The following is a 53,654-nucleotide window of genomic DNA, read 5'->3' on the forward strand; positions in this document are numbered from 1 at the left end:
CCACCGCTGTCCCTCTCTCTCCATGAGGAATTCAACCACAGAAACTCCCCTGTATTCCTTTCTCTTTTTCTCTCCCTCCCTTTCTCTACCCTACTTGTTTTTCTCAGCCTCTCCTGCACCCTCCCTTCTCCTTTCCAACTGGCAGCTTCCCAACTAGCCAACAGAAAATAAAGCAATATTCAAACTCTCTCCCCAACACCACCACCCAGTCCGGCGTTACCATGGATCCCCCAATGCCCTTCTGGCTTGGCCTGCCTGTCCCTCCCAACCACCTGTTGGGGGCTCATATAACCCACCCCTCCCTGTCCCTACGTACGGGCTCTCACGGGATCCTTCTAAGCAACAGCAGGTACCTGAGAAGGCGAACAATTCAATAACAAACAGCCTGCCGGAGCCAGAGAGCTAGGAAAAGGCAAGGGATTTATCCATTGTTCACTACCAACTTCTCCTTGGGCCTTCCTCCACCTCTGGTTCCCCACCTGTTACACCTTGGTCCAACCTGCTCATAAGGGGAGAAGCAACTGTCCCCGGACCTCCCCAGACCTCCCCTAAGAGAGGCATCCATGGACCCTTCATCTTCAACCACCTTCTGGATGCTGTAGACTATCACCTCCCAGGCTGGTTTTCATTGCAGGTAACACAAGAAGGTCTGTCTTCTATAGAGACATTGCCATCCAGTCCTAGTCCTAGTCTTGTAAAGAGGAGACAGATACGAATTTCTTATCTAGACGCTCATTTTGCTGGAATATTTTTCCAGACCTGCTTACCTGCCTGATCTTGCTTTTGGGGGATATACTCAAGCTCCTATTGTGTTACGTCCCTCCGCTTAAAGACTGTGACTTTGAACCCTTACCTTGATCAATTTTTTTAAAGAACTGCCTGTTTTGTGGTATAGCTGTCCGTAAAAAGTACTCCCTGACTCTCTTAAAGGACAGTGGAAGAAGGCTGCGTCCCTGTCGGCGAGGCTGAGGGCCATCTGCGATGTCCTCTGCAGGGCTGGAGATTTTAGCCATGGGCCTGTGCATCTTTGGCTGGATGGGGACTATCCTCTCCTGCGCCTTGCCAATGTGGAGGGTCTCGGCTTTCATTGGAAACAACATCGTTGTGGCGCAGATTATCTGGGAGGGGCTGTGGATGAACTGCATTGTGCAGAGCACAGGCCAGATGCAGTGCAAGATCTACGACTCCATGCTGGCTTTGTCGCAGGACGTCCAAGCCGCCCGGGCTCTCATGGTGGTCTCGGTGGTGCTGGCTTTTCTGGCCTTGTTGGTGGGCATCATGGGAGCCAAGTGCACCAACTGCGTGGAGGACGAAGGGGCTAAGGCACGCATCGTGATCACCTCGGGTTCGCTCTTCATCACCGCGGGGCTCCTCACCCTCATCCCTGTGTGCTGGTCAGCCAACTCCATTATCCGTGACTTCTTCAACCCGGTGGTTGTTGAACCATTGAAGAGGGAGCTGGGGGCTGCCCTTTACGTTGGGTGGGCCGCATCGGCGCTGCTGTTCCTTGGAGGGTCACTTTTGTGCTGCTCTTGCCCTCCACGGGAGGATCGCTATCCAGCCCGCATTGGGTACTCTGTCCCCGCCAGGTCCACTGCACCTCCGGGGAGTGGGATCGACAAGCGGGACTATGTATAAGCAGCTGTTGTATGTGTGTGTGCATGTGTAAGTGGGGATATATAGACTTGCCAGATGTTACTAGGCCCAAACCCTGATCAAAATTACGGGCCCCAGTACATTTACATTTGAGCGATGGAACAAAGGTCATCGGTCTGCGTTGTGACCACTGATATCTGGCAATTCTGTATAGTGTGTGTGTATGCATGTGCTTGTACAGACAGATTCCTATGTGAGATTGCACAAGTGGAGACTGGGAAGACCTGAACAAATAAAGGGATATGCAATAGAATGAGCAAACAATGATGAGAGGGACAAGTGCTCCAGCAAGCACAAGTGGAATGCAGAAGCAGGAGGCTGAGCAAACCAGAGCAGGAAGACAGGACACCACCCAGACAAGTTAATGGCTAAGCGAGCAAACGTGCGTGGGGCCTGGGAAATCTCAGCACCGATAAGTGGACATACATAGACAATGAAGGACAAAAGTAAAAACAGGCCAAGCAATTGATAAATTAAATCTGAGAGAAACAGAAAATGATATCAAGACTAGCCATCTTGTAAACAATTAGGCTGCAACCCCCCCCCCCCCCCCAACAAAATGATGCAGTTAGGACTGATATGAAAGGAAGCGAGGGGAAATAGAAAGGGAATGCATAGTGAAGTGGAGGTGTGGGTAATGGATGCTTTTATGGCTGAAAGAATGAGCGAGTAAATGGGATTGGGTGTCTGCAAATGAATCGTAAAGAGAAAAGGGCAGGTAGAGTAAACCGAGGCAGAACCTGACACCAAGTGGAAATGAATAGCGAAGGAAGCGAATACTGGAGGAAGGCTGCACTACAAGGCTTGGGCAGGAATGGCAAGATGAAATGGATACCAAGAAACAAAAGAGGTGTGTGTGTGTTTGTGTGTTGTGTGTTTATGTGGGGTGGGAGTGATGGCAAAAGCCCCAAGCCTGGCCTTGCCTTGAACTGGTGCTCTTTGCTTGCTGGTTAATTATTTGCCAAGGATTTGGCGTATTCCCAGGGGCCTGAACAAACAAGTGGGGGGCTGCTTTTATCGGAACTGATCACCTCTAAAGAAGGAACTCTCTCTTCCACCCTAAAATACATTTAATCTTGTTCTTATTGTAAAGATTGGGAACAGAAGGACAAAGGCGGTGGGCTTCCCTATTCCTTCTGGTATTGAGCCTGGAGTGAATGTATGGACAGGGTTGCCTGACTGAAAAACATGTAAGAGTTGTGTAAAAGAGGGAATTTCACAACCAGGTAACCAGCAATTTCTGCTGAAATTTCTTCTCCAGTTTACACACTTACATCCCCTAGTACAGCAAAATGATTTGTGATCTCACCTTCATCATTTCCACCAGAGACCTCCTGAGGAAAAAGGAATGGGAAGATTTTAAAGATGTCCTTCAGCCTTTCCATTGCCCCTCTCTCCAACCCAAAACTGTGTGTTTCATGTTATTGAGAACTGTATTATTCATATAAATAAGAGAAATATTTGTAATCCAGATGTGTTGGTTGCCTTTTTGCATTTGGGAAAAGGGATTAGTGAGGCTCTAAATATCAAAGAATGATATTTAACGATATGAAATGAAGATATTGGAACAAGCCGATGTTCGGGGAAGTAGTGATGATGTGCCTTCAGGTTGCCTGTTGACTTATGGTGCCCCTAGGAATTTTGTAGCGTTTTCTTAGGGAAGGAATATTTGAGTGTGGATTTGCCAGTTCCTCTGAAATACAGCTTAAGGTAAAGGTTTCCAGACATTAAGTCTAGTAGTGTCCGACTCTGGGGGTTGGTGCTCATCTCCATTTCTAAGCTGAAGAGCCGGCGTTGTCCGTAGACACCTCCAAGGTCATGTGGCCAGCATGACTGCATGGAGCGCTGTTACTTTCCCGCCGGAGCAGTACTTATTGATCTATTCACATTGGCATGTTTTCGAACTGCTAGGTTGCAGAAGCTGGAGCTAACAGCGGCCGCTCCCGCCGCTCCTGGAGTTTGAAACTGGGACCTTTCGGTCTGCAAGTTCAGCAGCTTAGTGCTGTAACACACTTCGCCATCGGGGCTCCCGAAATACAGCTTACTGTACCAGTATTCATTGGTGGTCTCCCATCCAGTTACTAACCAGAGATGACCCTGCTTAGCATCGAAGATCATACATGATTGTTGCCTTTAGAGTATTTAAGCCAATTGGGGTGATTTTTTTCATGTCAGGAGCAACTTGAGAAACTGCAAATCGCTTCTGGTGTGAGAGAATTGACTGTCTGCAAGGACGTTGTGCAGGGGATACCCATGTGTTTGATGTTTTACCATCCTTGTGGGAGGCTTCTCTCATGCCTGTATGGGGAGCTAGAACTGACAGATGGGAGCTCACCCTGCTCCCCGGATTCAAACCACTGGCCTTTCGGTCAGCAGTCCTGCCGGCACAAGGTTTTAACTCAGTGGTTCTCAACCTGTGGGTCCCTAGGTGTTTTGGCCTACAACTCTCAGAAATCCCAGCCAGTTTACTAGCTGTTGAAGGCCAAAACATCTGGGGACCCGCAGATTGAGAACCCATTGCGCCACCAGGGGCTCCATTGGGATGATAGTAAATAAGTTTGTTGATAAACAGGCGTAACCTGGGAATTAACATTTTATCAGCGTAACACATCTATCATCATTAGGATTACTCTTTAATCCTAATGATGTGGACTATTTCTACTTATTCAGAAAATAAATTTTCCATGCATTCAGGAGTACTTTTCTTCTGCTGTTTTCTGCATGCTTTGTTAGTTAAAAGATATTTTGTAGTTCCCGTGAGATCTGAAACTGAAATCAAGCGCTCCTCAGAACACAAGTGCACAGATGTCACAGGTAAGTGTGTTTGAAAGTAACAATGGCTCATTGTTTAAAACAGGTTTCATGAGGCCCTCTGAACGTTGCTTGACAAAGTCCCAACAACCCCTGCTAGTGTAGCCAATGGTAAGGCATGCATGTCGTTGCAATCCAACAATACCCAGAGGGCTCCACAATTCCTACCTTATTTTTAAAATGATATATGTCAAGTCTCTTGTTGGATTTTGAAACACCTCTCCTCATCCTTGTTTGATCAGAACTGTTGAGCAGTCAGCGAATAGCCCTCTAGATATGCTCAGTCACCCTTTTCTCTAAGGAACGGAGAGAGCCACTTTAATGTACAAGAAGGCGGATTTGATGGTTGCTCAAGGTTCAAAGTAAGCACTCCAGTGAAAGAGTTCTAAAACCAGATATTATCATGGAATGGAGAAATCTATTCCACAGTCTCCAAAATGCATGAACAGAGTTGCATGGTAAGTTAGTACACCCGGCAGCTGGTGTCAAGAAAAGATTTCTGAAAATCAAGCATATAATATGTGCAAGGGAAATGTACATCACATGTTGGCATTGACTAGGACCCACCTTCATATAATGTTGAGTGACTCATGCGAAAGGCCAGGGGAAAGAGAGCAGGTGGATATGGCTGCAAATGAGGATGGTATTTCAGGGAAGACCATAAAGCCTATGAGGAACGTCTCAGAGAACATACGGTAGTGTTACTAGTGGGGAAAGCCTTATGGGAAAGATGTGAATTGAATTGCAAGGCTTGGACTCGGACTCCCAGTATCCTGCAACTAGCATGGTTAATACTAAAGCCAGTAACTACACTGGCTGCGGGATTCAGAAAGCTTCAACCCAAAATGCCTTCCGTCCATCCCAACTGCCACCGCCGTGGCCTCAGAGGCAGAGTAGAAGAGGTATATACAGTTGCGTTGTTTTGAAGTCCAGAAGCAGATGAATTGATTCTAATTGCCTCTGCCCTGGCCTTGAAGAGAGAGAAGAAGAGGCAGGAACATATAATGCCTAGGCTCAGCAGCAGGTGACAGGTCCTCTCTCCACCCTAACTGCCACTGCGTTGTTTCAAAGAGAGGCCAAAAGAGGCGGACATGGCTCTTATGCGTAGGAACAGAAGCAGATGCAAGTTCCATCATGCCTAACCTCAGCAGCAGATGAATAGTTCTCCTTCCATCCCAACTGCATTGCCTGGCCTCAGAGGGAAGACACAGACACAGCTCCATCGTACCTACTTCTAAAAGCAGAGGCACTTTCTGCTGTATTGCTAGAGGAAAGCTTTGACAGTGAGCCATGGTGCGAGGGAGTTTGAGGGTTGGAGAAGAACCAGGTTACCCAGGCTGAGCCCCAGCTCAGATTACAACCTGCATCCTGGATGCAAAGAACAGGCACGTAGAAGCTACAATGCAAATACATGACGTTGTTTGATGGGCCCTCATTGCCACACCAGTACCTTGGGAACATGAGATGGTGTCCATATCTGCCAAGCTGTAGTGCTATGGTAGGGGTCATCACTGACACCTGTCCTGAGAGGTTTTTATTTGTTATTCTAGCATAGTGGGCAGCATCTATTGCAGGCATGGGCAAACTTGGGCCCTCCAGGTGTTTTGGACTTCAACTCCCACAATTCTTAGCAGCCAATAGGCTGTTAAGAATTGTGGGAGATGAAGTCCAAAATACCTGGAGGGCTGAAGTTTGCCCATGCCTGATCTATTGGCCAGGAGCCTTTTTGATTTCGTACAATCCTGTCATGAACAGCTGTGTTACGGGCATTGTGATAAATTATATTGCATAGGTATGCATGTATAGGGGTAGCTTGTGCCTCCATGCACAAATGCACACACGAGTGTGCACACTAATTCTTGCACACTGTAAGGACTTATGAGCTAGGGTTTGGTAGGTAGATAAGGGTGCATCCACAGTGTAGAATTAATACAGTTTGACACAGTTTTAATTGTCATGACTCCATGTCATGGAATCCTAGGAATTGTAGATTTACAAGATCTTTTGCTCTCTCTATCAAAGAGTGCTTGTGCCTCACCAGAAATCCCAGGATTTCACAGCATTGAGCAATGGAAATTGTAGTGGTGTCAAACTGCATTAATTCTACAGTGTATATACAACCAGAGAGTAGGAAGTGACTCTAAAGGTAATCAAATCCAACTCCCTAATGAAGGAATGATCAATTAATACCAATGATTGAAAGTGCTCTGAGAAGAAGCCAGTGGGAAGAGCCTCAAAGGAACATTTTGTCCCTCACTATCTTAAATCCCAAACGAGAAGTTGATTAGGGAGACAAAATCTAAAAAACAAAACAAAAAGCCCAAAACAAGTAGTCAGAAAAACAAAAGCGATAGCACATTTGCATTGCTGGAAAGGATCTATTTGCAAATATTGTGGGCACTGCTGCCACTAGGCAATACTTTGTCTACACTGTTGAGTCTGTTGGGAGGTTCCCTGTCCTCTCAAATCCTGCTTTTCAAAGTCTTTCGCCCGAACACACACACATTTTCGGAATATTTCCCTTTGAGGGAACTCAGGTGCTAGCTATCCAAACACAGAGGAGGAAAAACCTGGCAGGCTGGCTTCCTTCTGCTACAGCAAGCATGTGCTTTTGCCACACACACGTACGCACACTCCCTCCACCAAAGCCAAGTTTCTTGGATGTGGGCCCAGCCGACCCCTCGAAGGCGAGATCCCCGCCTGGTTTCTTGGAGGGGCACCAGTACATTCCAGTGCCTGGCCGAGCCTTCCACAGCCCGGCACGTAGGGACAAGGAACCCGGGCTAATTGGCATGAGCGAGAGTCTCCCTTGACAAGATTGGCATGAGATGGGATGGAGAGGGAGGCTGCCATGCGAGTGTGGTGAGATATGAGAGGGGAAGGGAGAGGAATCTTTTACTTTGGACTTGGGGGAGTCTCAATGGAGCAACAAACTGGCACCTAACAAGCCCATTGTTATCTTCCTTGCTAACATTCAGCATATCATCTGCAGCATTACTGCTGTTTAATTCCATGACCTCCTTCTGCTGTGCCCAAGACCCCAGTTCTAGCAGTATCTTTCATTAGCTTAAGCAATAAGACAACCTCCCTCAGGCAATGGATTTTTGATATCTTAGTAAAGGTTTTCCCCTGATATTAAGTCTAGTCGCGTCCGACTCTGGGGATTGGTGCTCATCTCCATTTCTAAGCCGAAGAGCCAACATTCTCCATAGACACCTCCAGGGTCATGTGGCCAGCATGACTGCATGGAGTGCAATTCACTTCCCGCTGGTGCTGTACCTATTGATCTACTCACATTTGCTTGTTTTCGAACTGCTATGTTGGAAGAAGCTGGGGCTAACAATAGGAGCTCACCCCCACTCCCAGGATTTGAACCGCTGACCTTTTGGTCAGCAAGTTAAGCAGCTCAGCGGTTTAATCTGCTGTGCCACCGGGGGCTCTTTTGGTATAAACAGGCAATAATATACTTTCACGCTCTCCCAATTTGTCAGGAACAGCTTTGATTGATCTTCACTCATTAAAATCCTCAGCTGCTTTTAAAATGTCCCAGTTTCTCTTTCCTTCTCATGCAATAGCAAAATGACAGTTATGAAGTAGAAATGCAAATAAATTTATGGGTGGGGGTAACCACAACTTGAGGAACTGTATTAAGAGGTCGCGGCATGAAGAAAGTTGAGAACCACTGCTCTAAATTGAGTTTGAAATGCAAAACTAGTTTGTACTCATTTGACTGAGCAGGGGAGAGAGGAGAAGAAGGACGAATCTTGCCTTTTCCAGTAGGCTCAGTCAAAACAAACTGGCTGCAGCCTCTCCTAGCTTAAAAATTCTTGCTCAGTAATAACTTGTGCGATCTTGACTATACTCTAGTGTTGCTTGGCCACATGTCTCCCAGTTTTCTTCTCTGAAATGCTGGAGGATATACAATGAATTGTTAATTATTGACTTTGTTATGATTATAGGCACCATTTGCTACTTTGCTTCAGGTAGTAAATGCCTCACCTTGCTCTTAAGACTGTACCCCCAATCCCCCCCAAGAATCTGAGTTCAGAACTTGGTCATTTTTTATCTTTTGCTTATATGACTTAAGTTTCCATGCACACCCTAAACCTTGTGCTCCCTCACAACCTGCCTCTCGCGAGAAAGAGCCTCAGCCTAGTATAATATGGGGGAAGGAGGCATGGAATGGTGTGCCTGGGATGGGAATAGTATAGGGTTCAAATCTCCATTCGGCCATGGGAATACACTCTCTCGGCCTCGAAGGAATGCAATGGCAAACGTCCTTTGGAAAAAAACTTGCCAAGAAAAACCATAATGATAGGGGATAAGCACACAACAAACCACTACCTTGGATGAGGGCACTTCGAGGTGCTGAAATCTTAAACAGGTGCCCTCTACATGGCAACATTGGCTTCCTCTTAGACCAGGCATGGGCAAACTTGGGCCCTCCTGGTGTTTTGGACTTCGACTCCCACAATTCCTAACAGCCTACTGGCTGTTAGGAATTGTGGGGGTTGAAGTCCAAACACCTGAAGGGCCCAAGTTTGCACATGCTTGCCTTAGACACTTTTCTCCACATTTTCACATCCTGTATCCCTAAAATCTTCCATCCCATAAGACTTAACTCAGAAATATTGGATTCATCCAGTCATGGTGAGTACCACACTGACACATACACACTTGTGTTCTTGGTCAGTATTCTGATTCAAACATTGGGATGGGTTTGGGCAAAGATTCTCACCAGGAGAAAGCCTTGGCCCTGAGCAATGAATTCCTGCAGCCTTTACATACAGTCTGGTATCTTCCTCAAAGATGCACAGACTTCCTTGGGGCAATGTGGTCTCTTATCTCCCTGGCCCTCCCTTGCTAAGCCTACACCGCCTCTAGTTACAAATGCTTCCAAGCCATAAAAATTTGCAATTATCATTTCTGGAAAGGTTTATTGGATATGACACATCTGGCTCTGAGACAACCAACTTTGAATCAAACCTCAGAGCCAGAACCTGTCTTCAGTAGCAGAATTCAGTTATATTAAGAGTACCTTTGACCATCTGATTGATTAGTGCTACTGTATTTCCTTCACCATTGATTGCAAATACTTCCTTGTTTCTAGTTGGTAGAGGAATTATATATATTTTTGAAGTACCAATTGCTACTTTCCCACAGCACAGAGATGACATTGCTTTACTGTGTCCAGCATTTTAGAGGAAAACCAGGATGCAGAGTGTGGTCAAATGGTAACCATTACTGAGAAACAGACAAGCTAGGAAAGGCTGCAGGAGCTTGCCTTTATTAGATACTACTTTTTTCTCTCCCCTGCTGAGTTAGAAAGCTACTTTTGCCCTTTGAGGAAATTTTGCAGAATTTGAAGTATGGAGAAAACAAAAGGGCAAGTAGGCGGAACAGAAACAGTTGTTCATAAATTTCACGGCAGAGGCATGGGATTGTGTGTTTCTATGCAGAATAATTCCCAAAATTTCTGAGATGTGTAGATATAGGAAGAATACAATGCAAAAATATACTCCTCTTCCCATCTATAACTGTGGGGAGAATACTATGTGAGAATCATCTTCTCATGAGAAGATGAAATAGGAAAACGTGTTTGGAGTATCAGAGATGGAGGGATGTTCACAGCCCTTCTACACAAAAATGCACTTCTCATTGCAAGATTTCTTTATTTCAGCAGACTGAAGATAATTCGTTGCTACTAGTTCTAAATAACCAGGAGTCTGAAATCCTGATTCATGCCAAATTATCCAGAGATTTAATAAAAAACTTATTATCACTATGTAATAAAATTTGAAGCAAAATTATGTTCCTGGTTTGACAGTTTTATTTCCTGTTTAAATGTGCAGTACTTACTTTGAATGTAGTTGTTATACTCCAGGAGCTTCATTTTTGTGGCTGCCACAAACTATACTGAATTGGTTGAGACTATTAGATGTTCAATGCGCTCCATGCAGTCATGCCGGCCATGTGACATAGACGTCTACAGATAACCCGGCTCTTCGGCTTAGAAACTGAAATTAGTATCACTCTACTAGACTTAATGTCGGGAAAACCTTTACCTTTACTATGAGATGTTCATTGAAAAACTATAGCAAAATGTGCTACAGGAGGTCCCACAACAACAAAGATTTTGCAATTTAATAAGCTTTTTCTGTGTTTTTATGAGAGAAACAATTAGGAAATGACATTTATAACCCAGGAATAAAAATCATGTTACATTGTGTAATTCTTGCTGCAGTTTTATGTGTACAGTTGGCCTTGTTATCTCTTGAGGTTTGGTACTAGGGCCCCAAAAATCCACAAATGTGCAAGTCCTGTGACATACAATGATATAGTAAAGTGGTGTTCCTTATGTAACATAGCAAAATCAAGATTTGTTTTTTTATTATTGGGCAGGGTCTGCGTGTATTTTCAAGTTATAGATGGTGAAATCTGTGGATTCTGGCAATCCCAGCTGATAACTTGGGGAGGCTGAATTTTCAATGGTAAAGACAAAGCAACTGTTTTTACTCCAAGGACATTCCTGTGTCCATGCCATCTTAAGCTTATGTGTGTATGTATACTGAAAGTACCTATCAATTTATGGTGATCATATGAATTTCATGGGGCTTTCTTAGGCAAGGGATATTCAGAGGTAGCTTTGCCAGTTCCTTCATTTATAGCACCTGATATTCATTGGCAGCCTTCTATCCAAGAACGTGCAACAATTCCCATTAAGACTAGTAGGATTGGAGGCATCCTGGGTTAGAGTATATCTCCTAACAGCAATTTTGGCAATATATTGTCTCATAGGTAAAGGTTTTCCCCTGACATTTAAGTCCAGTCGTGTCCAACTCTGGGGTTGGTGCTTATCTCCATTTCTAAGCCAAAGAGCTGGCGTTGTCTGTAGACACCCCCAAGGTCATGTGGCCGGCATGACTACATGGAGCACCATTACGTTCCCGCCAGAGCGGTCCCTATTGCTCTACTCACATTTGCATGTTTTCAAACTGCTAGGTTGGCAGAAGCTGGGACTAACAATGGGAGCTCATGCCACTCCCAGGATTCGAACCGCTGAGTCAGCAAGTTCAGCAGCTCAGCGGTTTAATCTTACTGGGAGTTCCTTATTGTTTCATAGCCTGCAGTTAATTTACAAATGATTTTAGAATACATGTGCTGGTCTTTAAGATACCAGAGATACTTTTCTGCAATAGACTAATATGATTACAAATGTGGAAATGATTACCTCATAAGGAAATTGAGAATAAAACGTGTTGAAGGAAAAATATAATCACATTCGGGACCTTAGAGAGAAAGCAAGAGCCAAGAGGAATGAGTAGTTTGCCAGTGCTAAATGGCAATATGTCTGGATGATTGTTGGGATTTGAGCTGCTGTCAGCAGTTGACAAGAACCAGCATGGCAATGTTTTCAGCAGTGGGCTGCAACCCCAAACATGTCTCAGCCATGACAACTCGGGACCAGGGATCAAATCCCAGCTTGGCCACGGAAATCCACGAGGTGACCTTGGGCATGTCACATTCACTTTCAAAGGAAGGCAAAGACAAACCTCTTCTGAAGAAATTGTGCTGAAAAAACACTATTAATAGGGCCATTATATGTCAGAAATGATTAGAAGGTACACAGCAGCAACATGAATGTAGGGGGCCAACTATATTTAATAGTATATTTGTAATTATTTTAGTATTCTTAGCAACTTTAAGATTGATTTTAAAAAATGTTTTTGGTTATACAAGCTGCTCTTCCACATTTGCTTCTGTAGGGCTGATTAGGGCTTAGGGAGATTGCAGTTTAGCATCCATTTAACCTAGGCTTGTACATGGTTTACAAAGGCTCCTTTTGCCTCTCCAGATCTCTTTTAAGACTCCTGATTTCAAAAAGCCTCAGCCAACAGAGTCTATGGCAAAGGAGTAGTCTTACACATCTGCAAGGTTGATGATTATCTGTAAAGCTTTCAAGTGGAATGTAATTCTCCCATATATATATTCTACCTTAAAATGTTTTAGGCTTAGCCCCCAATCTCTTGCATGAAATAACTAGACCAAGACCAATTACCATATACAAAAGCCTAGATTTTTTTATTCGGGTCATTAAAAAAAAGAAAAATAAGCATTCTGTATGAAATGCATAAAAGTTAGCAACTATCACAATACAAGTTAGCAAAACAATAGAAACAAGACTAAAAGACTACACACCGTTCATTAAAAAATAATATGGTACAACACATCACAGCTTTCATTACCCCGGGTTGGGTTACTGGCTTTCACCTCCTTTCTACATACACATTGAATTGAACAGGAATTGACCTCAGGATTTCTGGCATTTTTGGAGCCCCTTGGTGAACATTAAGGGGAGATTAAGCATATTTACCATAAACTGCATGGAAAGAGGATTTTCACGATTGAGAACCTCATCTGTCTATCACAAAGGGAACACATTGATCACAAGTCACAAATATTATTCAGGAAGTGAGTTCTGACCACTTTAGGGCACACCTTTACAATGAATATAATAACAATGGGGAGTGAGGAAAGAATACTGATGGGACAAAAATGTTGGGAAGTCTTGGAGCAGGATATTTTGGTTTTCAGTAGGGACACTCATTTGTGTGGCATCCCAGAAGGGATACAGTCCTTTTCCTCCTTCCAAGGAAACCCAACATCATTGAGCTTTCCGGACGCTATTGGTTTGGCTTCCAGGATGTTCTTCCTAGACGTAGTTCTTGCTGGGGTAATCACTTCGGGGCTGAGAAGCAGCAGCGGTGTAGCGTGCACTGTAGTTGTTGCTGTCTTTCTTGGGGCAATTGCAGCACAGCAGTGCCCCTCCAAGGAGGAGCAAGCCAGAGGATGCCCAGCCGATGTAGAGGGAAGCTCCCAACTCTCTCTTTTGGTGTTCACCCACCAAGGGGCTGTAGAACTCACGGATGATGGTGTTGGCTGACCAGCACACGGGGATGAGGCAGAGGATTCCTGCTGCCAAGAAGACGGCTCCAGAGACAATGACGATGCGTGCCTTGGTATCCTCATCCTCCACGCAATTGGTACACTTGGCCCCTACAATGCCAATCATCAAGGCCAGGACAGCTAAGAGCACACAGATGACCATCAGAGCCCGAGCTGTTTGGATATCTTGAGGTAGAGCCAGCATGGAATCATAGACCTTGCATTGCATCTGGCCAGTGCTCTGCACCACGCAGTTCATCCAAAGCCCCTCCCAGGTGATCTGAGCCGTCACAATATTGGTGCCGATAAAAGCGGTGACCTTCCACAAAGGCAAAGCGCAGGTAATGATCGCCCCAATCCAGCCCAGCACCGACAGGGCCATGCCCATGATTTGTAGACCAGCAGAACTCATGGCTTCAAGTGAGGATAGTCCTGCAGAGACACAGAAAAAAGTTTTGATGAATATCCAAGCCATGTTGCTCTTCACATTGCACACAACTTTTTAAAATACACCTACATTCATAGAGCATATGTATTCTGGAAGGCTATGTTACACGAAGGTCAATAATGACTGGCGACGATCCATGTACAACCTTTTACCCAGTCTAATTTACAGAATTCAGTATCTCCAGATATGCTAAAGGTCACCAGCTTTTAACAAGGATTAAACCAGCTTCTGTCAACCTTGAGTCACCAGATAAGTCTACAATTATCAGCAGCAGCCAGCATCTTTTCAGGAATGAGAACTGTAGGTAAGCAACATTGGGAGACCCAATATTGGGACCATTCAATTAGATAGATTGGAGAAAGATTGGACTATTAGAGTTATTCCAAAGCTTTAGTGCCCCAGATATTGGCAGAGTTTAACTCCTGCAATTCTTGACTATTGACTAGGGACTATTGACCCTCAAAAGTCCAGGGCTTCTGAGGGTTGAAGCTCAACAAAATTTGGGGATCCTTGTCTTAGGAAGCCCTGTTGTTACTTTGGATGACTACATAGAGGAGTGAAAATGTCACTGGACTACAATTCCCAGCATTTTTCACTACTTGCCTAGGCCACAGGAAATTTCAGTCCATCAACATAAGGAGGGATGTAAAAAAGCCATCAGTGGCCAAATGAAACCAAAAAGTCTAGCCCCCTGCTAGAGAGCCAGTGTGGTCTATTGATTAGAGTGCTGAATTATGAGTATTGAGAACAGGGACTGAATACTCATTCAGCCATGGAAAAGCACTAGGTGATCTTGGGCAAATCATATTCTCTCAGCCCTAGAGGAAGGCAAAGCCCCGACCTTCAAACAAATCTGACCAAGAAAACCCAGTGATATGGCAGCAAGAAGTGGAAATGATTTGAAGGCACACAAAGACACCTCTAAATAGTGGGTGATGGTGGCAAATGGGTTCAGATCATTGTTTTTGAGATCTGATTGGTGGCTCCTAATAGAGGGTTCTATCTGGTCACAACTGACAACTGAAATCCATGCCAAAGGAAACCCATGGTCTACCTAACACAGCTCTAATTTGGAATTCTCCACACTCACATGTAACAGTGCAACCTGATCAACCTTAAGAAATGCCATATTTAACCTGAGATGAAACAATAGATCACACAAGCCAATTTCACAGGCTCTGGAGTCCGTTGTGCTTCATGGCTCCCCTTGCCAAGCCCTTGTTGCTCTTTCGCTAAGGATTAGTCGTACGCAATTATACAGACTGTTTCTTCCAGCAAGACCAGGAATCTACAATTTGTTCCATAGCCCATTCATCATTGGAGTTATACATTAGAGGAGTATATTAGTGGGAAATACTTTCTTGCTAAGTATAGCTTTGAATAAGGTTCAATCTAAAAGCTACAATTCATTCTTTTGTTGTGTCTGCTACGAAATGGGAGGACCCTTTTTCTCATCTGGAAAACCTTCTCTAGACCCATGTGAAGGAAATGCCCTTGTTTTTTTTTTGTTTTGTTTTTTTAAGTTACAGGAGGTTAGACAATGCTGATTTCCAATCACAGTTTGAAAAAGTTATTTCTGTCCTATGATTTCCTAGATGGCATAGCCAACTAGAGTGCACACTTGTTCAATTCTTGCCATCTCCAGAAAAAAGATAATGGGGGGAAAGCTACAGCCCGTCAGAGAGGACAATGCGGGGCTACATGAATGATGTCACTGTAATATTTCAGGCAGCTTTGGAAATATAAATATCTGAGGGGAAGTCATAGGGAGTAAGCTTGTTTTCTACTGTCCTGGAGACTAGGAGGCAGAACAGTGGTTTCAAACTACAGGAAAGGAGATTCCACCTGAACATTAGGAAGAATGTTTTAACTGTGAGAGCTAGAAGTACAGCAAACAAACACCAAGACTTGAGGCTGGTTCAAACCATTGCTTGGCATTACATCGACAACCATGTGAGTTAATTCAAAAAGTTCCCACATTACATGACTTGCCTCTGAGTCAGAACCATGACTTCCCCTTTCTCCTTTCTTCCTCTCCTTTTTAAAAAAAGGGGTTCGGTTCAAAAGGCCCTTTTGGTATTGTGGGGGGGGGGGCATTTTTGACATCCCCTCTGGGTAAAAAAATGTATTAAAAAACTGACCACAAAGGACCTTCTGTATACTACTGGTTGTAAAAATAATTCCCATCCCCTACTTAAAATGGCCCAGAAAGCTCAAAAAATATTTGTGGAGAAGCTTTCTATGCTCCTTAGAGAGTCTGTGGCCAAAAATTTGCAGCTTTATGTTCATTTTTTTGTATGTTTCTAGCTGTATTTTTGTTTTTAAATTGTAAGCTGCCTTGAGTCCCACTTTTGTGAGAAGGGGGGACAAGACAAATAAGTAATGAACATGCTTATCCAGACATACTGAGTAGACTAATGTAAAGAGCATTGACAACCTGCATTTCTAGAAGGAACGTTTTCCAAATCCCACCTGAAATTTCAATGCTACCCCTTGTCTATCTGGAATCTAGACTGGAAATTCATGAACCTGCCATAGGAGTGGTGTCATCAGCTTGAAAAAGTTCCTTATTTGGACTAAAAAACTCCCTAAGCAGGTTGACTGGGTGATTCATGCATTCAAGTCTCTGGGAGCCTGATGATTTTAGGACAACCTCTTTCTAAGAGGAGAGAATTCCCCCACCCGATTCAGAGACAGCAGTGAATCTAGGTGAGTAGGCTGATACTCCTTGCCTGTTTCGGAGAAAAAGCCAAACTCCTGAATCATAACTTCAGTATCAGCTCGAGTCACAACCTAGCCAGCAGAGATAGTAATTTTCCTTCCCACTTGTTCAGTAGGTCAGATTAATCACCCTCCAACTCATCTGATGCCTAGAATAGAAGCCCTTGCACAACTGGGTGTTTTTTCCCCTCCTCCAAGCCCATTTCCAGCAGGTAAGAGAACACCTGCCCTCTGAGCAACCTCTCGAATTGCATAACCACCTGCCCCCGGGGCAGCAAAGGAGTCACACAAGGGTTTGTGGCTAAGACTATCCATGGCAAGAGGAAAAACAGTGTATTTAGCAACATACCGTTGGTCTCTTGGGCAACACCATTTGCCCATCTAAGAATGTCTCTTGCTCTTCATTGACATTTCTGCTTCACTGGCTTATTGTTTATTTGGGTTTCAGTTTAAGATTCCACACACCCGTCATGCTGAAACCACGAATGCTCATGGGTGGTAGGAATAAACATGAGCATAGACGTGTGCTAAAGGTGTAGTGTGAAAGATCCAGTCCTGTATCCGCCAACTGTCCTGATTTTCAAGGGATACTCCCAATTAATCATCTGCCATACTACATTTAAATTCCCCACTTTTTCCCCTTCCCTTTAGTTCTCCGTTTACTTCAACTGATGCAAATTAATTTCAAAATACAAAAGTAGTTTGCATTCAATTAGAACAGAAGGTAGGGCAGGAGAGAACATAGTCTTCTCTTGTCCAATGCTTGTGTACGAGACTTCAAGTTGCCTATCAATGTACGGCAACCCCAATAAATATCATAGGGTTTTTTCTCAGGCAAAGAAATACTCCGAGGTGGTTTTGTCAGCTGCTTCTGAAATATAGAGTACAGCACTTGGTATCTCCCATTTATGTACTCGCCTGGACTGACACCTCTTAGTTTCCAAAATCAGACAGGATTTGGTGTAATGAGAAAAATTACCAATATATTTTGAAGGGACACTACTTTCCACCAACCCCAGTTTTAGCACTCCCAAGAATGGAAACATGATCCAAAGAGCTTGAAGAAGTTCCATCAAGCTTTGTCACTAGGCTCAACTGGAAAGCCATGTCTCAAATAGGATTGCATACTCAAGTGTACCGAGAAAATGGCTTCCTGGCATAGGGAGTAGATTTTAGATCCTTCCCATCCCCTCCATGCAGATGGCATATATTACCTGAAATACAGGGCCAAGGTACATGAAACAGCAGAATTCTCAACATTTTTCAACCAAATTGCCAAAAAGGGGAGGCTTTAAACTTGAGGAAAACATTAGCAATGCAGTGGTGGGGTGGAGGAGAAGGTCATGATCATGTTGTACCAGGCTAGCACACACTGATCAGAAACACTGTCGCTATTTAGGTGTCCAAGTCTCAGAGCCAGATCTAAGATGCAGAACAAACCAGTTTTGCTCAGTGGAATCCAGACCAACATTGCTGCCTCAGGCAAACCTAAGTCTGGAGACATTACCAAATAGGGAGTCTGGAGAATGGTATTCTTTGGAAGATAGCTTCTGGGATCCAAGGACAGTGGCCATGCAGATGCTTGGGGACTCTGGGAGTTGTTGTCCAAATTAACCTAAACAGTTAAAATTCTATGCACTCAAAGATAAAGATAAATTGAACACAACAGAAACTGTTGTACCTCCCTGCAGTGGAGCCATCTCCAAATAACAACTTTGCCTAGGAACAGGGCCATACTTGAGGTAACAACTGGAAGTGGGAGCAGAACAAAAGGGAATTCAGGTTACCAAATAAAGGAAAAATTGAAACACAAGTCTCCCATTGTCACATCTCTCAGATGAAACGGCGGTCACCTTCTCACCTGATTTGCACAGCTTTGCTTGCAAAACTGGCAATTCAGTCGCAGACCCATGGATGCGTTGGTCTCGGGAAAATGGAGCATCAGCAGAGACTATAGATATGCTAAGCTCCAGCAAAGTGTAAGGGGTTCTTGAATTCTGGAGTGTTAGGCTAATAAAATTCTCAGCAGCAAAAGTCTAGAGTCACTTATGAAACCCGGCTTCAGCAATGTTTGGATAGTCTAAACCCCAGCTCAAACAGGAAAGCACAGCAAAGGACACTGCTACACTCTCTGCACCATGAAAACCCTTGATTCTAAAACCAGCGAGGAGAAGCAAGGCTAGGTGGGCTTAGCACTAGAGAGGCAAGTCTCCTTATTACTGTGTTTTTCAACTATGCATTTTGCCCATGAAATACACTATTCCTCCAAGAAGATGAGACAAACGAAGTGCCATGCTAATTATGGCAGTATTACCACCGTTTTCTTTACTTTTTAAAGAGTTCTTTCAGAAGGAAAGAGCAAGCAAGGAAAATTAATAGAAAGATAAGGATAAAGGGAGTTCAAAATGGATGGCTTGCTGCACGTTAATATCAAAGTTACTTTGCTAAGACTACAACATATTTGCCTAGGGGATTCTGGAAGTCGTAGTCCACACAAGTTAACTCCCAAAGCTCTGGTGTGTCCCAAGGTAGGTCTGAATTCTACCTGTTTAGCAAGTCCTGAAGCCAAGTTTGTTTAAGAAAAAAATAATCACATATTTACACACACACTCAGTGCTTTTCAGACAGGTTAGTTAACATTTCTCCATGTTACAAGACTCACTCCTTACAACTTCAGCGTACCGATTAACAAGGTTTAACAATTACAGACTCAAAACTCTGTACCTTCCTTATTGAAAAGCCTCCGGTTAAATTTTCATGACTTGTACAAGACCATACATTTCAACAGCACATTAACCCAGAGCCATTTCCACTGCAAGATTTATGGCTTTTCCCCTGCTTTAGGGGACAACTTTCTCTGCTTCAAGAGTATTTGTGGGAATGCCCTTGCTATTCAGGGTGTAGCAGAATGCCGGGGTTTTTTTTCCAGCAGCACCTTGGAAAAATGATTCCATTAAACAACTAGTTTTAACCACTGACCTTCCATTCAACAACAGATTCAATGCATTTATGTTTGGAATTAGGTACAAATCTGTAGCTGTAGTTGTACTTCAAGACCCAACAACCCTACAAATAGCGTGGAATGCTGAGAGGATACAAATTCTGGCTAGGGGATTCTGGGATTCACAGTCCAAAAAGTACCTTTTCTACTCAAGCTCTGGGCAAATCACTATGCTTTACTGTCAATTTTAAAGCTCAGTGAAATAAATAAATAAAACATTTCACTTTAGTCACTGATCTTAAGGGGGAATTAATCCTAAACAGAGCAACCTATGTGGTGCTTACATAGAGGTTATTGGCCATCTCCCATTTATTACTCATCAGGAACAAAGGATATACTGTGTTTTTTTATCATTGGCCATTTGCATTCCCAGTGGGGTGGAGAAAGCCTTTATTGACCTGCAAGGGCCTGGGGGCTCCATTTGCAGATCATTTACACAAGGGCTGGAAAAACACCTGAAGTTTGTCTGTGCCTTTAAGGCGCCTGTGACTTATGGTGACCTAGTGAATTCCATGGGGTTTTCTTAAGGAAAATTCAGAGATGGTATTGCCAGTTCCTGCCTATGAAATATATCCTAAAGCACCTGATATTAGTTGGCCATCTAAGTATTTAGCAGGGCTGACCCTAAAGCTGTAACTCCACCTTAAAGGTTTCAATCTACAAAGGGACACATTTGATGGGACAGGTGGATATGAATGACAGGTGAACATGGTCATGAATTCACCTATTTCTAAAATATAATTTAGGCTGATGAACGTCAGGCCCCTAATCATTTCTACACCCACAGTCCTTTGTAGGAAATCTTGCAAGCCTTTTGACTTGGATTTTCTCCCTGTATAGACGGAACTCTTTCAAGATTTTCAAAGCCTTCTGAAAATATGCCTTTCCACTCTTTTGCAAGAGATCCAGTCTTGAAAGGAAGGAGCTAACGTTAACATTAAAACATCCTGGACGCAATCCTTGCCAAGAAGGTCTTAGATTGCCACGTTCACACATTGCTTTCAGTCCAATGGTTTCGCCAGCTACTTCTGAAAGTAACTGACATTCCTTGGTGGTCTCTCAATTAACTACTAGCCAAGGTTGCCATTGCTTCATTTCCTAGGTCAGACAGGACTTGGTGCCTTTATGGTACACTCAGGGGAAAAGCAAATATTGGAGGGCATTCTGGCAATGGAAGCAGTATTGATAGTCTTGGGGGATTTGGGATAACCCCTAATGGTGGCGCAGTGTGTTAAAGCACTGAGCTTTTTTTTTCCGTGTCAGGAGCAACCTGAGTTGCTTCTGGAGTGAGAAAATTGGCCGTCTGCAAGGACGTTGCCCAGGGGACGCCCGGATGTTTTGATGTTTTACCATCCTTGTGGGAGGCTTCTCTCATGTCCCCACATGGAGCTGGAGCTAATAGAGGGAGCTCATCCACGCTCTCCCCGGGTGGAATTTGAACCTGGCAGCTTTCAGGTCAGCAACCCAAGCGCTGAGCTGCTGAACTTGCAGACCGAAAGGTCCCAGGTTTAAATCCTGGGAGTGGAATGAGTGCCCGCTGTTAGCCCCAGCTCCTGCTAACCTAGAAGTTCGAAAAGATGCAAATGTGAGTAGATCAATAGGCACCGTTCCGGCAGGAAGGTAACGGCCCTCCATGCAGTCATGCCGGCCACATGACCTAGGAGATGTCTACAGACAATGCCGGCTCTTCAGCTTAGAAATGGAGATGAGCACCAACCCCCAGAGTTGGTCACAACTGGACTTAATGTCAGGGGAAAACCTTTTACTGGTACTGATCCTACGTTCCCTGATCTGAAATATAACCTATAGCAGGGCTTCTTAAAACTTTTTCCACTTGTGATCCCTTCCCACCCAAGACATTTTCATGTGACTCCAGGTATATAAAAAGTATTTACAAATACTAAACATTTATTGATAAAAAAATCAAAATTTGCAAGGCTTGCTAAACAGGTGATTTTTCCTTTTTGTAAAGTAGAGCTGAAGCTTTTTCTGCAGAGTCCATTGTCAATACTGTATACCAGGGGTCACCAAACTAAGGCCTGCGGGCCGCATTTGGCCCTTTAAGGTCTGCGCCCTCAACTTTAAATTTCACCCAAAGTCTGAAATGACTTGAAGGTACACAACAACAACAACAACCCCCCAAATTAACTTGACTATCTCATTAGCCAAAAGCAGGCACATACTTCCCATTGAAATACTGGCCAGTTTATGTTGGTTAAAATTATCCTTTGTTTTGAATACTGTTATTGTTCTTTCATGTTTTCTTGCACTACAAATAAGATAGTAACAAATAGTAACCAGAGCTGACCCTAAAGTTGTGCCCTCCACCTTAAAGGTTTCAGTCCACAAGAAACTATGCCAGACACAGGTGAACATGAATTCAGTGGATATGAATTCACCTGTGGTTGCTTTCCAAAATATTAGCCCTAATACCACTGGGCCCTTAAGGAGTAAAAAAAAAAATCCCATTAAAAACCCCCTCTATCCATCCTATGCCAGGGTTTCAAATCTCCAGGACAAAGAGACATGTGGGGAATTTCGGCTCCAGGGAACAAAACCTTAGACTGGGCTTGGGGCAAAGACAGCCCTTCCCTCGCCCTTCTTCAACCGAAACTCCCCCACCCCCTTCCCTCCTCTGGTGGAAGGAGGGGGGGTTTCTATGGGGTGAGCCACTCTCAACCAAAACCTGCTTGGACCAGACAAGGGATGGTTTTCTTTCTTTTATGGTGGAGTGAAAAGGTGGGGTCTTAAGGCATCACTTGAGCTTCGCCTTTGAAGTTCCCAAGGGAGAAAACCAGGCAGCCCATTTTATTGCTCAAGTTACCAATTTGATTTACAACTTCCAAGTTTCTTAACACTGCAATACTTTTGAACATTAAAAAAGGAACCTGAATAAAAGAGTGGCCAATACAAAGAGGAAAGAGAAATGACTTTCAATCTTCTTTTCATTCATTAATTCCAATTCTCCCTTTACTGGCTATAAATCTTGAAACAAACTATAAACACCATTAATACTTTTATACAATTAAACCCTTGCCTCCTTTCCACAAAGCAGAGTTCTAATAATACTGTGTTCCTGGGTTATAAATGTCATTTCCTAATTGGTTCTATCATAAAAACATGGAAAGAATTTATTAAACTGCAAAAACTTTGTCTTGCAGGACACCCTGCAGCACATTTTGCTATGGCTTTTCAATGAATATCTCACAGACTGCCAACCAATTCAACATTGTTTGTGGCAGACACAAAAACCATGTTTCCCTAGAGTATAACAACTACTTTCAAAGTTAAGTACAGCACAATTAAACAGGAAATAACACTTTCAGAGCAGGAACAGAATTTTTTCCACATTTTGTTACATAGTGTAATTTAACTTTAATCTTGTACCATTATAACTATTATAGAAAATCTCACTTGTTACTATATATACCAATAGACAGGAGGCTCACCCCCTGAATTTGAGGCAAAGAATTAAAATTTAAAGCATAAAGATCACTGCTGAACAGATAACTGCTTCCAAAGAAGGGAAATGTAGACATTTCGTGGCCAGAATCGCTGGGTTGCTGTGAGTTTTCCAGGCTGTATGGCCATGTTCTCCCATCATGAACCTTTCACAAACCTCCCTTGCCTAGTTTCCAATATACTTCCCAACCTCTGAAGATGCCTACCATAGATGTGGGCGAAACATCAGGAGAGAATGCTTCTGGAACATGGCCAGACAGCTCGGAAAACACACAACAACCCATTTATCCCTTTCTTTCAACAGATATATAAACCCCCCTTGCCTAGTTTCCAATATACCTCACAACTCTGAGGATGCCTGCCATAGATGTGGGTGAAACGTCAGGAGAGAATGCTTCTGGAACATGGCCAGACAGCTCGGAAAACACACAACAACCCATTTATCCCTTTCTTTCAACTTTCCAAAGAAAGGGAGGCTGAAAAGCAATCACCTTTAACTCTCATAAGACACTGTCTGAATACGTTTAAAGCAGTGGGTTGCTGTGAGTCTTTCGGGCTGTCCAGCCATATTCTAGAAGCATTATCTCCTGACATTTCGCCCACATCTATGGTAGGCATTTTTGGAGGTTATGAGGTTTTCTGGAACATGGCCATACAACCCTAAAGACTCACAGCAACCCAGTGATTCCGGCCATGAAAGCCTTTGACAATAAGTTTCAAGCACTCTGCATATGCTCAGATTCTAAATGGTTAGACGGGGTTCCAATGGTCAAATCCAACCCAATTAAAAGTATTCTGGAAAGATGCCCATAAAGACAAGTTCCTGCTCTATTTTACTATCAAAGAGATCTTCAAAGAAGTTCTTTCTAAACTTTAGGTGGGATTTCTTTTCATCCTAGTCTCCCAGGTAGGAGAATCATTGGAGCACGTGGGAAGAAGGTAGGAACAGGTGCTGTTCTCTTCTAAATCCCACGGAAAAGTGACATCAATGCCCTGATTTCCAATAATAACAACAATACTCATAATTGTATTTGTTACCTGCCTTTCCTAATGGCAGGATACAACACAGGGATGCATCTACACCAGATATTGGCAAAGTTTGGCCCTCCAGGTCTTTTGGACTCCAACTCCCACCATTCCTAACAGCCTCAGGCCCTTTCCTTTTCCCCCTCAGCCGCTTAAGCGGCTGAGGGGGGAAAAGGAAGGGGCCTGAGGCTGTTAGGAATGGTGGGAGTTGGAGTCCAAAACACCTGGAGGGCCAAACTTTGCCTATGCCTGGTCTATACTGTAGAATTAACCCAGTTTGACGCTACTTTCACTGCCACAGATCAATGCAAAACCTTGGGATTTATAATGTGGAAGCAGAGAAGACTAAAAGTTTTTGGCAAACTAAAACTTCCTTTGATTCCATGCCATAGGGCACTTAAAGGGGTATCAAACTGAGTTAATTCTACAGTGTAGACACACTCCCGGACCTGATTGAAAGGGGAGAGAAAAACAATCTGCCCCAGTTCCTTTACCTAGGTATTAATTAACTAATAATAATAATAATCTTTATTTATAACCCGCTTTCATCTCCCCAGGGGGACTCAGAGTGGTTCACATGGGGACCAAGCCCGATCAACAGATAAAACAACACAACAACATATAGAATTAAAACAGTAACAGTAAAAAAAAATTCATAAAATACATCACTCAAGAGCTAACATGATTTCAAACTGCACTAAGAGGCACCTGTAGCTAAGAGTTAACATGAAATGACATAGCAAAGATCATTAAATCTATTAAAAGACATTATTAAAAGAGGAAAAAGCATTAAAAGGGACCAAAGCTTTGCATTGCTTGGGATCCTTGCTCCCACCCAGCCTTCTTACCTGGACGGTGGAAAAAAAAACCCAAAGAGAGCAGGTTCAACTGCAGAGGCAAGCGCGCGTCGAGACGTCCGGTGCGAAGATGCTGCTCTCCATCGGGGCTTGGCTCTTATACCCCTCCCCACGCCCCTCCCCGCCTTTCCCAAACCACACCCACCCCTCCCCTCCCGCCATGACGTCACCGGCAGGTGAAACTGGCGCCTTGGGACAGGAAACAGAACAAGGGGGAGCGAAAGGTAAAGTCGGGCACAGAGCAGCCCCAGGGGGAAGGTGGACAAGGCTTGGCTCACTTCTCTTGGGACAGAGTTTGAGGAAACCTACAGACCCTACAGACCCCCGCCCCACCTTCCCACTCCTTAGACCAGGCATGGGCAAACTTGGGCCCTCCAGGTGTTTTGGACTTCAACTTCCACAAGTCCACAACTTCTGCCTTAGATAAATGAACAGTCGCCATAATCTTTGCTGGTATATGGAAGGCACCTTCCTATAAATAAACTGTCCAGCATCCCTATCTAACTCTTTGGCTGGCCTTGCCCAGGTGTCGTTGGGACCAGGGCCCCCCTTCTTTCTCCCTTCCCCAGCTCTGAGAAGGTCTACATCACAATGTGGCAACTGTGGGCAAGCTCTCTTTGTGGCACTTTCTTCCTTTCCTCCCTTTTCTCTCAGACACTTCCCTCTTCCCTTTGATTTTTTCTTTCCTTCCCCCTTTCCCCTCATACACATGTCAGCTTTCTTTCCCAGTGATATCACAGAAAGCCACTTCACCAAGCAACAGCCAATCCAATGATATCACAGAGGGCCACTTCAAATAGCAACAACCAATACTTAACAGAGCAACGGCCAGTACTTTACAGAGCAAAAGCCAATACAATGATAGAGGGCCACTTCACCTAGCAACAGACAATCCTTCACCTAGCAACAGCCAAACCAACAGAGGTGTACTTCACCTAGCAGCAGCCAATCCATTAATCTCACAGGGGGTCATTTCACCTAGCAATGGCCAATACATCATTGAGCAACAACCAATCCAATGATATCACAGAAGGCCTAACAACAGCCAGGCCTTCACCTAGCAAAAGCCAATCCAATGATAGAGGGCCACTTCACCTAACAACAGACAATACTTCACCTAGCAACAGCCAAACCAATGATATCACAGAGGGCCACTTCACCTAGCAACAGCCAATGCCTAACCCAGCAACAGCCATGCCAGTGATATCACAGAGAGCCACTTCACCTAGCAATAGCCAATACTTCACCTAACACCAGCCAATACTTTACCTAGCAACAGGCAATCTAGTGATATCACAGAGGGCCACTTCACCTCGCAACAGCAAATCCTTCACATAGCAATAACCAAGCCAGTGATATTGCAGAGGGCCACTTCACCTAGTAACAGCCAACCCTTCACCTAGCAACAGACAATCCAGTGATATCACAGAGGGTCACTTCACCTAGCAACAACCTTTGTGGTACAAACAGACATACATAAATACATATATACATACTTTAACTATATCTCTATATAGATATTTTATCAGACACATATAGAGGGAGTAGGTTCTTGGTTAAGCAGAACCCATGGGAATTGGTAGATGCCAGATACAGTAGAGTCTCATTTATCCAACATTCGCTTATCCAATGTTCTGGATTATCCAATGCATTTTTGTAGTCAATGTTTTCAATACATCGTGATATTTTGGTGCTAAATTTGAATACAGTAATTACTACATAGCATTACTGCGTATTGAACTACTTTTTCTGTCAAATTTGTTGTATAACATGATGTTTGGGTGCTTAATTTGTAAAATCATAACCTAATTTGATGTTTAATAAGCTTTTCCTTGATCCCTCCTTATTATCCAACATATTCGCTTATCCAACGTTCTGCCAGCCCGTTTATGTTGGATAAGTGAGACTCTACTGTAATGCCTGTATATTTCTCCTCTGTGTCTTCAAGTCATTCCCAATTTCTGATGAACCCATTGTGGATTTTCCTGGTGAAATTTCTTCAGAGGGGAGTTGTCATTGCCTTCATCTGAGGCTGAGAGAATGTGACTTGCCCCCAGTAACTCTATGGGTTACCATGACTGGAAAGGGGGGTGGGGGGAGCGGGAAGAATTTGAACCCTGTCATAGGGTGCATCTACACTGTAGAAGTAATGCAGTTTGACTTTAACTGCTACAGCTCAATGCTGTGGCATCCTGGGATTTGTAGTTTGGCAGAGGAGGCTCAAGACCTTCTAGAGTGGAGGAAGCTATCTTGATCATAGTGTTGAAGTACAGTTCAAATGCTAATCTGAACTGGTTCTGAACATGGAAATGGTGAAATGGAGGCAACATTTTGTCCTTTTCTTTAGGCATCCTGTATCATATGTGACTTTGGTGCCTCCTATTTTTGGCATGCGTTTTTTGGAAAGGTGCATCTATACCAGGCACGGACAAACTTCAGTCCCCCAAGTGTTTTGGACTTCAACTCCCATAATTCCTAACAACCTACCGACTGTTAAGAATTGTGGGAATTGGAGTCCAAAACACCTGGAGGGACGAATTTGCCCATGCCGGATCCATACTGTGCAATTAATGCAGTTTGGCACCACTTTAACTGGCATGGCTCAATGCTATAGAATCTTGGGTTTGTAATCTGTCGAGGCAGCAGCACTCTTTGGTCGAGAAGACTAAAGATCTTTGTAAAAACCAACTCCCAAAGCATTGAGCCATGGCATTTTAAGTGGTGTCAAACTGTATTACTTCTACAGTGTGGAAGCACCCTTAGTTACTCTGGTTGAGTCAATCTACTTGTATTATGATCTTCCTCTTTTACTACTTCCTTCTACCTTGCTACGTGTCTTTTACAATGACCTCTGTGTTCTGACGTTATTTCCAAAGTATGACAGTCCCAGTTTAGTCATTGTTGCTTCTAATGCAGAGTTGATTTTCGCTATTTGTCTCATATCAGCCCATGGTATCCATAGAAGCCTTCTCCAGCACAATTCAAATGAGTTGATTTTCTTCCTATACACTTTCTTTACTCTCTAGCTTTCACAACCATACATAGAAATGGGCATAACAATAAGATGGAAAATTCTTTTTTAAATTTTTTTTATTTCTTTTTGATACATCATAACAATTAACTATTTTTGCCATACATAACTTATTTCAGTATACATTGTTCCAAAGGTAACTATTTCTTAAATGATATTTTAAACAGTCCTGGAGGGTGATACATGAGATGGAAAATTCTAACTTTAGTATTCAGTGATGTATCTTTGTATACAAATATTTTTTCTTTCAGATATATCCCAGCTGAACTTGCTAACCGAAAGGTTGGTGGTTTGAATCCGGGGCGTGGAGTGAGCTTCTGCTGTTAGCCCCAGCTTCTGCCAACCTAGCAGTTTGAAAACATGCAAATGTGAGTAGATCAATGGGTACCACTTCTGCGGGAAGGTAACAGCACTCCATGCAGTCATGCTGGCCACATGACTTTGGAGGTGTCTATGGACAATGCCGACTCTTCAGCTTAGAAATGGAGATGAGCACCAACCCCTAGAGTCGGTCATGACTAGACTTAATGTCAGGAAACCTTTACCTTTACCTTTTTATACAAAAAACAACAACATACGAAAACACAGAAGCTTCAGACCAGGCCTGTAGCGGGGGGGGGGGGGGGGGGGTTAGGGGTTCAAACCCCTCCTGAAATTTTTCAGGTTATAAAAAAACCTGGTTTACTCATGAATTTTAACTGTTTAACCAAATCCTCATGCTAAGTCTATGAGACGCAAAACATTAAGAGTCCCTCCAGGCACTATCTCAAGCAGATATTAACAGGTTTGTAGCGGGGGGCGGGGGGGCTAGGGGTTCACCCCCCCCCCCCAAATTTTCAAAACACTTCCCGAAATTTTCAAAACCCCTCCTGAAATTTTTTTCTGGCTACGGCCCTGCTTCAGACAGTATCTTCCCTCATCGAGATGATCCCTTCCAAGTCCTAGCCTTCTTCTAATTTCGAGACTGCAATCTCATGTCCCCCAAATCCCACAGTAAACCATTCAGAGAATTCTGAGCATTATAGGCTAACAAATAACCTTTCCAGGCTCTGGTTTTAGGAAGACGAGACCATAGCACTGCCCATAAGAGAGTCCAAGTGTTTCAGTTCCCAGCCCCCATCCTTTCCACACCACTTCCTTGTTTGTCCCCGAAACTCAAGAATGTGAAACTCCTCCAATGGTCTCAGCTTTAACCCTTAATTCCTGAGAAGAGAATGTCCCTGGGAGTAGTAGAGAATGTGGAATTTAAGGCTGCTTGCTATTCCTAAAGGCCTTCAACAATAGAATAAATCCTACTGAATGCAATGAGACCTAGCGTCAAAGATTTTCCGAGAGGTAGATCAGTTTGTCTCTTGACTGGAAAACCAACAACAAATAGTCTAGTGGCACCTCAAAGACTTCACTAGTTTTATTTGGGACATGTTTTTATGGACCACAATCAGAACCACAGTTTGCTGCCTCAGATATATAGGAGTCAGGAGATTGAGTGGGCATTTAAACGTACATGGCTGAAACATTTCTTCTTATTCTGGTCATTAACAAACAGTAGTTAAGACTGCTGTGAGTTTTCCAGGCTGTATGGCCATGTTCCAGAAGCGTTCTGTCCTGACGTTTCGCCCACATCTATGTCAGGCATCCTCAGAGGTTGTGAGGTCTGTTGGAAACTAGGTAAGTGGGGTTTATCTATCTGTGGAATGTCCAGGGTGGGAGTAGTCAGGATGTAACATAGATATTCTTACCTCAGATGAACAGGCTAATATAGATGAGAAGATTTTGGGTGCATCTCTACACTGTAGAATTAATACAGTTTGACATCACCTTAACTGCCATGTCTCACTGCTATGGAATCAAATTAATTTTAGTTTGGCGAAGCACTAGCACTCCTTGGCAGAGATAAAGACCTCGTAAAACTACAACTTTCATTTTGTGTGTGTCAGGAATGACTTGAGAAACTGCAAGTCGCTTCTGGTGTGAGAGAATTGGACATCTGCAAGGACATTGCCCAGGGGACGGTAGGACATTTGATGATTTACCATCCTTGTGGGAGGCTTCTCTTATGTCCCCGCATGGAGAGCTGGAGCTGACAGAGCGAGCTCACCCTGGATTCGAACCGCTGACCTGCCTGTCAGCAGTCCTACTGGCACAACTCCCATGATTCTATAGCATTGAACCATGGTAGTTAAAGTGGTGCTAAACTATAATATAGATGTACCCAGAGACAGAGGATGTGAAAATTATCTTTCTTCCCATTATGAAATTACAAGAACCATTCCTTTCTCTTGTAATGCCTTACGGGGCAGAAACTCAAGTAGGTTGGAAAGAATATAGGCTAGATAAATTAAGCAGTATAGCCTTGCTTAGGAGAGAAACATTCAGCTCCGTTTCCTTGTTGTAGGAGAGGTGGGATCAGGGTATTTGCAGAACAAGGAAGTGGGCCCATTGTTTGGACCCCCTGGTGGGTGTAAATTACCCACCTTGTTGGGGCATGACAATGAACCATTGAAATGGGTCCAGCTAGAAGATCCGGCCCTTTCATGTCTCTGGGTGGAGGTTGGGACAAGGAAGAACAACAACAATGGAACAAAGAAACACAGTTGGGATGGGGGAAGGAAAGAAAATAGCCAGTTTTAAAAACTTTAACTGCCATGGGTCAAAAAGTATAACAGAGTCTGTACTTTTTTTTAGAAGGAAAACAAAAAAACCCCAAGAGATGGAACTTTCTGTAGAATTGGAGAAATAGCTTTGTTACAGCAGTGATAAACGAGATGTTTGAGGAGCCCACAGTGGCACAGCAGGTTACAGCGCAGTTCGAAAACATGCAAATGTGAGTAGATCAATAGGTACCACTCCGGTGGGAAGGTAATGGCGGGCCATGCAGTCATGCCAGCCACATGACCTTGGAGGTGTCTACAGACAACACCAGCTCTTCAGCTTAGAAATTGAGATGAGCAACACCCCTCCAGGGTCAGACACGACTAGACTTAATGTCAGGGGAAAACCTTTACCTTTATCTAAACTAGATGTTCATGGTCTCTACATCTCCCACCCACCAGGGATGATGGTTTTGGAATTCAAAAACATCTGGAGAGCTACACATCACTCTCTGCTGATATATGAGGTTCTAGGGCCCCACACAGTTATAGTGCTGTGATTCCACTTTGACTGTTCATCCTGTGGTTTCGTAGTTACGTTATTCCCCCCCCCCCCCGAAAGCTGGAGCTGACAGACACGAGCTCACCCACTCCCTTGATTTGAACTGCCGACCTTTCGCTCAGCAATCCTACCGGCACAAGGGTTTAATCCACTGTGCCACTGGGGGGTTCCTAGTTACACTACTGAAATGCTAGAGCAAGGGTTTTCCAAATTCCAGCCAGCTTCTCCAATGCTCAGGAATTCTGGAAGCTGAAGTCCAAAACACCTAGACGAACAAAATTTGGGAATCTAAGCACTCTAGTTAACACTTTAAAAGGTCAGTAGAAGGCTTCAGTCATGTAGGGTATAAACTCAGGCAGGAGCCGCAGTGGCACAATGGGCTAAACCCTTGTGCCAGCTGAACTTCTGACCTCAAGGTTACCAGTTCAAATCCACAAGATGGGGTGAGCTCCTGTCTGTCAGCTCTAGCTTGCGAGGACATGAGATAAGCCTCCCAGCTAACACATCCCAGGGTCTCCTGGACAATGTCTCTTTAGACGGTCGATTCTCTCACATCAGAAGCGATTTGTAATATGTTCTCAGGTTGCTTCTGACACGATTAAAAAATAACTCAGGTGAACTCAATCGTGTTAATATCTAAGGGTGTGTCTACACTGTAGAATTGATATAGTTTGACACCACTTTCATTGACATGGCTCAATACTATTGGATCATGGGAATGGTAGTTTTACAAAGTCTTTAGACTTCTTAGCCAAAAAAATGCCTGTGTTTCACTAAGCTACAAATTTCAGGATTCTATAGCATTGAACCAGTGAACATGAATTGCACAATATAGATACACCTAAGTTAACAGAACTAGGGCTGGATCTACACTGCTGTATAATTCAATTAATCTACATTCTGAAACTGCATTATATGGTAGTGTAGATCCAGTCCAGGTTACACAACTCGAGTAGGAATCATTACATATCAAACATATTATTTTTACTACTACTACTACTACCACCACTGCTACAATTACTATTATCATGTTTTATTTCCATTCTAGGACTCAAGGCAACTTACAAAAAATTGATAGAGTGACAAAAAAGTACATCACATAAAAGTTTAAAATTTAATTAACAGAATTAAAAACAGCTAAAAGCATAAACATTAGAAAGAACAAGAACAGCCACCAACAACACAGCACATGTAAGTCCCTTTATTCTTCCAATGCCTGCCAAAACAAACAGGGTTTACCTGCATATGAAATCATAGCAAGGAGGCAATGTTCCCACCAGAGAGGGTAGAAGGGCCTCACCAGAAGATTTCCCAAGGCATATATAGCTTGTATAGAGAGATGTGATCCTTTCACACAGCAAGGCATTTTTACTCTTCTAAATTTCTAGGATATGGCACAAGGCTTTACGAAAGAAATCTCATTTTTTTTGGGTCCTGTTCATTTCCCAAAATGATCACCACCTGCTTTTGTGGTCTCGGTACTTTCTTTTGCAATAACACTGCGGCCCAACATTCTGGTCTTATAATATCAGATATGTGTTCCAAACAAATGGATAAAAAGCTGGATTGCAATAGCTACTTACCCCGTATACTCTTCCACACTTCCAGATGCACATTTATGTCCCAGGCCACTATTTCAAAATGATTTCATAAATGACGGTGATTTTATACAAAGTCAATGCAACAGGCATCCTAGACATCCGTTTCTCTATGCTTAAAGTCTCACAACAGTGCAACATGTTTTTATGACCTGTGGTTTTATAAAGGGTTTTTATTGCTTGTTTTATTGTTTTAGTGTGCAAATATTATTTCAAATGCCTGGGTGCATGAGTAAACTATCCACCTCATCACAGAGGCTGTTTTTTAGTGGCAGCGATGGATTTTGGGCGGTTTTGTCACAGACGGCTCCCATCACACCCTGGAGAAGTACTTTCGGAGCTGCTCCGTGGTGAAACTGTCAAAAAAAAAACCTGCTGCCACCACTGAAAAATAGCCGACAGCAAAAGATTGGAGGCATCCCGTCTTTTCATAGGAATCCACAGGGACAGGGAGCTTCCTGAAGTGATGAGGCGGGGAAAATCCGGGATGGCGTAGGGCACAGGGCGACAAGTCCTCACACTCCCTGGGTGGGCGATGTTGAGATTACTGAGATCTGTGATGATACGTGGTGATTTGGGTGGCACGTGTGAAGAGGTCTTTGTTCCCTGTTTCAAAGAAACCAGCTCCAAACTGACCCGTGATGTCTGCATTCTGCTTTTGGACAGTCAACTTCTCTTTTTGGGGAGTTTCACCTGTATTACGTAAGTATGTTCTCATTGACTAGAGAGGAGAGAAGTCTAGAGAGGAACTGGGAGAAGGGGAGACAGCAACAATGACACTTGAAGTTGTGCTTTGTTGGCTACATTGACAAATCAGCAATAAAAAACATTTTGGGGGAAGACTGTGATTATCGTATATCCAAGAAAGGGGTACTGGTAGTTAGAATGCAGAGTTAGTAGAACATACTGTATCTTTTCAGGGAAGGCTGGAGCCAGAAGGTCCTGTCTCAGGAGGTGGCATATTCAAACCATTGTTGGAGTCCACATACTCTGACAGGATGGTGCATTTCACAAATGAAAAGTTGATATGTATGGCAGTGTCTTCAAATGTCAAAAGATGTTAATGAAGAAGAACCAATAAGCTATAAGAAGCTGTGGCAGTTTGCTTTTGCTTGAGCCTATAGGAATTGGCAAGACTTTGCACTCTACTTTTGTTGAATCAGATGAGTTTGCGCTTTAACTCAGTTTGCACCATTGAAAATAAGCTAAGGATAAAGGGAGAGGAAGAGAAAGAAACCGGGACATAATTTCAAGTAGTACAATGTGAGGAAAGTCTGTATGGGCACAGCAAGGCAGAACAGATGGTATTGGCCTAAAAGGAGAATTTCATATACTTGTTCCTATTGACAATTTGTCATTCAAATCCCATTGAGACTACATTTTATTTATTTATTTATTTACAGTATTTATATTCCTCCCTTCTCACCCCGAAGGGGACTCAGGGCGGATCACATCAAACATACAAGGCAAACATTCAGTGCCTCAACATAGAACAAATACAGAGACAAATGCAGCTCCGAGCCAGCCTCAAACTCATGACCTCCCGGTCAGAGTGATCTGTTGCAGCTGACTGCTTTATCAGCCTGCGCCACAGCCCGCTTTATCAGCCTGTCCACATGTTGGTGGCACTTACTTTTTGTTGTGTTCCTTCCAGTTGACTCTGACTTATAGTCAACCTATCCTAGAGTTTCCTGGCAAGAGTTACTCGGAGGGTTTCACCATTGCTGTTGGTCTTCTGTATCCACAGGTTCTGCATCCACAGATTCAGTCAAACACAGCTTGAAAATATTCAGGGGAAAAATTATATTCCGCAACAAGAGAACCCTGGTAGCTTACAAAAATATAAGTCCCAGGATTCCATGAGATGTCTCATGGCGTTTAAAGTGAATTCGTAGCACTATAATTATCTAATGGAACATCAGGCCAACACTCAAGCAATTACACTAGTGGATTTTTATTCTAATGTGTGTGCCTTCAAGTTGCTTGTCAATTTATGGTGACCCCATGAATTTCATAGGCACAGCTATGGCACTTCCTTCCTATGAAATAGAGCCTACAGCATCTAGTATTCATTGGTGGTCTCATGTCCAAGCACTAACAAGAACTGACCCTGTTTACCTTCCAAGATCAAAAGGAATTTGATGCCTTTAGGGTATTTACAGTCACACAAGTCAGGGCACATAGTGCTTGAAACTAGTCAAGTCATTATGGCACCTGAGGCAGAGAATACCAGGAATGTCTTTCCAGCACCTGCAGTTTTTGTTGTGTGCTATCAAGTTGTTTCTGACCTAAGGTGACTCTTAGAACAAATTTGTCACAAGGTCTTCTTGGCAATATCTTTCAGAGAGGGTTTGCCTTTTTGTGGTCGAGAGACTGTGACCCGCCCAAGATCACTTTGAATGGGGATTTAAACCCTGATCTCCAGAGTCATCATTCAAACTTACTTCCAAAGATTTTGAATGCTATTGGTAGTTCATAATATATTTTAGAACAAGTCAACACAGGCCTTAGGCAATTCCCACCAACACTTTTGCTGCTGATTCAGAACAAAATAAGTTTTTTGTTGAGTGTAATCTCAGCAGACTGGTTTGTTCATATCAGTTATTTTGTTAACAAGACAGGTTACAAAACCAAAATTCAATGTTAAATACAGAACACTGATTCTAGGATTAAAAACCATCAACCAAAAAGAAGGCAGCTTTCAGATCGAAGTGATGACAAACCTTAGGGAATCCATATTTCTGAGATAGCTCACTCACATTTTCAGTTACATTTATGCTTTTCCCATGTAAAAAAACTCCTGAGGCAAATTAGAGCTTGGACAAGTTCCTTTCCCACTCACAAAACCTGCCTAGCCAGATACAGCTCCCAAAGCTCCCCAGCGAACTTGGCCAGAATTTGTGAGTGAAATGACAGAATGACCCTTAAGGTAAAGGTTTTCCCCTGACGTTAAGTCCAGTCGTGACCGACTCTGGGGGTTGGTGCTCATCTCCATTTCTAAGCCGAAGAGCCGGCGTTGTCCGCAGACACCTCCAAGGTCATGTGGCCAGCATGACTGCATGGAGCGCCATTACCTTCCTGCCGGAGCGGTACCTATTGATCTACTCACATTTGCATGTTTTCGAACTGCTAGGTTGGCAGGAGCTGGGGCTAACAGCGGGCTCTCATTCCGCTCCCGGGATTTGAACCTGGGACCTTTCAGTCTGCAAGTTCAGCAGCTCAGCGCTTTAACACACTGCGCCACCACCAGGGCCCAGAATGACCCTTATGTCTCTTGAAATGCTGTTTTTGTTATATTCTCAAGGAAATTTGCTCTGGCTTAGCACTGTATTAAAAGGTAGTCAAGTTTTTTTCATTTACAGAACATGATATAGAAATAAAGACCCATACTCTATAGTCTATGTCCCAAGTCTATATCAATCCACCTTTGTAGCCGCTTTACAAAGAACACTTTAATAAGTTTCATCAGGTAGCATCCATGCGCCACGGTGGCGCAATGGGTCAAATCCTTGTGCCAGCTGTACTGCTGACCTGGAGGTTGCCGGTTCGAATCCACGAGATGGGGTGAGCTCCCATCTGTCAGCTCTTGCTTATGGGGACACGAGAGAAGCCTCCCAGCAGGATGGTAACACATGTAGAAAGCCAATTCTCTCACACCAGAAGTATGTTCACAAGTCACGTCTGACACGGTATTAAAAAAATCAGGTCACATTACTGGCAAAATGCAAGAGGAAATTTGAAGGTGGAAGACTTGGAAAATAAGCTCACAAATCTCTGGTTGATCATATTCAGGATGAATAGGAAAAAATAGATTCATAACCTGGGAAGAGGCCCAGTAGGTTCAATGCTCAATTGAAATCCTCTCTCCTATAGCTTTTTTGTGTCAGGAGTGACTTGAAAATTTGCAAGTCGCTTCTGGTGTGAGAGAATTGGCCATCTGCAAGGAGGTTGCCCAGGGGCCGCCCAGATGTTTTTTTTTTTAATGTTTTTACCATCCTTGTGGGAGGCTTTTCTCATGTCCCTGCATGGAGCTGGAGCTGATATAGGGAGCTTATCCGCGCTCTCCCCGGGTTGGATTCGAACCTGGCAGCCTTCAAGTCAGCAACCCAACCTTCAAGTCACAAGGCTTTAACCCACTACGCCACCAGGGGCTCCTTCCTATAGCTTAAAAACATAAGATCAATGTGTTGTTGAAGGCTTTCATGGCCGGGATCACAGGGTTGTTGTATGTTTTCCGGGCTGTATGGCCATGTTCCAGAAGTATTCTCCCCTGACGTTTCGCTCACATCTATGGCAGGCATCCTCAGAGGTTGTGACAACGTCTGATGATGCCTGCCTTAGATGTGGGCGAAACGTCAGGAGAGAATACTTCTGGAACATGGCCATACAGCCCGGAAAACATACAACAACCCAACATAAGATCTTTGCTGCTGCATCACATTTATGCATCAATTTATGATCGACAATAATCTCAAAGTGTTATTATATATACCGTTACTGCACCAAGTATCTCCCATCCTATAAATGTGAATTTGATTTTTTGGAAATTTGCATTTGTCTCTGCTGAATGTCATTCTTATTTGTTTCCGCCCAGTTTTCTAGTTCTACTGTATAGACTTTGCAAGCCCTGCTTATTCTCATGTATTAATTACTGTCAATTTCACGGAGGTTGTTGTTTTCTCTCTCAGCTTCTCCTCCAGAATTTACATCATTGTGTTCAGAGCCTAGACTGATATTTGAGTTGCCATCCCCAAGCCAACAAGAATTTAGTTCCAAGTCTTGTTGATCAGACTTACTATGCTACTACCAATGGCCTTCTTCTTGGCCTTCTAGATCAACATATATAAACACAATGTGTCTTTCATGTGGCAATATCATAGGAGTATAAACAACAACATCAACACAGTCTTGTTGACAAAATATCTTTTCCAAAATAGAATTGTGAATGACTCTTTCTTCAAACATGTCCATTTCCCTGTTACACTTCTTGCTCCCATTCCTCTTGTGCAGGGATGAAATTGCTATTGCATGAATAGATCCTTTGTTGGCTTCATATTATTTTTACGTAATTCACTATTGGTTTAAAGGATTTATCATACACCTGCCTTCAGTTTCAGATATTCAGGACAGTGCATGTTATTAAAATGTACTATCATCTCACAGACTCCAGATGGAATAAAGCAATAAGAAACAGCAGAAGTAGATACTGAAGCATCTTATGTTATCATTTGATCGTTGTTAGAACGAACCAAGTGTGGTCTATTATTTTTGAGGTCAAGTTGTTTCAACAACAGCCATGAGTTTGCAAGACCTCAGCAGAGGAATTGAAAGCCAGGATTATTGGAGGTCTTCTCATTCATCGAATTCCCATTCATTGAAGTTGACTTGATGGCAAATAACAATACAAATAAGAAACTTCCAAGACACTGTCATAAATAACCCTGCTCAAGCCTTGCAAGCTTGAAACTGTAGCTTGCAAGATCGAGCCTATGCACCTGCAATGTGGTTTTCGTCTTTTCCTATCGTCTCTCAATTTACCAAGTATTATCAACTTTTCTAATAAGCAGTGATGGGTTTTTTTATTGTTGTTGATGTTGTTGTTGTGTGCCGTCAAGTTGCTTCTGAGTTATGGCAACCCTACGGAGATCTATCACATGTTTTTTGGGGCTGAGAGTCTGTGACTTGCTCAAGGTCATTTAGTGGGTTTCCACAGACAAAGAAGGAATCAAACCTTGGTCTCTGGATTTGTAGTTCAATGCACAAACTGCTATACCATGCCAGCTCTACTGGCCAGCTCTAAAGGCCAGAAACATTATGGAAATCATTATTAAAAGGACAGGGTTCCTGTAGATTTAATAGTAGTATGGAAGAAAAGGGGATTTCAGCAATGAATGCTTGCCCTTTCGTCTGCCGCGGAAATGGGAAAGCCACAGGAGCCTTTGTTTTTGTTTTCCCTGCAACCCCACCCTGCTCACAAGATGGGAGGACAAGCAGGATTCAGAAGGCAACTCTTGAGATTGCTGGGGAGAAAAGCAAGAGGAGAAGGGCAATAAATGACAGCTCTAAGGTCATCACTCTAATAGGAAGTGGATGGTGAATGACATGGGCTGGAGTATAAGCTGATCTGTTTTACATCAAGAAAAAGTTGTCTTTCATAAAATAAAGCTGCGTTATGTATGATCAGTATTTATGGTGACAAGGCTTAAAGGGATACCAGCCAAGGATGTATTATTTCAGATTAGTTCTTAATGATAAAGACAGATCTGTTCAGTGGCGTAGTGGTCCATTTGGGTGGGCAAATGATACTTTATAACAGTCTTCCTAGCCATACACCTAGGGAAAATCCAAAAATGAAGACCAGTTTTAGTCCTAATCTCCACCAAGAGCAGGTATTTTGTAGAGTGAATGGCTCTTAACTCCCCAGTTCAAAACCAAGCCAACATGCCCACTATTACAAGGTGGAGCATGACCATGATGGATGGCATTGGTGAGAGGAAATGATTTACCTACAATACAGTGCTCTGGTTGAGGATTGTAATGAAACTAAAAGAAACAGGGATGCTTGTGAGGTGGAACAAATAATTCTTTTGCCTCTGCTAATCTAAATTGTCTCTGCTTTGACCATGTGTGTGTGTTTCAGTCACCTGTAGATTGATAGCAACCCAATGAATCTCATAGGGCTTTCTTAAACAGTGAATACACAGGGGTGGAGTAACCAATTCCTTCCTCTAAAACTGTGGTTCTCAACTTGTGGGTCCCCAGATGTTTTGGCCTACATCTCCCAAAAACTGGCTGGGATTTATGGAAGTTGTAGGCCAAAACATCTGTGGACCCACAGGTTGAGAACCACTGTTCTAAAATATAGCCTACAGCACCTGGAATGAATTTGTGCTCTCCCATCCAAATACTAACACACCATCACCCTGCTTAGCCTTTAAGATCAAATGGGATCTCGTGCTTTTAGGTATCTGGACTTTTTGCTGCCAGCCACCCCCTTTCCCTTTTTGGGGAAAGGGGGCCAATTACACACCCAGCGTCTATGAAATGCTGCTTAGTAAATCCAAAGTGCCAAACCTCCTTTAGATTTATGATTCAGCACCTTGTATAGCTTAAAGATTAGACTAAAATCCAGTGCAGATTAACAATCTCATTGACAACTGAGCTACTCATTATTGCTGTCTAGATTCTGACCTAGATCAATACTATTCTCTCCACTTTCAAGGGCTTTCCAACTTTTGAACTGGGCCTTTAACAGCAATGTAATCTTTACTGTTAATGGCTGAGCAGAATATTTATTATCCTGAAAATATTTGGATATAATAATGTCTATAGAAAACAAGAGATACTTATATCAAATGGGTCATTTTCTGACCTTTTAGGTTAACTTTGTTTCTAACTTTTAAGTATGGTGAAAGTTTGTCTGTGAGCCTAGACTAGATGGAGTTGTAGCAACAAGAACTGTGTCACCTTCAAAGCTAGCAGCAAGTTTCGTATCATTTCATCAGGATGGAATGTTTCTTCCCTCAGCAAATTATTACACAAATACATGTGAGTGAGTGGGTGAGGCAACGGAGCTGAAACGTAAAAAGGACAAACACAGAACATTGCTAAGAGGTGGGCTGCTGACCACAAAAGTTTGTACCAAATTTAGTCTTTAAGATCCCACAAGACTCTTTGTGACTTTGGCTATTTAACACAGATAATTCCCTCCCTGCCTCTAACCAGAAATCTACAATGATTACTTAAATTCCTGAGGCCTGAATGTTAAATGTGTACTCTTTGACTGATGGTAGATTGCATTTCCCATGAACCCACATGGTTGCCTATGTTGTCTAGGGCTATTGGGAAGTGCAGTCCAACAATATCCGGAGATCCTCATGTGCCTACGTTGTAAAGCCGAGTGGGAATTGTGCACCTTTCCTGATGTTAGACTGCAACTCCCAGAAATCATCAGATTTCTGGGAGCAGATAAAGCAGATAATCTGGATTTTATATGACAGTGTAGATGGAGCCTAAGATGGACAAACTGGGTTGCCTTCTCAAGTTCATGGCCCAGCAGGGCTTGCATGGAATCCCTTTTTCTACAACAGCCTGAAAAAAATTAAATCAGAATTGGGCTAAACATTACTTTAAAAAGCAGGAAGTTCTTTTATATATTTATCTAGTCTCTCCTTTTTTGAAATTTGGATCCATTGGTTTGGTCCTGCAATCTAAAGCAGGACCTCTAAAGAAAACAAGCTTGCTCTATCTTCTATGTCATAGCTCTTCAAATATTTGAAGATGGTTATCGTGTTACTTCTCAAGTTTTTCTTCTCCAGGCTAAATGTAGTGAACTCTCTTCCATTCCTGACAAATTTACAATTCTGCAAATGATAAGAACAATGTTAACAAGATATTTCCCTAGGCAAAAGTAGAGACAAAATCGGAGACATTGATTTTCCTTGCACATGGCCCTCCTAAGTCAGAATTATTCCTAATGAATAAGAATGGAGTATGTACAGTAGAGTCTCACTTATCCATCACTCACTTATCCAATGTTCTGGATTATCCAACGCATTTTTGTAGTTACAATGCATTGTGATATTTTGGTGCTAAATTCGTAAATACAGTAATTACTACATAGCATTAATGTGTGATGAACTACTTTTTCTGTCAAATTTGTTGTATAACATGATGTTTTGGTGCTTAATTTATAAAATCATAACCTATTTTGATGTTTAATAGGCTTTTTCTTAATTTCTCCTTATTATCCAACATATTCGCTTATCCAATGTTCTGCCAGCCCGTTTATGTTGGATAAGTGAGATTCTACTGTACTTCAATTTTTTGGGGTGTCCCTCAACTGAAATGCTTGGGAACAGAAGTTTAACATTTTGGAATGCCTGTATTTGTATATACATACATATAATAAAACATCTTAGAGATGAGATCCAAGCCTAAACATGGAATTCATTTATGTTTCATATACACCCTATACGCATAGTCTGAAGGTAATTGTATCCAATATTTTAAAATACATTTGTGCATGAAATAAAATGTATGTACACTGAATGGTCAGAAAGTAAAGGTGGTACAATACCAGCCATCAATCCAGCTCCCATCAATCCAGCTGCCATGCCAAGCTGCTTAGGTTGATAGGTTCTCTGATTTGACATTTCTAAGGGTTGGAAATGGAATTACCTGTTATCAGAAGTGAAACGTACCTGCTCCAGGATGTAAATCTAGGCAAAACCAAAAAACAGATGTGCAAAATAGCTATGCTGAATCATCCATAATTCATAATTAGCTGTGAGTCAGTATTTGGAACTCAGTGAAACCTAAGTACAGAGGAACTGAGATGCCTGAATTTGCATTCACTCTCATGGTCACCACATAGAAGCTTAGGACCACATTTCATCATGCTTTGCTCTTGCTCTTCTGGATGCAAGGGAGACCAAAAATGGGTGAAATTGTACAATCTGAGGAAGCCTTGTTGGAAGGAGAAATGAAATCTTTTCAGACATCAGATTTTTGGGAAAGTAATTAGAACGGATAGAATGGGAGAAGAATCCTAACCCACAGAATGCAATCTCAGGAAGAGTTCCTTAGTTAACTTACCCAGTTATGTGGTTGGAAATGATGGGAGTTGTGGTCTAATACATTTGGGGGTAGGGAACTGGTTTATCCTTCAAAGCAGCCACTTCATTGCTCAGTATGTCTTTCAAGTAGTTTCCCTCCCTTTTAAAGGTAAAGGTAAAAGTTTCCCCTGACATTAAGTCCAGTCTTGTCTGACTCTGGGGGTTGGTGCTCATCTCCATTTCTAAGCTGAAGAGCCGGCGTTGTCCGTAGATGCCTCCAAGGTCATGTGGCCGGCATGACTGCATGGCGCACCGTTACCTTCCCGCCGGAGCGGTACCTATTGATCTACTCACATTGGCATGTTTTCAAACTGCTAGGTTGGCAGGAACTGGAGCTAACAGCGGCCGCTCACGCCGCTCCCGGGGTTTGAACCTGGGACCTTTTGGTCTCCAGCTCAGCGCACTTCGCCACTGGGGCTCCTCCCTTCTAGTTGCAAATAAAAGTGCCCTAAGATGAATATCAATGGTTTACCTATAGCCCATTACTCAGTGTGAACCCTCAAACACAGGTGGCCCTATTCTAACTTTGCCATCTCGAAATGAGAAAATCTTCCAAATACATTGAAGTACTCCCCTCCCCACAATCCACAGACTGCAGGACTACAAGATAAAAGCTAAATATGCTATATGGGAGGCCTCTCTCCATGGTTCTGCAGAAGACCATTATACTGGTCATATACTAGTCATCAGTCCTGGTAATTCTCATCCTCAGAAAGCGAGCCTTTAACGTAGGCTGGCTAAACTTAAGAAAAGCAAAAATGAGTAAAATGTTGGCTGTATAATAGCTTTGTTTGTACAAACAAAGCCAGCTAGAAAATTCTGAATTTCAGATGACTGTCTTCTCAGAGAAAGACTGTTGCTGAATTCACGGTTACTGAATTTTACTGTTACAGAGAGGATTTAAAGACTTAATTTTGAGGGGTGACTATTGTACCCCATCAATACATGAGAAGAAGCAATTTGTCATTTATGCACATTAATGCTGAAATAAACCCAATAATCTTAAAAGTACCAAAACATTCTTATCCCTCTTCGCTGACATGGAATGAGTGTTGAGCCACTATGCTTTAAGTGCTACCATGTTTTATCTCTCACAAATAACATTAATCATTGGGAGAGATAAAGCATGGTGAATGTAAGTCCATATTGTGTTTGTGACACCAGTGAAATCCTCTCCAACTGTCCCAATTTGTCAGAGATAGTTCTGTTTAAACCTTTGCTATCCTACTTTTTCAGCTATTATTAAAATGTCCCAGTTTCTCCCCCTGTGTCCTTAATTACTTCTGGTGCTGCAAACTGAATTTGAAATACAAAAGTAGTTTGCATTCAATTTGACAGACGTGCAGGCAAGGCATCAACCATCCTAGATCCTATCATGTTACAGGGCTTCCAGGTTACTCCTTGAACATGCCAGCTCCTGCAACTGGACCTTCTGGCTCTTTGCAAGGAATGGGTGCAGTTTACTGTTCTATATGCGCATAGCCAATTTAGTTACTCATCTGAGAGGCCACATACTGTGTGTGTTAGTTGAGGTCCAACCTCTCTCTTTTTCCTTAGGACTCATTATCTTGGAATCTGTCTCCGGGAACTGTTTTTTCCTTGACTTTGATCCTGCAAAGAATACTGCAGCATAGCTTTGTGTTTGGTTTATAGTGCCCACAGATGGAAAGCGTAGAGCCTAAAGCCACAGGTGCCAAGGGAGTGTCCTTGTTTTGTTCCAGAGTGCCCAGTAAGACCTTTTATGGTGGCTTGGGTACCAATGTGAGATCCTTGTTTATGCCCAAAATGTGCTTACACTTCTGTTGTTGTTACATGCCTTCAAGTCATTTTCTAATGCAAAGGCAAACCTTATCCTGGTGGCTTCTAGACTTGGCCAAGTTAACAGAGTGAATTTCCAAAACTCAGTGAGGAATTGAATCCTAGTCTCCAAAGTCGTATTCTAATGCTCAAACCACTGCACCATATTGGCTCTCACAACTTGCTTTCCTGCTATATTGTTCCCAGTGTATATTCAAAGGTGGCTTCATATCTCCCCAACTTTTTTTGGTTCTGCTTCTGTGCTGGCAAAAAAGAATAATTTTTTTCCATCTCCTCCTCTTTTGAGACAAAATACCAATTTCCACCCGATGAAATTGGGTGGTTGTGGTGCAGCATGCTCTTGAACACAGGTGAACATTAGGACACATGTGATTATAAAATACCAGATTGTGGGCACGATGGCAAAAGTTATTATTGGGGAAGAACAAACAAGCTAGGAGATGCTGGAGCAGTTTGCTTTTTTCTGTTGGCTGGGAAGGTGAACAGTCTGCCCCTTCCTCTGCTATACTGCTACGCTATTGAAGCATTATTATTCCATATTTACTGCCATGATACCATCATATGGGATCTTGAGATTTGCATTTTAGGGAGAGACATTTAAATTTCTTATCCAAAGGGCTCACTACAGATCCCAAAATTCCACGCAATCATTTCATTACAATTAAAATGGAACAATAGTGATATAACAGTAGTGTGATAGGGTCCTCATATGAATACAGTATAGCTGTTTAGCTTTGGAGACAAAGGATGGGCACATAGACCATACATCGCTCCCACCCCATGAAAGGGAATGGTTAGGGGGCTGTTGATATTCCCCACTCCCCATCTATCATATGCAGCTTGAGGTAACTTCCTTTGAATTATGACCAGTAGTTGGTGTGTGTATGTAGACACTGATATGAGATAGCAAATAGTTGATTAGGACAGACAAAGGGAAGTAATTCTTCACACAACATGCACAAATAATGTGTGGGGTTTGCTGTCACCAGATACCAAGGCCAGACTATGACCTGGGCCAGAATACAACCTGCCGAAACCCTGAACTATGACAGGTCTAAGAGATCCCATAACAGTATGATTCTCAGTTGCTTTCAGTTGGTTGTTTATTTGTTTATTGGCCCCTCATAATCTGATGTTCTCAACTGCAGTTTACTTAGTTGGTACATAAATCCAGCACTGGTGATAGCCACCAGTTTAGAAGGCTGTAAAAAGGAATTAGACAGATCCATGGAAGATAGGTTGTGTGTGTGTTGAGTACCTTCAAGTTGTTTCCTGCCATAGGTTGCACAATGACAAGTAGATGTTGTGAAACGTCCATGTTCAGTATCTTATAAACAAAGAAAGATAACTAAATATACTGAGTTGGAGATGATAGGATTTGGAGTGTTATAGATCCCCTGTGAACTCATTTTCTTAGACTGGATCCCTGTTGAATAAAATGGCAACATCATTGCCCAGAAAAGGTTTGAAGTATGTCTAAGCTTTGGCAAAACTATGGGAAAAGTATAAAAAGAAAAAAATTAAGGGTGGGGAGAAGAACTAGCTTGAAACAGCCCAGTACAGACTGAGCTCTTTTTTGTTGTTGTTGTTGACTGCCACCAAGTCCGTTTTGACTCATGGCGACTTTATGGATGAGAGATTCAAGTCTTCCTGGGATCAACAGACCTGCTTCAATCTTGTAGATTCAGGGCTGTGATTGAATCTATCCACCTGTAAAATAGTCTTCCTTTTTTCCTTCTCTTACCAAGCATTAATGTCTTTTTAAAATGAGATATGTCTTCTCATGATATATCAAAAGTATGATACTCAGTTTTGTATTTGCTTCCAAGCTCACACTTGATCTGCTCCAGACCCATTTATTGTTTTTTGGGGGGCAGTCCAGAGTATCCACAGAACTCTCCTCATTTTTCTTTACTGCCCAGTTTACTAATTTACTTCGAAATTAGTAATACGATGGCATGGCAATCTTGACTTTGCTATTCAATTAGTATGTTTCTGACTGATTTTTTGTGTGTCAGGAGTGACTTGAGAAACTGCAAGTCTGTTCTGGTATGAGAGAATTGGCTGTCTGCAAGGACGTTGCCCAGGAGACGCTTGAATGTTTTGATGTTTTTACCATCCTTGTCCCTGGTTTGATTTCAGGCCTTTATAGACAACCAAAGAAGTTGCTGATGGTTTTCCAGGGATGGAAATGCACTGGTGAGAAAAGTTTCACTCTTTTGCTTTCTAGGAAGAGACAGTGAGAAGGCAGTAACAGTATGCCCAAAACTTCCTTTGAAGATTTGCACTGAGACCATCACTGATTTCAGTGTGGCCTTACTGCAAAAAGTAGCACACACCATTTTCTTGTTTGGTCTGTATCTTCAAGTCATTCCTGTTGAGTGCCTTCAAGTCATTCCTGATTACAGGTTTTGATTTTGCTGTGTGACCAACATAGGTTTATCAAAGGTAAAGGTTTTCCCTTGACATTAAGTCTAGGTGTATCAAACTTTGGAGGCTGGTGCTCATCTCCATTTCTAAGCCGAAGAGCTGGCGTTGTCCATAGACGCCTCCAGGGTCACGTGGCCGGCATGCACCACTGGGAGTTCCGTGCATAAGTTTAAAGATGACTTAAAAGGTAGGTACACACTTGTTCCCCAAAACCTATTTTCTTGAGATTTTTCAGATTTTTCCATTTTTGCCCTGTCCTGCCCTCTTCTGGACAGTTGCAGGGCTCCACCATTTGATGTGAAACTCAGCATGTAGAGATGGGCAGAGTTTAGGAAATTTACATTACTGGACTACAATTTTTAGGAGGGAAATTTATACTGCCCCTTTTCTTGGTCTCTGCATGGCCAAAATAGAAGGAGTGACTGCAGGAAATCCTTCAAGTGAACAATGCAAACAACATATAAGAGGGCATCTACACCGTAGAATTAATGCTTTTTGACACCACTTTATTAGGGCTGTAGTTTTCTGAGACTCCAGCACTCTGTGGCAGAGAAGGCTAAAAAACTTGTAAAAACTACAGCTCCCATATTTCCATAGCATTGAAATGTAGCACATAAAGTGAAGTCAAACTGCATTAGTTCTACAGTGCAGATGTCCCTATGGTGAAATGTAGGCTTATGACTGCAACTTGATTTTTTAAACAATGTTTGTCTGATGAAGAGGCCAGTAGAGCATTGAAAGCCTGATTGTGTGTATATTCTGTATTTCAATTTGACAATAAGTCATAATTCCTTAATTGGTTATGAACCTACAGCTCCTTCCTATGGTCATGATGGAGATGAAGACAGAAATAGACTCAAGAGGAGAAACCTTAAAAAATATGTTAACTGCAGGGCACGCTTATCTCCAAGGCATGTTGGTCCAAGTTTCGGCTTCATAAGAGCAGAGGTTGCGTTCACTGGACAAGAAGCAAAGCATTTCTCCAAGAGCTGTTCAGACTTAGAGAGGGCTACTTGATTCAAGAGGGCCTCTCTGTACTCTTTGCCCCCCATTTTGATGAAAAGCTTTACATTCCCTGCATGCTTCCTTGCAGAAGAGGGTGAAATAGGTCATATGCAAGGTTATACAAAGTTCTCATCTTGTTTCCCCGAATCCCTTAGTAGCAACCTTGGTAATAACCCTTTCCTAGCAAAGTAAAACCACTAACAATTTTTTTGCCTGCCTTCTTATGGCATAGTCGTTTTCATACAAAACTCTTCCCAGAACATTGAACTCTTGAGATATCCTGGGATGTATTTGCACTCCATGTAGTCATGCTGGCCACATGACCTTGGAGGTGTCTATGGACAATGCTGGCTCTTTGGCTTAGAAATGGAGATGAGCACTAACCCCCAGAGTTGGACATGACCAGACTTAATGTCGGGGAAAACCTTTACCTTTACCTATCTGCACTACTGTTTGATATTACTTTAACTCCTATGGCTCAATGCTATAATATTCTGGAAGTTGAAAATTTACAAATCTCTAGCCTTCCCTGCCAAAGAGTGCTGTGTTTCACCTAAATACGATTCCAAGGATTCCATAATATTGAGTTTAAAGTGTTGTCAAACTGTGTCAATTCCAAAGAGTAGATGCCTTGGAGTTGGCCCAATAAAGGTATTACAGCTACATCTGAATCTATTTTCCCTGGATTTCAGATATCAAGGGAACTCTAAAGAAGAGAGAAGTAAATCATTGGGATTGAACTCTTTGAGGTTTTCTACCTCCAACAAAGGCTAGATCTGCACTACCATATAAAATGACCTTGGAGATGTCTATGGCCAACATCGGCTCTTCAGCTTAGAAATGGAGATGAGCATCAACCCCCAGAGTCGGACACAACTGGACTTAATGTCGGGGAAAAGCTTTACCTTTACCTATAGTTTATAGTATCTTTGACTGATGAAAAAGCCAGTGAAGCTTCAAATGCTTATATGCCATATTTCATGCTTTGGAGTTGGCCCAATAAAGATATTGTTGCTTGTGGGTCTTGTATTTTTTCCTGAATATTATTTGTCTTGTTTGTTTTGTTTTGCAAGAAGCCCCCATTCCACCTACTTTACCGACACCGGGAAAACCACAGCAGAAGCAGAATTCTAGCTTTTGAAAAAGCACAATCAGAGCAGCCATGACCATTTTAGGCTTGGGAGAGGCCTTTAAAAACAGGAATTGAGCAGAATAATGTCCTGCACACTTCCTATTTCAACAAAGGCCCCTCCTGGGCTTCAATTAGCCTAAAGAGGCAGCAAAATAGGATGAAAGGGACGCTATGCCTCCTAGTGGACATTTTGCAGGCATTTCTGGACAATTTGGGGGAAGGCCGATAATTTTAAAAACGTTTTTGTGACAAGTAATGTCTTTAACCTTGGGAGCTCCAGGGGCTTCCAAATGTAGTATCCCCACAGTTCTTTTCAGGGGCTTTGGGTGCATTCTGGAACAAAAACAATATATGTTGATTTCTATGGCCACAAAAAATAGGAAGTGCCGTCAAACTGTATTAATTCTATGCTGTAGATGCAGCCTAGTACTAACTGGCAAACTGCCTCTCGTATTTCAGGCAATATCCATTAACTTAACTAGTATCGATTGATAGCCTACATTAATTTGTCTAATCACCTTTATTAAAAGCCATCTAGATGACATGACTTGAACAGACCTTCAAACTGATCCAGCAAGGCTCATGTTATGTTCTTACACTCATCTTCATTTAAGTCCCACAAAATCAGGGGCAAACTAGAGCAAAGAACAATGAAGCTGAAAATCTATGATGCAGTACAGAACCTTCCATCCTGAAAACACGAAGTGCTCCACTGAAGTCTTGAAATCTTATCCAAGAAACCCTGGGTCAACTTATCTCCTGGTCAATGTGAGTACGGTACCTTGATTCTTATTCTATATAAAATGGAACTATTCCTTTTTTTAGTTAATAAATAATAATAAAAAAACTTTATTTATATAATGCCCTATCTCCCGGATGGGACTCAGGGCGGTTTACAGTCATAAAAGCAACACAAACATTACATAACAACATAATACACATTATAAAACAAAGTAAAATAATACAATTATAACAATAAATCACACTTACATGACCAGATCAAGGGGACGGGAACCATAAACCCAATATATTAAAATGTATCGTTTTAGGCTAGGGAAATCTTATGCAATATATTCAGGCTCAGAAATCGGCGATAGTCCAATATAATTACTCAAAAACCTGCCGACACCACCAGGTCTTCAGTTCCTTACGGTAATTGGATAATGTAGGGGATTGCCTGATCTCTTTTGGCAATGCATTTCAGAGCCGGGGAGTCACTGCTGAGAAGGCTCGTTCCCTCGTCCCCACCAGCCGCACTTGAGACGGTGGTGGGAGCGCGAGAAGAGCCTCCCCTTGAGAAGATCTCAAGGTCCACACTGGCTCATGGGAGGAGATGCGATCATGGAGATAGGTAGGGCCCGAGCCGTGTAGGGCTTTATAGGTCAAAACCTGCACCTTGAATTGGGCCCGGCAGTTTATCGGCAGCCAGTGGAGCTGCTTTAATAGGGGCATTGTATGCTCCCTATAGCCGGCTCCTGTTAGAAATCTGGCTGCCGATCTTTGAACCAGTTGGAGTTTCCGGGCCGTCTTCAGGGGCAGCCCCACGTAGAGAGCATTGCAGTAATCCAGTCTGGATGTAACTATTGCATGGACCACCGTGGCCAAATCAGACTTCTCGAGGTATGGTCGCAGCTGGCGCACAAGTTTTAAATGTGCAAAGGCCCTCCCGGTCACCGCTGACACCTGGGCATCAAGCGTCAGAGATGAATCCAGGAGGACCCCCAGACTGCGGACCTGCGCCTTCAGGGGGAGTGCAACCCCGTCGAGCACAGGTTGCCACCCAATACCCCGATTGGTCCCACGACTGACCAGGAGGGCCTCTGTCTTGTCTGGATTAAGCTTCAACTTGTTAGCCCTCATCCAGTTCGACACAGCTGCCAGGTACCGGTTTAGGGTCTGAGCGGCTTCCTTGGAGTTTGGTGGAAAAGAGTAGTAGAGTTGGGTGTCATCTGCATCTGGTGAAAAACACTTATGCGAACTTAAAAGAAGCAACAGGCCCGCTATTCTGTTTCCAATATGGCATTGTTTCTGGACTTTTTGAACACCCGGTGCTTTTCCTCTTTATGGAATGCCTCCTGACTTATCCACAGGTCATTCTAAAATACCTAATTTTGGCCCCAAAATCTGCCCTAGACTTATACATGAGTTTATATGTTAACTTCCATCACAATCCTTGATTAAAATTTGAATATATAAAGTACCACATTTATGCAACGTGAAGAGTCCAAATCCAATGCCTTGATGGCATTTTCCTTGATGGCATAAAATGATGGGATTTTCCATAAAGGAAACAGTTGTTTGGTTAGGAAAGCAGGATCACAACTGGAAGTCCCCTCTGGCGTAGACTCATTTCTTTTTCTCTAGGTCAGTTTCTTAAATATTTGAAAGCCACTGTCATCATCTTAACCATCTCTTCCTTAACCAAACATGGCCAACTTGTCTGGCTTTTCCTCTTGCGCCATGCATTACATACTTCTGATCTGATCTATTTTCCCTTTTGTTTCACAAGGACGTGGCAGGAGAAATACAACACACTGGAAACCATATGCTGTTGAGGAAACATGATGACGATGACTATTTTCCCCTCCTGTGTCACTTGTCCTCTCATCCAGAACTGATACCGTGGGATTGCTCAACAGCTATAGAGAAACTAGGCTACGTAATTGCAAAACGGTATTGTTTTTCTGCACTTGGCACAAGACACTTAATCTATAGATATAAAGGTCAAAGTTTGATGTGTGTACTTTGCATGTATGTTTGTTTGATCTACAAAGTTTCCTACACAGATGGATGGATCGGGATCAAACTTGGTACACATACCCAACATGATCCAACTTTTAAGAACTGGTGGGATTTGGGGAGAGACTGATAGTGGATGATGGGAGTTGTAATCTAGCCAAATCTAGAGAGTCTTGTGAATCTTACCCACTTGTGAATCTCAACCACATGATCCACCTTAACATACTGGCAGGGTTTGGGTAGCTGATAAAGGATGATGGTACTGTAGTTAGAGTTCAGCAGCATCCCGAGAGCCACATGATTATCACTCACAACTGAGGCTTGTCTCCTAACCGGTCAAATGTCTCAGCCTGGTTGCCAGGCTTTATCTCCCAATGTCCTTACCCTTTTGCCAGCCAGGCTGGGAATGATGGTTGCAGGTTGGGAAAAAGGAGCTGTCCTTATTATAACGCAGAATATTTTGGGTGGGTTTGTTCTGAAGGGGCAGGTTTTCTGGGGGCCATTGTTATTGTTGCTGCTGCTGGGTGCCATCAAATCAGTCTTAAGGGTATCTTATGAATGAGAGCTTTCACTGAGTTGTACATAACAGCCCTGACTGAGGGCCGTTCTACACAGTCACATTCTACACAGTCACATAACCCAGAATATTAAGGTTGATAATCTTATGCAAAACCACAATATCTGCTTTGAACTGGGTTATCTGAGGCCGCACTGTCATATAATCCAGTTCAACATGGATTTTATACAGCTGTGTGGCAGGGGCCTGAGTCAACCCATTTGTAATACAAGCCTTCCCCTCTTTTTTAATCTAGCATTATTGCCTTTTCCGTGAGTCATACCTTTTCATGATATGTCAAAAGTATTATACCCTCATTTTCATCAAAGGAAAGGAAAGAATCTATACAAAAATACACTTAAGGCCTACCTTAACCTTTTGGGGGCCAGGCCTGTGCTTTTAAAGAGATTATTTCCCCTTCACTTTATTTCTGACCCTTTTTTACCCTTTCTTTGTTCCTTCTCTTTTAGGAGCCACGAGGAAAGGCCAGTAACAAATAAAATGTATTATTATTATTATTATTTGCCATATACATTGCAGTAGCTTAGCAGGAAGAGGTTCTTTAGAACAGTGGTTCTCAACCTGTGGGTCCCCAGATCTTTTAGCCTTCAACTCCCAGAAATCCTAACAGCTGGTAAACTGGCAGGGATTTCTGAGAGTTGTTAGCCAAAACACGTGGGGACCCATAGGTTGAAAACCACTGCCTTAGCTTAGAAGATCTGCTGATGTCCAGTTCGATACTAGCCTTCTGCACAGTTTACTTTTACATTCATTTATTAATAAACCCTATTGCTATTTTCAATTTTAAATCAGCTATTTTAATCATGACTTACTTATTTGGCCTTAAGTAACTCGAGTACCTTCAGACTTGTTGTGTCCCTAACACATTTTGTTATCACCACTGCCATATAATCCAGATCATCAAAGCAGATAGTCCACATGATCTGCTTTGAATTGGATCATATGAGTCTACACTGCTATATAATCTGGTTCAAAGCAGATAATCTAGATTTTATACGGCAGTATTGAAGGGGCGTTGCTATGTGCCTGTGGCTGGATCTTCACTGCCATATAATACAAATTACGATAATCCAGATTATCTGCTTTGAACTGGATTATATGAGCCTACATTGCCATATAATCCAGATTAAGATAATCCTTATCTGATTTGAACAGGATTATATGAAGCCCCTTTGACACTGCCATTTAAAATCCAAATTATCTGCTTTGATTTGGATTATATGAGGCCCCTTCTACACTGCCATTCAAAATCCAGATTATTTTCTTTGAACTGGATTATATGAGGCCCCTTCTATACTGCCATATAATCCAGATCATCAAAGCAGATAGTCCACATGATCTGCTTTGAATTGGATTATAGGAGTCTACACTGCCATATAATCCGGATTGCGATAATCCATATTTTATTTGAACTGGATTATATGATGCCCCTTCAACACTGCCATATAAAATCTAGACTATTTGCTTTGAACTGAATTATATTGCAGTGTAGACTCATATAATCCAGATCAAAGCAGATATTATGGATTATATGACAGTGTTGAAAGACTGCAATTACTGTACTTAAACTTCCTCATTAGGCTTGATATAGGAAGACTATATACAGGAAGCCCCCCTAGAAAACAA

At 42.7% G+C, this 53,654-nt stretch overlaps 2 protein-coding genes and 1 long non-coding RNA gene across 4 annotated transcripts in view; 2 read left to right on the forward strand and 1 right to left on the reverse strand.

The window, feature by feature from the left end:
• The window catches only part of LOC100561905 (claudin-9), a 3,304-nt gene extending 177 nt beyond the window's left edge, over window positions 1-3,127 (forward strand). The window contains exon 1 of the mRNA XM_008117539.3: window positions 1-3,127. This exon is cut by the window's left edge and continues 177 nt beyond it. Within this exon, the coding sequence (XP_008115746.1) occupies window positions 982-1,638 (657 nt within the window). The 5' untranslated portion in view covers window positions 1-981 and the 3' untranslated portion in view covers window positions 1,639-3,127.
• A 9,395-nt stretch (window positions 3,128-12,522) lies between these two features.
• LOC100562099 (claudin-4) lies at window positions 12,523-25,034 on the reverse strand. The gene is made up of 2 exons (XM_003225227.3): window positions 24,920-25,034; window positions 12,523-13,845 (listed from the first exon to the last, which is right to left on the reverse strand). The coding sequence occupies exon 2, from the start codon at window positions 13,823-13,825 to the stop codon at window positions 13,181-13,183; it is 645 nt and encodes a 214-aa protein (XP_003225275.1). The 5' UTR covers window positions 13,826-13,845; window positions 24,920-25,034; the 3' UTR covers window positions 12,523-13,180.
• Window positions 25,035-28,845: 3,811 nt separating this feature from the next.
• LOC103280015 (uncharacterized) lies at window positions 28,846-51,455 on the forward strand. 2 transcript variants are annotated; one of them, XR_507105.3, is made up of 4 exons: window positions 28,846-33,412; window positions 46,288-46,344; window positions 49,327-49,480; window positions 51,222-51,455. It is a non-coding gene; the product is annotated as an uncharacterized LOC103280015 (long non-coding RNA). The 2 variants fall into 2 exon arrangements; XR_009999805.1 differs by lacking the exon at window positions 46,288-46,344 and having other exon boundaries at window positions 48,273-49,480.
• Window positions 51,456-53,654: the final 2,199 nt, after the last annotated feature.

This window comes from Anolis carolinensis, chromosome 6 (assembly GCF_035594765.1).
Source record: "Anolis carolinensis isolate JA03-04 chromosome 6, rAnoCar3.1.pri, whole genome shotgun sequence".
Lineage (NCBI taxonomy): Eukaryota > Metazoa > Chordata > Lepidosauria > Squamata > Dactyloidae > Anolis > Anolis carolinensis.

Bases quoted from the DNA above. Each gene is read 5' to 3' on its own strand.
- LOC100562099 (XM_003225227.3), bottom strand. From the start codon at position 13,825: ATGAGTTCTGCTGGTCTACAAATCATGGGCATGGCCCTGTCGGTGCTG.